The sequence below is a fragment of the Hoplias malabaricus genome, chromosome 8 (assembly GCF_029633855.1).
Source record: "Hoplias malabaricus isolate fHopMal1 chromosome 8, fHopMal1.hap1, whole genome shotgun sequence".
Classification (NCBI taxonomy): Eukaryota; Metazoa; Chordata; class Actinopteri; order Characiformes; family Erythrinidae; genus Hoplias; species Hoplias malabaricus.
In genome coordinates, this window is record NC_089807.1 from 6,669,860 (window position 1) to 6,741,948 (window position 72,089).

The 72,089-nt window shown below is 43.4% G+C and overlaps 1 protein-coding gene across 1 annotated transcript; it reads left to right on the plus strand.

Moving 5' to 3' along the window:
- Positions 1-12,795: 12,795 nt before the first annotated feature.
- Positions 12,796-40,115, plus strand: LOC136705350 (rab11 family-interacting protein 2). The gene is made up of 6 exons (XM_066678848.1): positions 12,796-12,974; positions 13,375-14,025; positions 22,061-22,482; positions 22,875-23,220; positions 27,856-27,952; positions 32,732-40,115. The coding sequence occupies exons 2-6, from the start codon at positions 13,673-13,675 to the stop codon at positions 32,960-32,962; spliced, it is 1,449 nt and encodes a 482-aa protein (XP_066534945.1). The 5' UTR covers positions 12,796-12,974; positions 13,375-13,672; the 3' UTR covers positions 32,963-40,115.
- Positions 40,116-72,089: the final 31,974 nt, after the last annotated feature.

Sequence of the window (72,089 nt, forward strand, 5' to 3'; positions counted from 1 at the left end):
CTGCCCTGAGGTTAGTTTTAAAATCTGAGAAGTGGTAAATATTAGCTTCTGTTACTTCTTCATGACCTTAGCCTCATTGCCTCAGCGCAAAAGTGAAGAATTTTCAAGAAAGGAAGGTGTCCAAGCTTTTAAGTTAGACATATGTACAGGGCGGGCCATTTATATAGATACACGTTAATAAAATGGTTGTGGGAATGGGAATGGTTGGTGATATTAACTTCCTGTTTGTGGCACATTAGTAAATGGGAGAGGGGAAACTTTTCAAGACGGGTGGTGACCATGGCGGCCATTTTGAAGTCTGCCATTTTGGATCTAACTTTTGTTTTTTCAATGGGAAGAGGGTTATGTGACAAATCAAACATATTGGGAATTTCACAAGAAAAACAATGGTGTGCTTGGTTTTAACGTAAGATTATTCTTTCAAGTTTCTGACCACTTATAAAATGTGTTCAAAGTGCTGCCCATTGTGTTGGATTGTCGATGCAACCCTCTTCTCCCACTCTTCACACACTGATAGCAACACCTCAGGAGAAATGCTAGCACAGGCTTCCAGTATCCGTAGATGTTTATATGTAATAGCACATATACACTTCCATTAGCACTTAGCTGCATTAGCCGCATACATTCAGTTGAACATTAAAGAAGTTCAGAATCATGTTTTTGTGGTTGTTGTTGTTGTTGTTGTTTGTGGTATGAGGTGTATAAACAAAGTCAAAACACCTTGCTAACATTCTATTGTTGCTTTAAATAAACATGAAAGCAGCTGATTCAGGTTAATGTGTGTTAGTTAACCACATAAAAACACACTTGCAGGGTCAGCACAAAAAAAAAAAAAAAAGAAAAGAAAAGAAAAGAAAAAAAACCCTAAAGAAGGTTAAGAAGCTGTAATTGTAAAGCTGTAAATGTGGTGATGTTGGTTTTCCACGTTGCTTTAAAGCAGCAAAAGTGTAGTAGCATTATCAAATCGTCATCAGTAGTCAGGAGATATATCTAAACCTTATCTGTTTAGCCATTTTTGTCACTGGCTGTTGAAGTCTAGTTCTAATTATGCTTACTAAACTTTTTTCATTCATTTGCAGTCTACAGATATTTTCAAGTTTGTACAGTTGTTTTAAACTGTTTTAACTTTGATGTTTTAAAGTTCGGAACCAAAACTAGAATTGCTTATAACTCTCAGAAAATTGGTATAGTAGATGTATATTATTGGTCAAGAAAGATACACATGGGGGACTTTAAATGCACCTTTTAAAGTACAACAGTGTCATCCTGGGCGAAACATACACAGACACAGGGAGAACACACCACACTCCTCACAGACAGTCACCCGGAGGAAACCCACGCAGACACAGGGAGAACACACCACACCCCTCACAGACAGTCACCCGGAGGAAACCCACGCAGACACAGAGAGAACACACCACACTCCTCACAGACAGTCACCCGGAGGAAACCCACGCAGACACAGGGAGAACACACCACACTCCTCACAGACAGTCACCCGGAGGAAACCCACGCAGACACAGAGAGAACACACCACACTCCTCACAGACAGTCACCCGGAGTAAACCTACGCAGACACAGGGAGAACACACCACACTCCTCACTGACAGTCACCCGGAGGAAACCCACACAGACACAGGGAGAACTCTCCTTTTTTGGAGGTCAGAATGTTCATTTCGAACTTAAGATATAAACAGGAATATAATGAAAATACTGGCACTGTTTATCGTTCCTCTAGTCCTTCTGTTCTGAGTGCTCCAAACTATGCCCTGAATAAGCTCTCCGCCTCACCCTGAAACAAACACATCACCTCCAATAGGAGAGAAAGCCTTGTGCATTGTTTCTAGTGATAGGAGACTTAAAGCACACAGAGATTTGATTCTATTCAATTTATTATTTATTTTAATCTGTGCAGCATGAATGTGAACACAACAGGTCTCCCCTGTCAGCAGAGTCACACCAGGAACTGCCACTAGGGGTTCTGCAGAAAGAGGTTACAGTCGTCCAGAGACAGATGTAAAAACTTTTTAATATGATGGATATGATTGAAAAATGATAAGCACTATCATTCTATTCTGTTCCTTTTGTTCACACGATTAAACTGTTTATGTTTATGTGGCGGTGGCATTTGTTTAATTCATTCAAAGCGTGCCGCTCACTACGAGCCGTCCGGGAGCATCTTTAAAAGGGGCTTATCGGGGAGAGGAGAAGAGCGGCGTTTAGTGCAGGGCTCTGCTAATAGGCTTTCTCAGGACGGGTTTTTTCTCGTTTTTGCTCTTTTTTCTTTTGCACTTTGAAGCAGAGGAAGGCTTTAATGATCCCGCGGATCCAGTTCCCATCGCCGGGGCTAAGTCTGTTTCTCACACATTTTTAAACACATCATCACTTTAGATGTATAGCCGCTTTCCCTGTAACACTTTCCATGCGATGTAATACAGCTTAAGTCTGTCCCCACTATGCAAATACGGCACCTTTTTCACTCTTAGACGGTGGAAAGAAGGAAAGGGGAAGATGGGAATGTTGGGAAAATTCACATCATTCCCTACTCTAGGCTTTACACAGTTCTGTGGAATAATAATTTGAAAATCCTGATGAACCAAGCCAAAAAAATCAGCTTTTGTGACAGTTTCTTTTCATCTGTGTGTGTGTGTGTGTGTGTTTCCTCTCTATTCAAGCAAAAATGTTCTTAGATGTAATTTAAAGAAAATGGAGCATAGACAAAAATAACAAAGTCAAAAAAAGCTTATATAATGACAAAATGGATGAAAGTGCTTTACGTCATTTGTTTCGGCTGCAAATAGCTTCCATGGATCAAAGAATGTTAAATGTGTGTGTTTTTGTGTGTGAGTGTGTGTGTGTGTGTGGGGGGGGGGGGTTGTTTTCTCATCCATTTACCCTGTCAATTACATTGAACACAGAATAAAGTCTAATAAATATCTCCATGACAAATTTTTAAAAAAAAGTAGTGCTAAAAATGCTGTGAAATAAAAGATTTTGTGTAGAGATGGGGTAAGGTTGTGTAGGGAAAATTGAAGGTTGTGTACAGGTAATAAAATTTGTGAAGAGATAAGAGGCAGCTGTGTAGTGATAAAATAATTGTATAAGAGATTTGTATTATTTCCATACCATATTTTTTTTCTACACTGCATTCTGTCTTCTCTGTAGATAATGGAAGATTGTGTAGAGATAACAGATTACTGTGTAGAGATAAAAGAAATTGTGTATAGATGAGACAAGGTTGTGTATAGGTAAGAGTAGAAATATGAGTACATTGTGTAGAAATATGAAAAAAGTTGTGTAGAGTTATGAGCAGACTGTGTAGAGATATAAGAAAGTTGTGTAGAGAAATGAGCAGATTGTGTAGAGATATGAAAAAGTTGTGTAGAGATATGAGAAAGTTGTGTAGATATATGAGCAGATTGTGTAGATATGATAAGGTTGTATAGAGATATAAGTAGATTGTGTAGATATATGAGCATATTCTTTAGAGATATTAGTACACTAGAGATATGAGCAGGTTGTGTAGAGATATGAGAAGGATGTGTAGACATATTACAGGTTGTGTAGAGATATGAGTAGATTGTGTAGAGATATGAATAGATTGTCTAAATATATAAGAAGGCTGTGTTGAGATATGGGCAGATTGTGTAGAGATATGATCAGATTGTGTAGAGATATGAGCAGATTGTTTGGAGATAGGAGCAAATTGGTTGGAGATATGAGTAGATTGTGTAGTGATATGAGCAGATTGTGTAGAGAAATGAGTAGATTGTGTAGATGTATGAGTAGATTGTGTAGAGATATGAGCAGATTGTGTAGTAATGAGTAGATGGTGTAGAGATATGAGTAGATTGTGTACATATGATAAGGTTGTGTAGAGAAATAAGGAGAATGTGTAGAGATATGAGTAGATTGTGTAGTGATATGAGTAGAATGTGTAGAGATGTGTAGATTGTGTAGATATGATAAGGTTGTATAGAGAAATGTGGAGATTGTGTAGAGTTATGAGTAGATTGTGTAGAGACATGTGTAGATTGTGTAGATATATGAGCATATTTTTTAGAGATATTGGACTGTGTAGAGATATGAGTAGATTGTTTAGAGATATGAATAGATTGTCTAAATATCTGAGAAGGCTGTGTTAAGATATGAGCAGATTGTGTAGAGATATGAATAGATTGTGTAGAGATATGGGCAGATTGTTTGGAGATATGAGCAGATTGTGTGGAGATAGGAGCAAATTGGTTGGAGATATGAATAGATTGTTTAGCGATATGAGCAGATTATGTAGAGATAAGAGCAGATTTTGTAGAGATATTAGTAAATGGTGTAGAGAAATGAGTAGATTGTGTAGTGATATGAGTAGATTGTGAAGAGATATGAGTAGATTGTGTAGAGATATGAGCAGATTGTGTGGAGATATGAGCAGATTATGTAGAGATAAGAGCAGATTTTGTAGATATATGAGTAAATGGTGTTGAGAAATGAGTAGATTGTGTAGTGATATGAGTAGATTGTGAAGAGATATGAGTAGATTGTGTAGAGATATGAGTAGATTGTGTAGAGATATGAGCAGATTGTGTAGAGATATGAGTAGATTGTGTAGAGATATGAGTAGATTGTGTAGTGATATGAGCAGATTGTGTAGAGAAATGAGTAGATTGTGTAGATGTATGAGTAGATTGTGTAGAGATATGAGCAGATTGTGTAGTAATGAGTAGATGGTGTAGAGATATGAGTAGATTGTGTACATATGATAAGGTTGTGTAGAGAAATAAGGAGAATGTGTAGAGATATGAGTAGATTGTGTAGTGATATGAGTAGAATGTGTAGAGATGTGTAGATTGTGTAGATATGATAAGGTTGTATAGAGAAATGTGGAGATTGTGTAGAGTTATGAGTAGATTGTGTAGAGACATGTGTAGATTGTGTAGATATATGAGCATATTTTTTAGAGATATTGGACTGTGTAGAGATATGAGTAGATTGTTTAGAGATATGAATAGATTGTCTAAATATCTGAGAAGGCTGTGTTAAGATATGAGCAGATTGTGTAGAGATATGAATAGATTGTGTAGAGATATGGGCAGATTGTTTGGAGATATGAGCAGATTGTGTGGAGATAGGAGCAAATTGGTTGGAGATATGAATAGATTGTTTAGCGATATGAGCAGATTATGTAGAGATAAGAGCAGATTTTGTAGAGATATTAGTAAACGGTGTAGAGAAATGAGTAGATTGTGTAGTGATATGAGTAGATTGTGAAGAGATATGAGTAGATTGTGTAGAGATATGAGCAGATTGTGTAGAGATATGAGCAGATTGTGTAGAGATATGAGCAGATTGTGTGGAGATATGAGCAGATTATGTAGAGATAAGAGCAGATTTTGTAGAGATATGAGTAAATGGTGTAGAGAAATGAGTAGATTGTGTAGTGATATGAGTAGATTGTGAAGAGATATGAGTAGATTGTGTAGAGATATGAGTAGATTGTGTAGAGATATGAGCAGATTGTGTAGAGATATGAGCAGATTGTGTGGAGATATGAGCAGATTGTATAGAGATATGAGTAGATTGTGTAGAGATGTGAGCAGATTGTGTAGAGATATGAGCAGATTGTGTAGAGATATGAGCAGATTGTGTAGAGATATGAGCAGATTGTGTAGATATATGAGTAGATTGTGTAGAGATATGAGCAGATTGTGTAGAGATATGAGTAGATTGTGTAGAGATATGAGTAGATTGTGTGGAGATATGAGTAGATTGTGTAGAAATATGAGCAGATTTTGTAGAGATATGAGTAAATGTTGTAGAGAAATGAGTAGATTGTTAAAAGATATGAGTAGATTGTGTAGCGATATGAGTAGATTGTGTAGTGATATGAGCAGATTTTGTAGAGATATGAGTAAATGTTGTAGAGAAATGAGTAGATTGTATAGAGATATGAATAGATTGTGTAGAGATATGAGTAGATTGTATAGAGATATGAGTAGATTGTGTAGAGATATGAGTAGATTGTTTAGAGATATGAGTAGATTGTGTAGAGATATGAGTAGATTGTGTGGAGATATGACCAGATTGTGTAGAGATATGAGCAGATTGTGTAGAGATATGAGCAGATTGTATAGAGATATGAATAGATTGTGTAGAGATATGAGTAGATTGTATAGAGATATGAGTAGATTGTGTAGAGATATGAGTAGATTGTTTAGAGAAATGAGTAGATTGTGTAGAGATATGAGTAGATTGTGTGGAGATATGACCAGATTGTGTAGAGATATGAGCAGATTGTGTGGCGATATGAGTAGATTGTGTAGAGATATAAGTAGATTGTTTACATATGATCCTGTTGTACAGAAGAAAATAAGGAGATTGTGTGGAGATATGAGTACATTGTGCAGAGATATGAGTACATTGTGCAGAGATATGAGTACATTGTGTAGAGATATGAGCAGATTGTGTAGAGATATGAGCAGATTGTGTAGAGATATGAGCAGACTGCAACTGTGTGAGACAGGGGCTGGATGAGCCGGAGGGGATGAGTGTAATGAAAGCAGAGTTGATTTCAGGCCAAGGCTCTTATCACCTGTAACAAAAATTATACCCTGTAGATTCCAGAGGAATGTTTGAGGCTGTAAACCCACGGCCTGTAAAATCAGAGCTGTTTGTTTCCGTGTGTGTCATCAGCCATGATTTACACTGCAGTTTAACCCTCTGTGCGCTGGGGTGGTTGCTGCGGCTCCAGCGAGAGAGTGGAAGACGTCTCTCTGTCTCGGAGTGTGATACGGTGCAGCATCTCGCGTCCTGTCACTCAAACCAGTGAAGTCATGTGTGATAAAGGGATCCCTCTGTATTTGTGTGTTTGTCACCAGTGACTGAAGCAGCATATCAGTGAAGGAGACAGATGGAGTAAAACACATCAGTTTGAATGAGTAGTGCCAGCTACATCACTGTTCAAAAGTTTGAGATCACTTCTTCTGTTGTTAGTTGTCTTCATATAGTTCATTTTCAAGATTAACTTCTCTGGAAAACTTGTAATAACTCAAAATATATTCTGAAATGACTAAAAAACCATTGACAGGTTTATAAGATGTTTACAAAACATGTCATACCTTGGGAATGTGCTCCTGACACAAAGAAAATGTGAAAAATCAGCCTTGACCCTAAGGTTAAGGCATTAATCACAAACCATTCCAAGAAAGTTATGAAATCTGTTTTTTTTTCAGTGATTCTTTGCAGTGATCAAGTCCCATTACTGCTCACATTACTGTGACTAGCCCATGATCAAGGCTTCATCATGTTTTTGAGGACTTTACAGAACAGTTTTGTCAAAATAGTGCTTCTGGAAAGATTTGTGTTTCCAAAACTATTGTTTGACACATTGTAATTTTTGTAATTTTTGTTTGATTTGAATTTATTGGTTCATTTATTCTGGACTGGTTTTCTCTGTGGGAGTATAAGCATGTGAGTATAAGGGAGGGAGGGAGAGAGAGAGAGAGAGAGAGAGAGAGAGAGACAGGAAGGGACCGCAGGGCACACACATGTGGGTCTTTCCCGTCTTCTCCTTTAAGATCTGCTTTAAACTGCAGCAGGAGGGACACCTGCTCACTCGCCCCCTTGAAGAAAGAGCTCTCTACACTGCTGTCAATCTATCAGCATCTCACCTGCTCAACACATGGCAGCTCTCTCTCTCTCTCTCTCTCTCTCTCTCTCTCTCTCTCTCTTGCTCTCTCTGTGTTTGTGTGTGTGTGTGTGTGTGTGTGTGTGCATGATATAGTGGAGCTAAGACTGGTCTCAACTCGTCCAGGGCCTTAAAAGAAGCCCGGGTAACACTTTGTTTTGATCGTCCACTGTCAGGGCCAGATTGAGATCCTATGGTGCCTCCTGGGTAGTGGATTTACAGTGCCCCTCATTAAAACACTCACCCCCCACACACACATACACACACACACATCATCCAATGCAGCATTTACTCAGCTATGGCTAAACCAGCCTTAAAAGCAGGCCCTTATTTTTATGTAGAAGTGTGTCCCACTAAAAGGAAATAAAGAGTTGTGCTAAAGTGGTGAAGATAAAATCTTGTGAGCCGGATCCACAGCATGGACCACATTCCTCCGGACCGCCTCCGACAATCAGGAATTAAACAGCTCGGAGCGTCAGGAGAAGATGGAGTCTGGATGATGCAGTTGATTTTGCGTGGAGGAAAGAGGCAGGAGAATTACAGCGGCGAGGACGCTGGGGACTCTGTTGCTAATTTAATGTGCTATAAATTGCTCCGTAGACACAGGCCCCTGAAATTAATGCAACATCTGAGTGCCGCAAAGTGGGTGTATCTCATTTGCTATAATTGCATGCATTTGGCTCCATAATTGCCCGAATTGGTCATGCAATTTGTGGATCCAGCTGTTTTAATCACTCTCATTTGTTTAATTTGTTTGTCATATCCCCGGTCCTCATGCCATCCCCAGCATACAAAGCAGAGGGAGTGGAATGGAGGGAGGATCCAGGCAGCGTACCATTTTAATACAGAGATTAATAAAGGGCACTGAATAACTTTAAAATCTGTGTATTTTTCTAAATGTTTTACATCATTGCTGTCACCAAAAGGAGGAGCTAAAACATTCTTCACTGATAGTGAAGTGTAATTTTACACAGCTTTAATTTTGGAGAATTTGTATTGGTTCATTTATCAAAGACATTTTAACACAATACAAACATTCATTCATTCATTTCCTGTAAGTGCTTCATTGTGCTCAGGGTCGCAATGGGTCCTGAGTCTACTCAGAATCACTGGGGACAAGGCAGAAACACCCTGGACAGGGCACAGGGCCTCACTCAGTCACACCTGTGGACAATTTCACACACTCACCCTGTCACTCACTCAGTCACAACTGTGGACAATTTCATACACTCACCCTGTCACTCACTCAGTCACACCTGTGGACAATTTCACACACTCATACAATCATTCACTCAATCACACCTGTGGACAATTTCACACACTCACCCTGTCACTCAGTCACAACTGTGGACAATTTCACACACTCACCCTGTCACTCACTCAGTCACAACTGTGGACAATTTCACAAACTCATACAATCATTCACTCACTCATGCCTGTAGACAATTTCACACACTCATACAATCACTCACTCAGTCACACCTGTGGACAACTTCACACATTCATACAATCACTCACTCAGTTACAACTGTGGACAACTTCACACATTCATACAATCACTCACTCATTCACGCCTGTGGACAATTTCACACACTCATACAATCACTCACTCATTCATGCCTGTGGACAATTTCACACACTCATACAATCACTCACTCATTCAGGCCTGTGGACAATTTCACACACTCATACAATCACTCACTCATTCATGCCTGTGGACAATTTCACACACTCATACAATCACTCACTCATTCACGCCTGTGGACAATTTCACACACTCATTCATGCCTGTGGACAATTTCACACACTCATACAATCACTCACTCATTCACGCCTGTGGACAATTTCACACACTCATACAATCACTCACTCATTCATGCCTGTGGACAATTTCACACACTCATACAATCACTCACTCATTCACACCTGTGGACATTTCACAAACTCACCCTGTCACTCACTCAGTCACACCTGTGGACAATTTCACACACTCATACAATCACTCACTCATTCACACCTGTGGACATTTCACAAACTCACCCTGTCACTCACTCATTCACACCTGTGGACAATTTCCAATTTAAAGCAACACTAGGTAGTATTTTTGTCTTAAAATTACATCTTCAAAATCATTGTGTTTCTTTGCTGGGCTGTAATTGGGAGAATAGCTATTCTGTCGTTGTTAATTCCAGCTCATCACAGCAGGCCCTGCACTATGTAACTTTTGCAGAAGGGTCAGAATTTTTTTAATCAATTTTCTTTTAAATATTTAAGAATGTGCACAATTCTGTGCAAAAAAGTATACTGGCTTGGACCAAAAATTAAGCTTTTGATGCTGGTTGCTGGTGCATTTTGGGAAATGTAATGCCTGTAATGAATGTGCCTCGTCTGTAGCTCTGCAGCAGTCCAGGATTATACTGACAATTTACCAATGCAATTTAATGCGGGACAACATTTTAATTTAACATTTCAGTAAACGGAATCTAAAAACACGCCTGGTGCCAGTCCATCACAGACAGGCCTATTTCTTTGTTTTAGAAACTGGCTTAAAACTCATTCACTCACTTATTCAGTTAGTAATTCCTTCACTCACTCTTTCATTGTTAGGTATTACACCACAAGGAGAACCATTTCTTACTCAAATCAGTTGTTTTTTCCCTCATCGGGCATTTACGAGCATTTTCAGCCACCAAAACTTCAGCACGTCCCTACGTTCAACAAGGCCCCCCCCTTGCAATTTAGCACCACTTTGGCTAGTCATGGCCACTCGCACATCTGCAGCTTCATATATCAGCGAGGTCTGCAGGGCCGAGCATTCCTCAGAGCCCCACCGCCGCCTGATTTGTGAGTCTCTCTCCTTCCTTTTTCATATTACATTTTCAACCGTGATCTAAATGTCCTCTCGGCTAAAAGCGCCGCCTCCTAAATCAATCTGACCATCCCGGGGCCAGCGGTACGAGAGGCCTGGACGTCCCCCTCGCTCGCTCTTTTGCTCTCTCACTCACGTATGTCGTCCGGCGCTAACAGATGGGCAATCTTGCGGCCAGAGATGCGTAAAAGTGTTTAATAAATGTAATACAACCTATATAGTGTTGAAGAAAGGGGCCCAAAGCAGAACCAGCTGGCCGACCGTAAGGATGTAGCTTAACGCTCTCCAACATGTGGCCCCTGCTGCTATGCAATACAGGTTCCTGTTGTATATTGGACAGTTTATGGGCTCCAACATCATTCCTCTGGAAAGTGGACCGAGGCCATACGTTACTCGGGGGCTAATTTATGGCTTGATTTTTTTTTTCCCTCCCCCCTTTTATATACTCTATCAGAGGGGAACAATAAAAGGAAGCAGGTGAGGTTGGAATGTGGAGCCTTTCATGTTTTTTTATCCCACTCCAGAGGCTGAGAAGCATATTAGGGTCTTAGAAGGTAATACATGAAAGTGTTTGACAAATTGTCAAATTAAGAATGGGGGCCATGACCCCTGGCGCCGTCCGACTCAGAGCAGTGACACTATTTCACTCTGCTAGATTGCCACAAAAATAGAGAAATAAATTGTGAAGTAAAGAGTGAGCGAGAGTTATAGTCTGTATAACAACCTTGCGTTAAAGAATGATACGCAACTCCTGCTTTTTTATCGTACATTATCCTCATCCACATGATCTCATAAGAGCACCATCTTTACTGGGGTTTTTTTCCACACAGTTTCCCCAGCTGCTTTCTGGCGTTGGAGATGAGGGCCTGACTCAAAATGGCGCAGAGAAAGGCTCCTCCTCATTTTAAACTGTCTGAAACACATTTTATATGACCTAATATTTCACTAAGCCCAAGCCATTTTCTTTTCGGAGATACACTCCAGATAAGAGTTATAATCTATGTGTGACGGATGGGCCAAGCACATGCCTCTGACTCCGGTATGTACACACACACACACACACAGTCTGCACTCATGGAAGGCTTGATAGAAAGGGGAAAAAAACAGAATGAAAGGAAATGGAAAAGCGCATGTGTTTGGTTTAGCGTGTACTTGTCAAGTGGGTGGCGTGTTATTCAAATGAAGCACTTATCTCGGTTTCAGAGACTTCATTCAAGAAACATATCAGTCAGCATGATGGCATGACTTACCCACCACTGTCAAACGCAGCCCATACTGCCTCCACCACACTAGAAGATTCGGGCAAGGTATTCCTGTCTGTATGTGAGTTAAATACACTCACTGTTATAATCCTGTGATCAGCATCAGGCCCAGTTTAGGAACCTTGAGCCTAACGTGAATGTCTCTGAGAAAAATGTATGGTTTTTTCAAATAAATTGCTGCATTATGTAATAATATATAAAAACAAATGCTGCTACACTTGACAATGTTTGACAATTCTGACAGCATTACAAAATCATTTAAAAAATGTTTTATGGTATTATTTTTCTGCTGTAGTTATGATATAATGAACCTATATTAATTTGCCAGTTTTCTTTAATATTATTTAATACAATAACAAATTATATAACATTATTTTGTTGACATTACTTTATGGAATAATAAGGAGATTAGGTACATACCTAATAATAATATTAATTTGACAGAAAATAAATGATTTATACACAAACCTATAACATAATCTTGTAATTTGAAATATAATCTTAGGATCAGTACCCACTTCTGATGGTAACTTCTACTGCAGTATCTATATCAAGACTGCTTATAATCCACATTTACTGAATATTCTGCTGTCCGTGTAAATTTATATTTGTAAATATATGTCCTGCTGCCTGGAAGACTGTCAACGACATAGCTGTATAAATAAAATAGAAATATAAATTAAAATAATATTAATGTTAACCATATAACTGCTAATTAAAGTATTTCTTAGATTATGTGTAAATGTACAAACAGAATTTGAGCACAAACAGTCATTTTGGGCACGCTTATGTTTTTTATTATTGTGTATTACTTATATTTGACACCTATAAATCGTTTAAATATAGCTTTAAGTACTCCTTTAGCCTCAGTTGTTGTACAAGACTAAGTTGCTTGTTTCCACGGCAACGGGCGAGGCGCTCAAGCCCCGCCCCTGGCGCCCGCGTCAGAGGAAATGAGGCACGAGGAAGAGGAGAGAAGGGCAGATTTTCAACGGGCACATTTGTTATTGTTATTGGGGGCTTTTCTTGTTGTCTCTTTCTTTTAAAGACAAAAATATACAATTAACAGCACCGGGGACGGACCGTAGAGGATCTGGTTGTGAGTGTCAGCGTCTCACAGACACTGCCTTCGCTGCTTTTGTACGGCAAGGGAGACTCTGAGGTAAGAAATGCAGCAGTGTCTGCATGTTAGGAGAATAAATGATGTTTATCGTGTGCTGTAAAGGTAAACAACGTAATTATCAAATATATAGAAATAAGTTGTTAATTTCTTATGAGTTATGGCTTAATTTACTGGATTAATTCTGTGAAGCTGGAGTTGGAATATTGTGTTTGGAATTTTCCGTTCCACCTTAAGTGATGCAGCAGTTACATTGGGGCGCCCGGGGCGCCCCAATGTAACAGCTGCATCACTTAAGGTGGAATGGGAATTTCCACAAAGAGGATAGCAAATACGGTACAAATTTCAGCATCCACCTGTTTCTATCCACTATCACTGCCTCAACTTTGTATTTCCATCTCTTTTATGTTCTATAATTTCAATTTCTTTTTATATTTTTCAGATTATTTGTGTGAAAGATGCCCTGAATATACAAGATGCCCCACGTAGTAATACGAGTTTCACCCATGGTCATCCGGGCTGTATTTGTCTTGAGCGTAGCACACTGCAGTGACAATGTAGATCAAATTTCATACATTTAACACCAGCCTTTACATCTCTATTTAGTGTTAAGGGTCTTCTCCGTTAGTGTCCATCATGCAGACGCTCTTAGCCCAGATCAAAGTATAAAACAGTGATTTGAAGTGTTTGGCCACACGTAAAATACACACTGTCCTTTAAACACCATTAAACACAGCACAATGTCACTCGCTGAGCAGGCACAGAAGTGGTTCCCCACTCATGTCCAAGTGACCGTCCTTCAAGCGGCAGACCTTCAGCCCAAAGGCAAGAATGGCACCAACGATGCCTACACCATCATCCAGCTGGGGAAGGAGAAATACTCCACATCGGTGGCGGAGAAGACTCTCAGCCCAGTGTGGAGAGAGGAGGCTTCGTTTGAGCTCCCGGGTCTGCTGATGGAGGGCAACCCAGAGATTTACGAACTGTGTCTCATAGTCATGCACCGGTCTCTGGTGGGGATGGATAAGTTTCTCGGCCAGAGGACCATCAACCTCAATGAGATATTTGACAACAAGGAGCGGCGGAAGATCAAGTGAGTACGAGTCTTGTGCCTTTTTTAGACATGGGATGAAGAAATGTAACTGAAACATCTGAAGAAAAAACACTTTCACTTCTCTTTTATTCTGATGCTTGAGCAGAGGTGGGTAATAGAGCAAAACACTGGATGCTAATCTCAAAGTAACAGTGGTTTTGCCATGTTTAAAACACCGTACTGCACATAATGTCATTAAATTATGCTTATACGTGTGCTTTCGACTGAAAAACGCTGTTAGTCAGTGCTGTTAAATACTTACAATACCTTCAGTACCCTCAGAAACATGTAGAGCTCCAAAAGTGTGTACTAATGTGGACTGTGGACCATATCAACAGAAGTCAGCGAGATGCTGTAGTAGCGAACTCATTAATCTCATTAAATCCAGGAGGCTAATCCTTTTTAGCGCACCGACCAATGCTTAGGTCAGTCCTGGATTGAGTTACACTGTGCCAGGGCTGTTTCTAACATGACTAGCTTTAGTTTATCAGTACGCTTAGCTGTGTATGAATCCGAGTCTCACTTCTCCAGAAAGCTGCTGCTAATGATTCCTTTTCAAAATCAAGCAGTTTCCTGGAGAACCTCTGCTGGAGAACCCCAACTAATCAGTTTATTTCCAACCCCTTACTGAGGTCAGATGGTTTTCTTAATGCTGGGAAAGCACAAAAAGAAAGAAAATCAATTTCCAGAACTGGGAAAGTACTGCTGTGAACAGTAGTGTTGAGCAAATAAGGATTGAAACAAAGAACATAGGCCTGTCACAATATTTACGATATTGACTTATCGTAAAATATACGGACATTACCTCAATAATTACGAATGTCGCCAATATTACAGGCACTTGCACTGTTCTGATCTCTGGTTTTCTCTCGGTTCCAGGGCAGTTGTCATGTCCTTTTAGTAAAAAAAGTAGTACATTCATTATTTATTTGACTAAATCTCTTTGGTTTTTATCGGAGTGTAACTGCATTTTTAAAATGGCAATAATGTAATTTATTCCTGGGACAATGTATCGAGCAGAAAACTGGCTGTTGTGACACGCCTCAAAATACTTTCACTCGTCCTCTGAGCTGTTAGTGCTTTCAAACCACTGGAGTTCACAGATTTCAGCGCGGCCGTCACTGAGACCTGCATTCTGTTAATCACACTCCATGATCGCACTCACAGTTATAGCATCGTGTTGTTACTTTTGTCATAATTGTGCAACCTTGTAAATTTATGCCAACACCAGCTTAGGTGTTAGATGCTAATGTGTTTGCTCAGTCTGTGCTTTAATTCCAGGCACTAGGGCCCACCCTTATTTCGATCATACGGCTGCTGTTAATGGGTGTGTTTTCCCCTCTGCAGTCATAGTGGGTCACGGTAAAGCACAGTGCGTAGGATGTCCACCTCGCGCTTTCAGGTTGTTTTTGCAGCATCCTGTGTCTACAGCGGCAGGTTTGATTGTCAACAGCAGACCACTAACAATGCAGGGAAATTTTCTTCATTGTACAGAATAATTCCGGGAAAAAACATACTAAGCTTTCACTATTATTATAGATTTGGCCTTAAATGTATGTCAGGAATGAGGCTGCAATGCTGACCGATCCACAGTCATTTTCTTGGAATTTAACATTCAGCAAAGTTTAGTTTTTACTCATGTCAGACTCTCAGTATCATTCAGACCTTTCCTTATGTAACAACACTTTACCGAAGGGCAGCGTTCGTAAGGCTATGGTCTGTGACCACTGTCGTTAATGTACATCGTGTACTAATCTACATAAAAACTGCTTAAGACCATGTTTATATAATTTAAGGCCAGAAAGTGTTATGAGAAATTCTGCTCATGGAAAGGCTGATGTTCTTTGTCTTATGAACAATAGCATTATTGTTATTTAGTTATGTAACTCCTCATTCTTATGTCAGAGATGGCCTTCAGTACAGAGATGGACCTGGTATTTGATGGTAGTTCTGACATGAAATGGTGCAATAACAGCACTAATATATATTACATTCTTAGTGGTACTAAAGAACTATTACTAGTTACTGGATAAACAGAAGTGATATTAATAACTGAATAATACGTTAAAAAAGACTTGGAGAAGTTGAATGCCGCTTGTAATTGAAATACTGTCGTAGTAAATGCTAGTATTAATAATGAATGCAAAGGCTGTAACCTTTCATCTGTGCCCTTGTCAGACAGCACTGTGTTTAAGAACCGATGAGAAGAAAAGATAGCGTGTGACTTCAGGGAAGGACAAAGCCTGTGTTAGCAGATGAGCGAGTCTGGTGAGGACAATTATAAACATGAAATCACATTTCCTTTCCGGTTTGTCTAGCCTCAGTGACTAACAGGTGTATAATGGCCAGTGGGCCCTGTTTTACCAGGCCCTGCCCTCAGCGGCACTTACAGACTTGCTCAGTCGAGCATTCACAGCCACACAGCTGCACATTTGACTTGTTCTTGTTTCAACTGAAGAATCAGGCGTGTTCTGTCTGTGTAGAATTATTGCAGTAATTATTGTATATTTTAAGTTTGAACTTCTGTCTGATTCACCGAAGTTTTGTGTAACATTTAAATCTGATAAATCCAGACACTGAACATGTTACTGATGCTTATTATCTCTCGTATATATCTCCCCCTATGTTAAAATCTCTTAAAAGGGAAATACTATATTCATTATTTTGCCCACACCAAGTTAACACAGTTCCCCGTCGTCCGTGAGGTGCTGTGATCAACATAACACAAGGATCAAACATAACAGCACTTGGTTTACCCTGTCAAAACAACCCTGTTCAGATCGACTGGTTTCAGCTCCTGTTACGGAAAAGCCTCTGCTTACTCCAAACACGAGGAGCATGAGGAGAAGAAACACTGGTTTTAGTCTTTTTTTTTTAGTTCTCTCAGTTTTTGTGATTGGACAGACCCAGATGACGTGGCGTGACAACTCTGAAGTGCCTGTTGTTTACGTAAAATGTAGCAAAAAAACACATTCTCATTTTGTGTTATGTTTTTAGACTTATACAGACCACGCGTTGTTTATTGCACAGTGTTTGGATTTGTAGGAGCTCCAAAGCACCATAATAATGCCCCCCCCCCCTTCCCACCCCATCCCGAAAAAAGAAAAAAAATCTTCTTAAATTGTTTAGTTGAGGAACATTTTGCCACAACCCCTTTAATGATTGATTAGTCTCTGAGCTTGTTAAAGTGGCCATATCCTGATCATCTTCTTGAGGTAGAGCGTGTCAGTCGACCCGATTCTGGTGGTACAGTCCTAACATTTGCATAATGGAAAAATATGACGTGCCTGAAATTCCAGTTTTGAGTAGCAGAGCTGAAAAACATAAAAAAATGCTTATAGTCAGAAGGGAAGAGCTAAATGTGTGTAGAGGTAAATATGAGGCATTCATGGCATTACAATGACAAGGAAATGTGTGTGTGTGTGTGTGTGTGTGTGTGTGTGTGTATATGTGTATGTTGCCCTGTATGGACAAAGCAGGGAAGCGTATGGTTTGAAGTTTTTAATAATGTGTACTTTACACTATTTTTTCAAAAAGGCAAGAAAAATGTCCATTTGGACTCCATCTAAACCATAACAACACATACGTTTTTTTTTTTTTCTTTTCGAATCCATTCAGATCGGAAGCAGATTCTTATAGATAGACTCCATCATCTGAAGAGTCAGTTAACACCCTTTATTCTCCACAATCTGAATTCGATACAGTGTATTATAGTGCATTAGAGAAGGAAAGCCTTGGCTGATGGAGGACCGTAATCTCCCGTGTGGCATAATCTGGCCGTTTGTCAGTCAGGCAGAAGTTTGCAATTGAATTACCTCCAAGCCATTGCAGAGTGGAGCTTAGAGTCCCATCTGCTGGTAATTATCATATGGGCTACATCATCACCTCTCCAGCACATTAGAGCCTTTCCCCTTTCGCCGGAGAGACAGTGGCACGATATGTCATAATCACTGCCAGCCGTTTATTTTATTTACTCAAGCGGCCTGTGGAAGCACACCTAGGGGGGCTGTTGTCGTACTGTAACTCACGCGAACACTGACTTGATGTGAGCGCAAATCTCCCCGCAGCCCCTCCTGCCTTCGGAGAATTGCGAGTCCCACACTGGCCCTGCTCTCGCTGACATCTAGTGAGAGTCCGCTTTGACATGAGGCTCGACAGGCCCTAATTATCGCACACCTGTGTTTGTTGATTGTGTGGGTTCCCAGCGGCTCGCTCTGAGTGGGAATGTGTTGTGAATCCAGGCCCAGGGAGGTTTATCTTGGCCTTGACGAGGCTAAGAGCGTGGGGCCAGGCCTCTTCTTATCCCGTTCACCTCAGAGCTGCCCTTCTGGGCCTGAAACCAGGTGAAAGCCTTGCTCAGCTGACTCCCCAGGCTCTGCCTGTGACTCAGTACCTAGACTGTATTTCACAGTGCTGCTGAGTAACGTAAGCGGACGTTGGGAATGAGTGTTGCAGATGTATTGGTGGATTTCGTCTAGTTCCAGGCTGTGGAGGCCTTGGCGGAGAGTAGCTGTGTTTGTAGTATAGTGAAATACTATTATTTCCAGGCTGTATTAAGAGAGGGTGGATTTAGCCCAGATTATTTGCAGGTGCTGTGATACGATATGAGAAACATTACATGAGGAAGACACCGTTGTTGATGGCGTTTGTAATGGGGTAGTGGTGGTAAAGTTCGTCCTATTGTTTTATATAAATAGGCCTTGACAATAATTCATTATCAATATATTTGTATTGTAATATAAAGTGATTTTTAAACACATTTTCACATATTTCAGTAAACATTATTTGCAGCATCTGTCACTGACTGAAGGTCATTACAGGGCACTGCCCTCAGCTCTTTGTCCTAAATGTTAAAGTCAAATGCTAATAAAATAATATTTAAATATGCTAATATTGACAAAGCCAAGAGGTTGTTGTTTGAAAGTGATGTCATATCACTTCCAGTTCTTGGCAGATTTTCTGTGGCTTTGTTATTGTTCATTTCAATATCAGAATGATATCGTATTGACTGAAATTATGTGTTAGTGTGTTAGTATGTGTGTGTGTGTGTGTGTTCTGTCATAGCAGAACACACACATATATAACACATTTTTTTCAACACTAATTAATTATTTTAGAATTTGGTTACAACTTAGTGCCTAGTGATGTATTAGTGGTTTTATCTAGTGATGTAAACTCTGTGTCTCTCTCTCTGTCTCTCTCTCTCTGTCTCTCTCTCTCTCTTTCTGTCTCTCTCTCTCTCTCTTTCTGTCTCTCTCTGTGTCTCTCTCTCTGTCACTCTGTCTCTCTGTCTTTGTCTCTCTCAGTGTCTCTCTCTGTCTCTCTGTCTCTGTCTCTCTCTCTCTCTCTCTCTCTGTGTGTCTCTGTTGCTCTCTTTCTCTCTCTCTCTCTCTCTTTCTGTCTCTCTCTCTCTGTGTCTCTCTCTCTGTCACTCTGTCTCTCTGTGTCTCTCTCTGTCTCTGTCTCTCTCTGTGTCTCTCTGTGTCTCTGTCTCTCTCTCTGTCTCTCTCTCTCTCTGTGTGTGTCTCTGTTGCTCTCTTTCTCTCTCTCTCTCTCTCTCTCTCTCTGTCTATCTGTCTCTGTCTCTATCTGTCTCTTTGTCTCTCTATCTCTCTCTCTCTCTTTCCCCCCCACACACACAAATACATAGACACAGAGTGAAACCAATCTCTCCCTTAAAAAAAAAAAAAAAAAAAAAAACTATTTCTCCGCAAATGAAGAGATTCTGATTCACAAATATTCAAATCTACACTTGTTATTATAATCAACTTTATAAAAAAAAAAAACTTTCCTCTCTCAGCTCCCCAGTCTCCCCAAACATATCACCCTACACATTTCTCCCCTTCCTGAAAATACAAGGACATGCTGGCAGTTAACTTTACTGTTGTGTGTGTTTTTTAATCAATACACGCTACTCACATAAATATAATTATATTGTGTTGGTTTATTTTTTATATTTTAGATATTTATTTATTTATTTTCACATTTAAATATCCACATCTAAAAGCTTCAGACTTAAGAAGGCACAATGTAATTGACCACAGCAAATTATGCATTTCATTATTTTTATTTTTTTTAGTTGATTGACAAACCTTAATATATAACTGGAGTTAAAGTGCATATATAGTGTATGTATATTACATTGACATTATATTTTTAGGACTGCACTAATTTATGATTTAAGAGCTGAAGCTAATATCCAAAGAAAAAAACCCACACACAATCTAACAGTTCCTATATTGATAGCTGCTGGATATGTGACGTTCCACTGTGGTTCTATAAATGAAAGGACTTGCTTCCTTTACATGGTTCCACTATGTACAGGTCACCAGTGAATGAAAATAACTCTGTAATAGACCCATAAAAATGCATAAATGTTTGACACAAAGGAAGGACAGAGAGTTTTACCGTCCTAATAAATGTGGCAGGCATTTAAGGCTCTGCATGCGCCTTTTTCACATTTGGGAAAGCCATTGTGCCTGAAAAGCAATCACAGCTCCTACAGCAATGTGAATATCGTATAGCGGTGAAGTAAATGTCTTCTCACTCCACTTAACATGTCAGTCTGACAGACTTTTGGGTTGAAACAGACTGCTTGTAACCATCACTGTGTTTTATGGGAGGCATCTGAATTAGAAAAAGTCTGTCCAAGCGCCTTAAAAAAAAAAAAAGCTTTTACGGCAGCGTACCCTCTGGTAATTTATGTTTCTACCCAGAAATATTCTTCCTTTTATAATCTTCAAATCTCGGTGTAAGCCGCGAACGAACAAAGGCCAGATTTGTGCAAATGTCACCTCCTTTTCACAGAGTTATGGCATCAATCACATTACTTCCAGAAGAGAAAGCAGTAGAGGTTAAGCAAACAGAAGCTGGGGAATGGCCGAGACAGGGGCGTATTACTTCACATTCTTTATGTGTCCTGAACCAACGCAGTTACCAGGGAATTATGTTTATCCCTGCTATAATATGCGTTCTCAGGCAGGGGAAGGGCTTTCAAATGGACTAGCCTGTGGATTTGTGGGAAGTGAAATTGAGTTTCTCAGCAGACAAACACATCGCCCCCTTGTCATTTGTGTGTTTATATATATATAGAGACAGCCTTGAAAGAGACACTTTCCACTGCCTTCATCGAACGGAGGAAACGAAAGTGTGATGGACCTTTTCCATTTAGTTTTGTCAGTGCTAAACCACTCTCATTTTGCTCGCTGAAGATCTGTAAATCTCTCTTCTGTCCCCCACCGACAATCATCATTCACTAACATTCATTCATTCATTCATTATCTGTAACCCTTATCCAGTTCAGGGTCGCGGTGGGTCCAGAGCCTACCTGGAATCATTGGGCGCAAGGCGGGATACACCCTGGAGGGGGCGCCACTCCTTCACAGGCCAACACACAACACACACACACACACATTCTATTACACTTTATCACGGTCTCAGTCTTTCTCATCGTTTTCTGATTCACAAAGAGTGAGACAGGAGTTTCTGTTTATGTCAGTGTTCATTTATTCTGATGATAATGAATATTAATGAGACTAAGTGAGTGGTCCTGCAGATGGTGTTGCTGCCACAAAGCTCCAGGTTCCTGAGGTAGGGGGTTTGGTGCTCACCTCAGGTCACTGTCTGTGAGGAGAGTGGTGTGTTCTCTTAGTGGCTGCGTGGGTTTCCTCCGGGTGACTGTCTGTGAGGAGTGTGGTGTGTTCTCCCTGTGTCTGATTGGCCTGATTTTTTAGGTCAAAACAATTTAACTAATACAGAAAAAGATGGTGATTATAGCTATTAAAATAGATATTGGTGTCGATTATATAATGAATTGCCTAATTGTGATTGGCTGAGCGATATTCCAGGAGTGTCGATATTGTGGGTTAAACCATGCTTAAATGTATGCTAATGTCCTGATCTTCAGCCTCGTGGGTACTGACTATATTTTATTTTATATTGTAACTCAATTTCATAAAGTACAGATGGCACCAATGTTCCCAGTGTACACACAGATGATCATCTAAAACCTTTCCTTGTGCCTGTTCCCTGTCAGCTGGTACACCCTGGATTCTCGCCCTGGAAAGAAGAGGAAAGAGCGAGGGAAGATGCAGGTGAGCATCCAGTTCATGAGGAACAACATGACAGCGAGCATGTTCGACCTCTCCATGCGCGACAAGCCCCGCTCGCCTTTCTCCAAGCTCAAAGACAAGGTGAAGGGCCGCAAACACGACAGTGCCTTCTCCGACACCTCCTCAGCCATATTGCCCCGTTCTGCACAGTGTGAGTCTGATCCCCAGCTTCCCCAGGGACATCCAAACCAGCAACCTCACCCCCTGACCGGCGTCGGAGAGTCTCGACCCAAACGTTCGCTGCTAGCTGGAACTCAGAAACTCTCTGCTGCACACTCCATGTCTGACCTGATAGAAACCCACGGCAGGCCCAAGCTGGACTCCATGAACTCCATAGAAGAAAGTGGTAAGAGAGAGAGAGTTTCAGTCTGACTGGCAAACTGTGAGGTGTGTGCCTCTAACAATTTAAATAATGCTGTTATTCCCATTTATTAAAGTCAGCATGGAGCCTCATGGGGTTTGGGCGCCTGACAGAAAGCTGGATGGGGAGAGAAGTCCCCCCCCCCCATGAGTGTGTGTTCTTATGAACAGAAAACAGGAGAGGCTCTTATCCTGAAGTGCTGCTTTTATTTAAAATTGTAGCCAGTTAATGATACACAATAAAAGTCCTGGACAAATGGGATGATTTGAGCTGATTGTTTTATGCCGATGTTACCGTTTTTTTTTCTGTTGTTTGTTTGTAGTAAAAATTGAAGTTACCCAGAACGCACCCCTGAAAGTCTCTCTGTCTTTGCCCAGGTGGCGGCGCCCCTCACAGACGCTCTCAGAGTGAGGTGCCCGGGTGCCAGGACGGTGAGAAGGCGGCTGACCCCTTCACCGACATCGGTGACAACATGCCACAGAAATACGCCACTCTCCCCCGCAACCGCAACCCCTTCGAAGGTGAGCAGCTCTGGGACCGGCCCGAGCGAAAGGAGAAGAAAGAGAAGGTCAGTCTTCTGGAGAGAGTGACCGGAAAGAAAGAAGGGAGGAAGACGAGTAACGGAGGACGTTCAGGCAGCTCTGGAGATCTCAGATCCCCTAATCCGTTCACCTCTGAGTCGCAGAACGACACCAACCCCTTTCTCCAACACTACATGCCCAGGTACCGGTCAACGGCATACACTTCAGGCTTCTGTCTCTACTGTCGTGTGCTAAAGTCTGGACATTAAATCTGTCCCTTACAAAGCTCAAAATTACATATGACATTTTTCTACAAACTTAGAGCCCAGTTTCTATTAATCTACTGAGTTTAATATATTGGACCATTATATAAAAGGTAGCATATCCATAGCAAGTGACACATTACATGTTGCATTTCCCTCTACAGTGATCCCTCGTTTTTCACCGGGGATGCGTTCCAAGACCACCCGTAAAAAACGAATTTCCGCGAAGTAGAGGAAAGATATTTTTTTTATATATTTAACGAGTATTAGGACTTTTAAACCCCTCCCTGTTACTGTTAACAACCCACTCTTTGCATTAAACAGTCGTTCTATAATGTTTTTCAGCTGGAACTACATGTGACATCCCACCAGTTTCTTTAATAGAGTCATTCCTAAGCTGTGATTTAGCGTCAGTAAATTTCACTCGGATGTGGACGTGAACAATACATATACTGTACGTAAGAAATACTTGTAAATGATATATTTTGTCACCTACAGGCCTAGTCTAATACAAGGAAATAATAAAAAAGCCCCATTGAAAAAACCCACAAAGTAGCGAATCTGCGAAAGATGAAATGTGAAGTAGTGAGGGATTACGGTACATAATAAACTGGGGAAGTAAACTGGAATTGTGTTAATGTGTACACACTTGTCATCTTTGTAGGGAATGTGTGCTCTAAATGGACCCTGGAAGCTTCAACTTTTACACAGCATTGTGAGGAATTAATGGAATGATTACAGTTACATTTAGCATAGCGTCTTATCCACAGTGACTTACAATAATTACATCAGGAAGTATCATCAGTATTTCCGTTTCATAAGATAAGATAAACTTTAATTATCCCACAAGGGGAAATTTGCGTTGTTACAGCAGTAGAGTAAACAAGCAGTAATAAATAGACATTTTACAAAATAATATATGTTGTAAATAAATAAATAAACCTCTGTTAGCAGAAAAATATAACACAAATGTACAAGTATCTGAAGAAATATTGATTAGTTATTGCACAGAATGGTAGATTTTTTTATATACGTCGTGCCGTAAACCGATTTTCGGTGTAAGTCGGAACATACGTCCATACTGTACGTAAATAACATACTGTAAGCACTTATCCTATCCTAACACCTATCCTCCTCGGTCCCGAGCCGCGTAACCGTGTATTCTTCCGCCGCGCCGCACCAAACACGAAGTTTACGTTACGATGTTTACGACGCAAAACCACTTACGTCGAAACAAGGCTTTATACAGTAAATGGGAGATGTGTCGTAACCACGAAACATCGTAACCCGAGGACCTCCTGTATTAATATAAAACAGGAAATAAAAACAAGGGAACAATAAGATAATAAAAAAGTAAATGATTTTAAAGGGAATGGCTACATTGAGCATATGCAATAAAACGCATTGAGGAATGCATTATTAAATATAATGTAAATAGGTAGATTGTGTAAATAGTAAGGTACTCCTTAAATATAGTGATTGACTAACAGCATAAAGAATCTTAAATAGTTATATAAAACAACACTCCACAGTAAAGTGTGTGTGTGTGTGGGTGTGTGTGTGTGTGTGTGTGTACATGTTGAATCATACACTATATTGAGATGTGAGGTTCAGACATTGCTCCTCATTTAAATTGACCGCTTTAGAGGTGAAAAACTCCTGTTTTTATTGAAAGTATTGTTGTCCACCACATCCTTTACTCTAAATAACACTCTCTGTAAGATCAGGACTCACTCCAGATCTGCTTGAAATTCGTAACCATGCCACTTCTCTCCCTGCTGGACAGTGGGGATGGCCCTAAAGCCCTGGTTTAATCAGAGGAGAAGGTGTGTCATTAGGAAGATGTTATCGTCATCATTAGGCCTCATTTTATCTGAGCAGGCCGGACGAGCAGGGCCTTTTCCAGCCCCGGTGGTGATATCTGATAGAGAGATAGACCAGTCAATTAAGCACTTATCTGGCTTTGGCCTGACAGGCCACTCATCATCTGCACACCCTGCGATCACAGATCATTGAGGAGGCCATAGCCTCGGGGAGAGCCTCGCTTTTACAAAGTGGACAGAACTCAGGGCCTGACAGACTTGCGTGACTGAAGGATAGTACTTTAGTTTGATGGTTACGGAGGTGATTATTTAGCAAAACCTAAGCACCTCTCAGACCTGATGTGAGAAGTTGTAGAATATCAGTTGCATTTGTAGCATCAGTGTGAGAGTGTAAACTAAAGAGAGTTTATAAAATACTAATCTGAACTTGTAAAATGTGGATCAGACAGTCTCTTAAACATATTCAGATCTACGCAGCTTGACTTTGGCTACACTTCTCTCAGCAGAGCTCCTGCAAAACTGATGTGAACTCTGATTACTGCTAGGAACAGGCTGGGACAGGGGGCGGGACAGGGGGTGGGGCAGTGGGAATCACATGTAATTTGTGACCAATTAAATTTTGGATGGCTGGTAAACAGGAGGGAGCCACTGGATTCTGTTTGATAGAAAATAACTGAAGATAAACATACCTCCTTGTCAGGTTTATGAACGATTATGAACAATGTATTTTGCAGCATAATTACCTCCATAGGTGAAAGTAATTTGAATAGTGCAGCGGAGAACTCTCACAGCATTCATACAGTTTGAGTGGGAGCACTGCTTCACCAGTAAGAGTCCTTGGTCGAGGTCTCTGTTTCATGATTCGAAATTGTAAGTTGCATAAAATCTGCTTAAGAGTGTCCACCAAATGCTGTAAATGTAAATTAGAGATGGTACTACTCTGATGCACTTTTGGTTCTGGAATCCAGTGTCCCCTATAGGTAAGGAATCCAGATGCTGGTATGAGAAGCTGCCGTATAATACATCAACTCTACAAGTAGTAGTGTCAATCGATTAAAATCATTTTATCGGGTTAATCAAAACAACGTGATTAATCGTGATTAATGTTTAGTTAAAATTCTTTGTTTCTTTTGGAAAGGAGTTTAAACAAATGTGTAGAGTAGTATGCACAACAGCTGTGAGGAGTGTGGTGTGTTCTCCCTGTGTCTGCGTGGGTTTCCTCCGGGTGACTGTCTGTGAGGAGTGTGGTGTGTTCTCCCTGTGTCTGCGTGGGGTTCCTCTGGGTGACTGTCTGTGAGGAGTGTGGTGTGTTCTCTCTGTGTCTGCGTGGGTTTCCTCCGGGTGAATGTCTGTGAGGAGTGTGGTGTGTTCTCTCTGTGTCTGCGTGGGTTTCCTCCGGGTGACTGTCTGTGAGGAGTGTGGTGTGTTCTCCCTGTGTCTGCGTGGGTTTCCTCCGGGTGACTGGTGTGAGTGAATGTGTGTTGCCCTGTGAAGGACTGGCGCCCCCTCTGGGGTGTATTTCCGCCTTGCGCCCAGTCTGGGTACACTCTGAACCCACCGCGACCCTGAACTGGATAATCGGTCACAGACAATGAATGAATGAATGAAAGAAAAAGAACAATGTCATTTTCTCACTAAACCACAGTACCATACACTGACAAAAGAGGATGTAAATGTTTGAATATTAAATTAGTTACATGTTATGCCAAAAACACTTTAAACATATTTGTGCACTTAATAAAATATCCCATGTTTAATGAAGATAAATGAGTAAAGTAAGGGGAAACCAGGGGATGTTTTCTGTTTAGTTCCCTGAATAAGAGGCTCAGTTACTGGGAAGTCATTTGATGAAGTGAATGTTTCCGGAGGCACGGCATGTTCACCGTTTCTGAAGAGGGTCCACAGGAAATGTGCAAGTTCTTGCTGATGTTTGATATCTCGTTCAATCAAGGTCCTTGTCATGGTATTTGACCACAGTGGTTGTAGGGAAACGGAAAATATACATAAGATGTCAGTAAGAGCGTGGGAGGTGACAAAGAGTGTACCTGCCCTCCATTTCCTGACCACGCGGTCTGTTTTTGACACCTCAGTACACATATGAGCTTATTGAGGTCAGATTTATAATAAAGCTCATTTTATAGGTCAGTGGCTTTGCTTTCCTCTGTCTGCACTCCTGATTGAGTGTACTTGTGGAGGTGTTCATCCTCTCTGAGTTTAAGTCTTAAAGGGGACTTATTATAAACAAATAATCACTTTTCAATGTATTCTGTGCATTATTTTGGGGATCTGGAACTTATCAGAGTGCAGAGATTATAGAAATGCCCCACCCCTCATGTGAGCGCACAGAGACAATGTTAAACAATGCAGCTAAACAGAAAAACAGAACTGAGTAAATACAGAGAAAAGAAGAACGGGGAAGAAAGAGAACCAAGAAAAAACGTAAAAAAACATGCTTCTGCGCCTCACTCCTCACTGCGGGTCGAGGTGGACAATGAACGGCTCATTATCATTTAAAGGAACAGCTGTGAAAAGCAGTCGTCTTGTGCAGAGCTGTATAAACGAGTTGCTGCTGTGGGGTTTGATCCTTGTGGTATTTTGCCCAAAGTAGGTCCCAGAACTGTGTTCCTTTGTGAAAAGGAGGGAGAATATGTCCCTTTTAGGGCAACTATATTCTCTCTTAATTAAGTCTATAATTCTCTGTTGTTCAGATTGATTTATGTGAATGTTTGTCTTTGCGTTTGTGTATTGCAGTGATAACATGAAAAAACCCTTCCGTAATGAAGACCTGAGCCAGAAGAAAAAGAATTCCCCAGAGAGGAAACAAGGACAGAAGCTCACGAGAGAATCTGTAAGTCCTTGACATCTCTTGACATGTTCATAATCTTCACCTCTGTGCTGCAGACACAAACTGGACTTCTCTTGGTTGAGATACCTTTACACACTTGAAAAACAAGGATTTTAACGTATCTTTATAGAATAGAGGGATGTCCCGATCTGAGCTCAGAGAGCGGTATCAGGGCAGAGTAAGAGCTTTTTCGACTGATCAGTATCGGCTTTATTCAACATCAACCTAAGCCCAGTCCATTGCTTTACGCTAGTGGCCACGCGCATGTCGTAAAAATGAGGGTGCAGTTTGTGGAAGGAGGCGGATAAAATGTGTGGAGTGTTTAAATATTTTAAATCGGAGAACAAAACTAGCCCAACTTCCACTATGTGGAATTTTTCTGAGCTATTTATAAAGACTTTTATTGTTTACTTTGTTTTATATGAATTAAAATGAACAAATAAATAAATAAATAACAGCATTGTCTAGAGACACACAAATATTGGATATAGACCTCGACATCACAAGTTCTTTTAAATGACTCAGATCTGGGACAAGGGCGGCACGGTGGAGCAGCAGGTAGGTGTCGCAGTCACACAGCTCCAGGGACCTGGAGGTTGTGGGTTCGATTCCCGCTCCGGGTGACTGTCTGTGAGGAGTTGGTGTGTTCTCTCCGTGTCCGCGTGGGTTTCCTCCGGGTGACTGTCAGTGAGGAGTGTAGTGTGTTCTCTCTGTGTCTGCGTGGGTTTCCTCCGGGTGACTGTCTGTGAGGAGTTGGTGTGTTCTCCCTGTGTCCGCGTGGGTTTCCTCCGGGTGACTGTCTGTGAGGAGTGTGTGTGTTCTCCCTGTGTCCGCGTGGGTTTCCTCCGGGTGACTGTCTGTGAGGAGTGTGTGTGTTCTCCCTGTGTCTGCGTGGGTTTCCTCCGGGTGACTGTCTGTGAGGAGTGTGTGTGTTCTCCCTGTGTCCGCGTGGGTTTCCTCCGGGTGACTGTCTGTGAGGAGTGTGTGTGTTCTCCCTGTGTCCGCGTGGGTTTCCTCCGGGTGACTGTCTGTGAGGAGTGTGTGTGTTCTCCCTGTGTCCGCGTGGGTTTCCTCCGGGTGCTCCGGTTTCCTCCCACAGGAACAAAAACACACGTTGCAGGTGGATTGGCGACTCAAAAAGTGTCCATAGGTGTGAGTAAATGTGTGTGTGTGTGTTGCCCTGTGAAGGACTGGCGCCCCCTCCAGGTTGTGTTCCCGCCTTGCGCCCAATGATTCCAGGTAGGCTCTGGACCCACCGCGACCCTGAATTGGATAAGGGTTACAGACAAGGAGAGGGCTTGGGGTTGTCTTCTCCCTCAACATCCACACCATAGCTGTGTGTTTGTGTGTGTTCACGGAATGGTTTTCTGCTGTGCATTGGCACACAAAACACGGACATTGTGCACACACTGTGAATGAAACCAGTGCTTCCCGAATGGTGTATTTCTTTCTTACAGATTCAGCCCGTTACAGTAATTGTTCTTTGGAGTGCAGCCTGTTCGTCTCTGTTTTGTTCTGTATTTTGTTATTCAGAATGAAAAGAAAAGTTCAAACTTGCCGAAACTTTTAATTAATAGTTTATTGCAGTGCTGTGTGACATCGCAGAGGATGACGCTGATCTCTGCCATGATATCACGCATGACACTCCGCTTCAACCAGCGTTTATCTAATTAACAGATCGAAATAACTGCTCATCGTCTTTGATCTACGTGTAATTTGAAACGGTGCGATGTCATTAACGTGTTCCCTTTTTTTTTTTTTTTTTTTTTTTTCTAGTGAGTGAACAGGCTCGTCTGTTTCTTTCAATAATTGGGATTTCTTGTTGTGAAAAGTGCGCAATTTGTCACTGGTCTGACAGGTCAAGCTTGTGACCGGTGTTGAACAAGGGAGGGGACCTAAGCACCACGTCCGGCGTGTGCGGTAATTGTAATAATGGTTATTGTCATTATGTCCGGCGCAGGGAGCGGCGTTTACTTTCGCGGAGGGAGACTGAAAGGATGTTTAAATGGTTAACACGGCGCTGAAAATGGCTTTCCTCACCCGCCGTCAAGACCGCGTTAGCAACACGTCTGTGAAATGGCGCTGTGAGGACCTAATTAAAGCGTAAGGGGGAGGAAGCCGGTTGAGACGTTTCAAAGGACTGGAGTTTTAGATTTTCAGTGCAAAGGCCCTCATTAGCCTCAGTAATGAGACAACTGGAGAATGCCAAGTGCAAGTCTTATCTCGCCGCTTCCCCTGATTGCGCAAATCGGCTCGTCAGCGCTTTGCTAGTTCATGGTCATTTCCTGGGCTCCCTTCAGTGGCGCTGCCAGCTCTCGCCTCGGTGCTTTTCTGCCTCAGCCAGTGTCCTCCCTCCCCGCCCCCCCAAAATCCTCCTCCTCTCACTCCACAGCAGCCCAGCGAAACACCTTAATTATCTCACAATGGGCTTCATTTTGTGGCTGGAGGTTTTTCTTGGCCAGCAGAGGACCCTCATCCAGAGCCGCGTCTGCGTAGATCATCGCGCTTTCGCAGCTGAGCGGAGGCAGGCAGGACTCGGGGAACTCATCCAGCCAACCTTATGAAGACAAAACATCTTGGCTTTGACAGTTTTATGAAGGCAAACGGCTCTTTGTTGTTTCCCTGGGGAAAAGAAAAAGGAATGTCAGTAGCTTTATCTTTATTATTGTTATCTGAGAAGGCTAATCTTAATTGCTGCTCTTGTCAGCTCATCTAGTCAAGGTCCTGGGTCAGGGTAAGGACCGGAGGCTGGCCAGAAGTCTGAACACTCATCTGTCTCAAACACACATCACACATCAGCTACTGGCTTTCTCAGCCTGTGGGAAACACCCCGCACCCCACACCCCCCAGAGCTCCCTGAGCACAGCCCAGCGTGGTTTTTTTTTTCATACGCTTTTTCAGATTTTCATTTATGCATAATATACCTGTGCAAAAGAGACAGCACTTCATTACTTCAATTTCCTTTTGAAAACAGTCGTTACTTACGGGTTATTCACAAGATATTTCTGTTGAGATAATGTATGAGATACTCCTCTAAGGAGAAGGAACATCGTTGGGAATTGAGTGTTAAAAACCAAATCTCTGGAGTTCAAGAAATGGGACTCCTACACATGGGAATGACCCTAAAAAAGAGCTGGTGGACCCCTAACTCCGTCCCCAGCAGGTGAAGCAGAACCTCCACTCTCTCTTCAGGGCTGAAAAACAAACCACAGCTGTTTGTGTCCATCCTCTGTTCTGAAGACGGCTCTGTTCTGTGGGTCATGAAGTGAATAACCTGAAAGCAGGTCTTCTGAAAAGTATGGAAGCTGTAATAAAGGCAGAGTTGAAATATAATATATTTATCAGCTTTTTGAGCTAAATATGCCTGTGCGTACACATATAGGCTTTTTTCGTCATCCCTGTCACAAAAAGAATAACTTGTAATTAAAATACGATGAAATAAATTAAGGATGGCCTCTGACTTTAACAAAGTAAAACCCTGTACTTAACATTTCTGCATCCAGTGAAACTCAAACGTAATTAGGTTCTTTGTCTGAGAATATATTTATTCACTCGCTCGCTCCCTGCCACGGCTAAAGCTACTGAAGTCAGAATTTTTAGCTCCTGTGACACATGCAAAGCTTCCAGTCTTTCTTTGCGATGCCATGTAGTTGAAAACTTGGCAAAGGTTTTTTTTAATACGGCGATAATTTACAATAAGTGACGTCTCCCCACTAATTAGTAAAGAGCAGGATAATGGAAAGGCTAAAGGGTTCAAATGGTAAGAATTGAAACACTTACGGTGCTACTAATTTTGATATATTTGCAGTTTAAACTGACCTTGGTGTGGAGTTAGAGTTCATGGTTCAAAGCTGTTCATTAATCACTTCGTGTTGTTCCAGCGGCCGAGTGGAAAAGCACAAGCCGTTTTAATTCTGGGCTTCTAACAAGAGCTGGAGTTATTTGATATATTTAATACCATCAAAATTCACAAACAAAATTAAATCCTTACGATGTTTTAACGAAAAATTTAACGATAAAAAACAGATTTCAGAAATTGGTGCTGGAGGAACAGAAAAGTTTGAACGTAAGTGAAATAAGGTGGGTTCTATACGGTTTAGAGGCACAGGTGGCCAGCTAACAGGCACTTGTGGTTTAGCACAACACAGTACATGATTTTCCAGCAAACTGAGGCCCAAATCACACACATTTAGATATAAAGCCTTGACCTGTGAGTACATAGTCGTGTGAAGGCTCTTCTGAGTATTTTGTCTGTTTTTAGCTTCATTCCTCTCTCCTTTAACCCAAACTCACAGCTGAGGTGGACTACTGGGCTTGTGTTTTTCTCACCCGTTTTCAGAGTGGGACATCACCAGTCAGAGAGCTCCCACAGTGCCCCCTCCCTGTGGCTGTCTCAAATGCACATAAATGAACCTTTTGGCCTTGTACTTAAGGACACAGGGTTGAAATCTGACACACCACACACACAAATTTCACACTCATTTTGGCATATTGTCCTCATTTGTACATACTGCTGTACATGGTATTAACCTTAAAGCAGCCAACCCTAGTGACTACGTTCAAGTGCAACTCACATGAGAGTAAAGATGAAAAAGCTTGCCATGTGATGAACTGGTGCTCTGTCCAGTGTGTGTTCCTGCCTTGCGCCAGTGATTCTGGGTGGGCTCTGGTCCCACCTTGACTCTGAAAAGGATGAAGTGGTTATAGAAAATGAACACATGAATGACTGAATGTGTCACTGATGTGACTTAAGTTGCCTTGAAATTTCACTGTCTCGTTTAGGAAGTGGAGCAGCTCCAGACCAGCATGGCCGCGTACAGTGGCCTCTCGTTTGAGGAAGTGGTGCAGGAGCTGATCAAGCAGAAAGAGGTGGTGAGGAAGAAGGACGCGCACATCCGCGAGCTGGAGGACTACATCGACAACCTGCTGGTCAGAGTGATGGAGGAGACACCCAGCATCCTGAGGACACCGTACGAGCCCAAGAGGAAAGCAGGCAAGATCTCCAAGAAGTAGAGGTGAACTTGGTCATATCACCCAGGGTGTGAAAAAGAGATGCAATGAGCTAAAGAACTGAAACCTGCGGTTTTGATTGCTCATTTACAGTGAGATTTGAAATTATTACAAGCTGAGACATGAAGGGTCAAAGACCGCAGGGGTTTGTGTCAATGCCAGACCTGTTTCTTAAAGGTCAGTTTGGGCAGCGGTAAGCTGCAGAAAATAACGTTCTTCATTCAAGAAAACTGACACTGTAATCGGAAAACAGACTGTGTACATAGGTCTGGTGTCTTAATCACAACGACGGCAATGAAATTTTAAACCTACGAAATGGTGGTTTGTTTTATAACGCGCTTAACTTCATCACCAAACACATACTCAGTATTGTTTCAGAGTTCAACCACGTATTCATGTTCATGGACTTGGGGCAAGCGCACTTATATCATAGGCACCTGTCTGTGCAGAGGTGCTAAGATGTGACTGACCATGATGACTGTCTGTTGTGTTTACTGTCTAAGGACTGGAGAAAAGCAGAGGGCAGTTTAGTCTGACCCCTTGGACATGTGCTGTTTGACAACTGGGTAACTACAGCAGCCCACCCCCCCTCGAATGGAGTGTGTTTACATTGTGCGGTGAGCCTAAAGAGTGGAACTCTAACTCTATCATCGTCTACCATCGTGGAGTCCAGTTCTTGGGTAATCCAGTGTTACCACAAGGTTTCATGAGTTACAGAATGTTTTATCACTACTGTCTCTTGTTTCTAATAGTGATCAGTTGAGCTGGTGCTGGAATCAGTTACATTGGGTTAGTTTTTTTTTTTTTTCATTTTGAGAGTGGGAACTAGCAAATTGGTAATTGGTACCTACAAGGGATGCATTGATATAGGTTTTCATGGCTAATAATTATAAACTTTTTGTGGCAGATACTTGTATTCATAAACTGTTACAATCCATGTGTTCGCATGGTACACATTAAACTTGTCTCGAGAGCCAGACGTGATCCCATAAAGACAATTGCGGTAGACAAATATTGGCATTTTTCCACTGCGTTATACCTACACTTCTCTACTAGTCTTTACTCTGCTTTATTTGGCTTTTCCATTGGGTAAATTCAGTCCCAGGTGCCTGCTTACTTCATGGTTCCAAGTGAGCAGAGTAGGGACGAAACCATGATGCGTAAACCTTTCAGAGCGCTGATTGGCCAGAGAGACTTCTCAGTCGCAATGAAGAGATCACGTTTGTTTTTATCCGACTCATGACGGCAGCTCGTAAAATTACGCCGTGGTCTTTTGAAGAGGTTCAAACGCTCCTTGGATCGGTGGCCGACGAAAGAATCCAGCGAGAGCTGGACGCTGCAACAAGGAAGGAACAAACTCTACTGATCTGTCTGAACTGATCATGAAGCTGTTCAGTCCCAAATATACGATAAGTAAACAGTGGTGAATGTTACCGTCACCGTTGTTGTGGTTTTCAAAGCCCACTGATACCATAAGAGAGGAGGCTTTGTGACATCACCGGATATATTTCAGAGGGTGAAGGGACCAACCTGAGAGTAGGGTCCAGTAGAATTGACCAGTTCCATGCAATGGAAAAGCAACATAGACATTTTGGGTTGAACATGGCTGGAAATTTTAGCAACAGATTTCCAGCTTCAGAAGTTTATCAAGTTGTCCTCAGGCATGTGTCCTCTTTACGAGATCACGTCTGGTCACATGAGACTAAATTAGAAGTAAATCAGGCCAAAGTAATGTTATCATATTTTATTTGTTTTGCACACAAGTCCCAGAGCCAGTTTATTTACAAGCATAAAGAATCATAATGATCCATTCCTTGCTAAAGTGTTCTTATTATAGTAGTGTTTCAATATACAATTTGAATTAATTTAATCATAAAAGGAAATCACCGGTGAGTGCACAGAAGATAATTAGCTGTAATTCTGATGTCAAATGTGTTAATTATTATAACTTTATTATTCAACGATATGTTGATTGCAGTATATCATGCACCTCTGGTAAGGTATGTCCATATTGATGTATATACGTGTTGATACACTGGTACACAGTTACACTACTGAGTGTTTAATTATAGGCAGAGAGAGGAGGACTTGAACAATATTTCCAAAGATGTGATTCTGAATGTTTTCCCGCCTAAACCTAAACCTGCTGGGGCTGTGTGTGGTCAGCACTAAAGAGTGATTTGCACTAATGTCCAGATCTAAAGAACTCATGCAAATATAAGAAAAACCTGCACCCCACCCCCAACCAGTTTCCTACTCATTACACGTAATTTTTCTTTTTTAAATTTAAATATTTTGTTTTCAAACAATTAGAAACAATATTTTTCCTCTTTGTTCCTGTTTCCTTTGATATAATGTATGGATTTTATTTATGTCCGTTGTAAACTGGACCATGTAACGTTTGGGTAATGTAGGCTACATGTACTTTTCCTCTAAAAAGTGATCATACATGATAGGCAAACATTTCATCCGTCTATTGAGTCTTACTATTTATCACAGTGCAATGTAGGCGATCGATAAACGGTACTATGTTTGATCAGAACAAACAACTTGTTTACAAATGGTTTTTATAGCGTACTCTACTGGGGTTTGATATTCCGTAGTATTTCTACAATAATATGCCAAGTGAATACCGAGGTGGTAATAAGTTTATGACAAAGACCAAGATAGTTTTAACCTAGAAGACGTTTTCTGTGGGAGAAAAGTTGCCATCTCAAGAAGCCCTCATTGTCAGCGCTTTATATAAGCACTAAAATAATATAGGGTTTTTATAGAAACAAACCAAGACCGCTGCTCGGGTCCCAGCTTTGGACTCCTTGGCCAAAGTGCATGACTGTGACTATGCACACTGAGGACCTGTTACTCAGAAAAATGAACAAAAACCTTCAGTCAAACGAAGGTCAGTCACTCTGTATCAGATTCTATTTAAGTGTGAAGTTCCTACTTTTTAAAATCATTTCTGCTTTGTCTCAGTGACTCAGCTGCTGTTCGGTGGTGACGAAGGTCTGGCATCTTGCCTGAGAATCCATGAACGAGCCCAAAGCAGCCTGCAGGTGATAGGATCAAGAATCGAAAAATCAAAAACCTTTGTTCCCCTGACAGATGACCTCTTGTGTAGAAGTAGTCCATATGACAAAAATGTATTGATTCTTGAAGCCATTTTTACACTTATTGGTTTTTAACATAATGTATAGGATCTTTGATAAGATGTGACGCCCAGAAATGCAGTAGCAGAACAAAGCCGTAGTTTCAGAAAAGACTTGGACACAGTCCCAGACTCAGATTGACCTCCAGTGTGTTTTAAGACTTGCAATGGGAGTGCAGTTTAGTATTAAGATTAGCCTTTATACACTCAAATGAATACAGAATAAAACTACTGATTATACCCACACTCTTCTCAGTGGAACGTTTTCAAGGAAAAATACATTGTCACATAACTCTACTGTTTTCCACAGAATCGTTAAGTTACTGCCAACAGAAATTAGTTACAATTGTCTCATTTCTTGTGATAAATCAAGTACTAAGAGTGTAGCAAAACACAGCTGTTCCTGTCACTCCAGCAGCCTTAGTAAAGTAGGACTTACCGTTTAACTTTAATTTCATATATTTCAGTGTTGTTGACTACAAATTTGGCAGTAGTTTCTGTCTCCATTAGTTCAACGCAAGGCTTGTTTGCCTTATATTGTTTCTCACTGACCTCACTAGGAAGTAAGCAAATAAATAATTAATAATTAAAAACACGAATGAAGGAATAAGTAAATAAATGTTGATGAAACCTGCTAACAGACAGACGGCTTAAAAAGGTTATATAATAATTTATGCAGGGTAAATGTGACCTACTGGACCTGTCTCTTCACTGAGGTCCCCATGAGGACAGAACTGTTTTTAAAAGCTGAAAAGGCTCATATTCTTAAAGTATTTGCATGAAAAGAAGTGTATTAGATGGAAAATTGTGAATTCTACAATATAATCACGTATACTAACACATTTTGAATGTTCGGATAAATGAAGGAAGAAAAAGTCACTTAAGAAAAACAGTGACCCGGGACTGGTGACGTAGAGGTGCTGCCCTGCCGCTCAGAATTTTGTTTGTTTGTTTGTTTTTTGAGGGTTTTATTTGATTATCTGACATTTTATTGAACTTCTACACTGCAGAAGAATTGTGTTAAGTGTTTGAGGAACCATAACGTTATTAAAGTACAAACAATAGATTTTATGTACTTTTCTAGTGAAATTTCGTGCCTTGATTTCATCTGTGAAATTCTGGGGCATTTCCTCAGACACAGATTAAGTTTAAGCTTAGGCTAACACATGTACATTGATATTGGTGTGAAGCACTCAACAGTGCCCCTTGTGGAGATTTGTGCTGAGTGAGTGAGTTAGTTACAGGTGATTTTCAGAACTTGCTTCACATCTAAACATTATTTCCACTACAATTTAGTAGTAGTAGTAGTAGTAGATTAGGCTTAATCCTTGACTCACCATGTAAATATTGATTTAATTTTTAAAGTATCACAGTCATTTTTCTACTGGTCTTTTCATCATTCCGGACATTTGAATACATTTATTTTAAATTTAAAAACACGGGAAGCTGAATAGTACTATAGCACCATTTTTGTGAGTATGTGTATATATAGCTACAGTTGAACAAGTCTAATAATATCAAATTAAATTAAAAGCGGTGATTACACGCTTCTGAGCGGTAGTAGTAGTCCAAACACTGTGCTGTTATGCCACTTGTACAAAATGATTTTTTTTGGGGACACCCTATGAATTTATTTGTAACATTTCCTCAGTTTTTAAGGGAGGGCTACATATGACGTTCAAGTTTGCACAGTGCTTTAGTGCCATCCACAGTGTTACACTTATGAGGAACATTTTGTGAAACGTTTGACCAAATGCTTTCGTTAAAAACAAAAAGCAGCACTTTGTAACAGTGGTGTTCAGAACAGAAACTCAGCTGGGTCAGAAGGATATTCTGTCGTGCGGTTGTGCAGAGGCTTTCGCTCTGAGCTGAGGTGTAAAGGAATGAATGTTGGCTTTTATTTTGGACGAATTTTCAGTTGGCCTTCTGTGTCGTTTTTTGAATGTCAGTGTGCTAGAATTGGTCTGACCTCCTCACACAGTGAACTCTAGCTGAATGCTACATTTCCCAGTGTTTTATCCTAGTTTCTATGCATCTCTATTCAGAGCTATTTTTGTTTTTTACTTTTTTTTTGTCTATTCTGAATGTACTTTGACCAATCAGCAATGTCTGTAATCACAAACATGGACCCCTGTACTTGACCAGTGTCTAATAGCTTTTTTTAGTAAGTTGTTGGCATAATTTGATCACAGCAGCTGCCCTTTATGTTGTGTCCAAACATCGTAATGAACCAACAGAAATGGTCCAAAAAACACTGTGGAAAAGAACATTTGGGGACACTTTGCTGAAGGTCAGCTTTCTTGAAGCTACAGGAAAAATGTAGGCCTTGTGAAGAATGATGTACGATGAAGTGTTGCTCCACACATTTACCTTCTTTAAATTTCATATTTTGTACCGTTTTATCTCTTCACAACCTGCTAATGATCAACATCTCCTAGGGCTTTACAGTATCTGTTATGCATTTGCTCTTACAGAAACAGCTTCCAGCGAACGGGGGAGGGAGTGTGTGTCAGTTAAGGCTGTTGCTATGTCACCAGTACACGGCGTAGGAAGAAAAACAAGCACCGAAATCAGTCAAACATTTGCATTTTAAAGGCAACCTCTTGCTAGCGGTTTGCAATGCTGTCGATTGTCAAGTCGAAGCGAAATTGAACTCTCCATGCTTGTCTCCTTCCTTCTCTCAATTACGTGTCAGCGTGTTTTGTTTGCTGAAATGCAGTAACCGCTCTAATTAACTCCCCCACTTGGGCTCTTGATAGTGACTGATGCCAAGTTAAACTGTAATTAAGGCCCCGCTTTAGAATCGAGCCTTCCACACACAGCATTTCAGACCCTGTTTTTGGTCCTTCCAGTGCTTCCTTCTTCGTATTTTGCAAATGCAAACATTCCTTCTCACAGTTTCCCAACTCAAACCAAGGGAATTGTTTCCCTTCTCCGAGAAGTCAGTTTTGTGATGAGGCGACTATGTATTAAGATATGCCATATCTCCAAATATCATTATTTTTGCTCAGATTTGCGCAGTATGTTGGTTATAATCAGTAAAACACTGCCTGCTCTGAACATTCATATGTTCTTTAATAGAACAAGAAAAACCCATTCCATGTATAACCAGAGAACATGAAGACATGCTCGGTGTTGTTCTTGGTTCTACCCAAGTTCACACTGAGCATGCCTCTCTGTCGCTTGGTTTTGCATTGCCTTATGAGCATATCAGTGGTTTTGTAGCTTTCTAGCTTCAGCTCTCATTTCAAAGAAGCAGTAGGTAGTATTTTTACCTTAAAATTACAGCTTTGAAATCATTGTGATGATCCACTCATCTGTAACAAGGAGAACAGAGCTTCTGTTGTTGCTACTCCAGGCTCAGCACTGCAGAAACTGCACTATGTAACTTTTGGAGGAGGGGGAAACCACCACCACTTTCTCCCCTCTGCCTCTTGGTTTCAGGGCAGTGCTGTTAAAGCGAATTTCACTGTACGGGGAGCCCAGGAGCAAAAGTACTGAATCTTATCTAGTGTCTCTTTAAAGGGGAAATCTTTGGATGCTGTGAGTACATCTATATTTGCCATCAGTGTAATAATATTCAGAATATAATTTCTCTGTTATTTGTATATAATCATATTTGACAATGTGGATTTATTAATCATGGGAATAATTAACAGTAAATTTGTGTGAAAAGTAGGATTAACAAACTCCCAAATATTAAAATAACGTGACACTACTTTCACCAAAAATGCAAGTCCTCATTTTTCCAGTTGTCACACCTCTCTGTTTTTCCAATTCCAAATCCTAAGAAAGATGAATACAATAAAGTTCATTTTTATAATTTATTTCTAGTTATTTATAGTAGACCCCGGTTCTGAATTATTTTTCCTTCTCTGTATTTGGCATGTGGCATGGGTAAAAAACAAACAATACAAAATGTAAGAAGAGTTAAAGAAGGAGTGTTGACTTGAACCTCTGTGGACCACGTGAATGGCACACGATTGTACTGAATTGTACCTTTTCAATAAACACCTGTACTTCTTTAACACTCATGCCCTGATCTCGTTATTGCATGTTAATTTAATATTATCAGACAAATAAAGATGTTTTTGATGGGTTCTTTGACTTTAATAACTGTATTTCACCTTGTTTCTCCCTGCCTTAACAGCCCTTCTCAGAGCGGTTGGTTTCAGCGCCTGTTCCTTTAAGCATTTAGGAACCACAGCAACTCGGCCACAAAATGGTAGACCATGTAAAGATACAGAGTAGGGTTCCTGAGTGCTGAGGCTACGGTGCAATCACCAGAGTTCCAAACCTCTTCTGGCATTAAAGACAGCACAAAAACAGCTTTCCTTCACAAAAAGCGTTTGGTGTCTTTAGCGATAAGGTGCAATATGTCACCAAGAAAAAGGTCAAATGTCCGAATGTAATGGTGTAAAGCTGCTGCCACTGGACTCTGGACTGGGTTTGGCGAATGCTTGGAGGAAGTTTGTCTGACTGCACTGTGCCAGCTGGAAAGTTTGGCGGAGGTGGGATAATGCTATGGGGTTGTTTTTCAGGGTTTGGCTTTTCGGTTCCAGCATGACTGTGCCCCTGTGCACAAAGCAAGGTCCATGGAGGCATGGCTGGGTGAGTTTGGTGTGGAAGAACTTGGCTGACACACACAGAGCCCCTAACCTCAACCCCATCCAAAACATTTAGGACAAACTAGAACAAAGAGTATGACTCAGATCCTCTCATCCAACATCAGTGTTTGACTTCACAAATGCTCATCTGGAGGAAAGGGCAAAAGGAAAAACCCTCCAAATTCTTGTAGAAATGTTTCCAGAAGTGTGGAAGCTGTTACAGCAGCAAAGTGGAGGCCAACTGCATATTAATGTCTATGGATTTCAAATGTAATGTGTGTCCCAGTACTTTTGCCCCTATCGTGTATTAACTATAATGAGTTGTAAAAATGTGAATGGATTTTGACAGAGAATACTCTCCTTTTAGTGGCTTCTTCCTGAATCCCATCATTGAGTCGTGTGGAAACATGAGTAATATGAGGGTCTGGCGGGTTCCTCAGAGCCTGAGAGGGTTTGGAGCCATTAGCTTTGCAAAGAAGGCCTCGCAGATGCAGCTTCTTTCAGAGCAGTGATTGTTTGGAGGAAATTCCCATGCTTTCCTTCACAAAAAGCGATTGGTGTCTTTAGCGAGGAGGTGCCTTGTTCAAGTCCCCACCTCATTTGCTTATGTGAAACCGGGAGTGTGTGCGGGCGGGTGGCGAAACAAGCGCTATTCTTCTTGTTTACCGTCTCGGCCTTTTGAGGACCGGTATCATTATAGCACGTCTCCGAAAGCCAGCCTCTCCTCGGAGCGTCCAGCAGCCCTCAGAGATTCTCTCTCTCTCTCTCTCTCTCTCTCTCTCTCTCTCTCTCTCAGGCAGCTGTCTGGATGAAAAGGCTGCTGCAGGTTTCCTCTCTGAATGAAGCACAGATTAACGGAGTTGGCCATTGATGGTTAAACCAAACCTCCATGTCTTCAATAGCTCCTCCAGCTCGGCTCTGGAAAGCTGGAAACAATTGCATCCGCGTGAGACACGTCCTCTCTCTTTCACAGGGACGCCGCCGTCTTTGTCCCTGAGGACGGATTAAGAAATTGTCCAGCACCTAATTGGCCGGTCCTCATGGAAAGCTCTTATGGGATACATTGCAAAACACTGAAATGAAGTTAAAGAGGCTTTTATTGTAGAAGGGAAGAGAGCGTGGGTGGAATGGTGCTGCAGTCTGACGCAAAACTTAGGGCAAATCAAACTTTCTACATTAAAATAAACACATCCTTCACAGAGAAGCACACTTTGAAAAGACATCTGCAGAAAAACTACAACTGTCCAAAAACACATGTTGTTGCGTGGATTGACTGTGTGACACTGTCTACAGGTGTGTGTGTGTGTGTGTGTGTGTGTGTGTGTGTGTGTGTGTGTGTGTGTGTGTGTGTGTGTGAATGACTGGGTGAGTGTGTGTGTGTGAATGACTGGGTGAGTGTGTGTGTGTGAGTGAGAGAGAGATTGGGTGAGTGTGTAAAATTGTCTATAAGAGTGAGTGAGTGTGTGTATGAGAGACTGGGTGAGTGTGTAAAATTTTTCATAAGAATGTGTGTGTGTATATATATATGTGTGAGAGAGAGACTGGGTGAGTGTGTAAAATTGTCAATAAAAGTGAGTGAGTGAGTGTGTGAGACTGGATGAGTGTGTGTGTGTGAGAGAGAGAGAGAGTGAGAGACTGGGTGAGTGTGTGAAATTGTCTATTAAAGTGAGTGAGTGTGTGAGACTGGGTAGGTGTGTGAAATTGTCTATAAGAGTGTGTGTGTGTGTGTGTGTGTGAGAGAGAGAGAGAGAGAGAGACTGGGTGAGTGTGTCCACAGGAGTGAATGTGTGAAACTGTCAACTCATCCTCCAACACCGGCACCTGTCCAAACAAATGCTCATGAGATCGAATGCCATCCAGTTTTCACAGCAATGTTCCATCATCTGTAAAACCTTCTCAGAAAAGAAGAAGCGGTCTCTGCAGCAGCAGGGGAACCATCTTCTTGTAAAGACTCTGCATTTCAGAGGAAGCAACAGTGGAGCAGGTGTTTGATCCTAATGTAGTTCTGCTTTTCTGAACCAAATTTACCATCGGCTGTGTGTGTGTGTGTGTGTGTGTGTGTGTGTGTGTGGTGGGGTCTCAGCTTTAGCTGTGTTAGGTACCCAGTGGTCCATGACTGTAACTGTTTGTGGTGGAGCAGAGTCACTCATTTGTCAGGTATGGCTTTATAAGTGAGATGTATTTCATCTTAGGCTTAATGATTCCTTCAGGTTTAGGAGCTCAGCTCTATTCCCATTGGTTGATGCAGCTTTCTCATCTCTGAGGACCTTAAGAAAACAAGGGTCAATTGTCAATAAAGACTCATTCACAGCCTTTAGCACTGATTAAATGAGTGGTCCACCTCCCAGTCTGGTTAAAGATTGACGGGTGTGACGTGGAGGGTGTAGAGTGTAATCATTACTGATGGGAACATCCAATTAGTTGTACATTAATGACCTGTTAAGAAGAGTGTGGGCTGTGTGAGCTTGTTTTGCATTGTCATTGCATCGTTGTTTTATTGTGTTGGGTTGCGTTGTATGGGTCAATTTGAGGGTGTCCACCAGCAAGATGTCGTTGCATTTCCCTGGAGAATGATTATTCTTTATCTTTCCATGAATTAGCAATGGCCGACGCTGCACGCGGACTCTGCCTGGGTTTTAAGTGTCCTCCATTCTCCGGTGGCCTAATTGGAGCACTTACAATAACATTTACACATTCACCAGGACCTAATCTCCCCCCTCCTGTTGTGTCCAGGGCTTGGTCAGTTCCGTGGTCGCGGAATATTACTGAATAAATAACCTCCAGTGAAAGGTGATAGGGCGATAAACGGCAGGATGGCTGGCGGTGGCTCGTGCCCGGATGTTTGCTGAGACCTCCTTGTGCTGCCGTATTAAATATGGATGTGCGTCGGAGGCTTCAGTGACATCAGGCACACGTCCTTTCAAAAGGAAACAGCCACCGGCAAACACCTCCAACTTCTGAAATTCACCAGATGGATGAGCACCAATACGTAGGTGTGTCCGTCCCCAGCAGAGACAACATGACCAAGCACACGCCAGATGTCAGGGTTAAGCCCGAGGTAAGGGACAGTAAGCTAATCTGAGGAAGCCTTTGGTTTGCGGCGTGAGGATAAGCTCGCTCAGGTGTCAAATCAGCCTCTGAGTGCAGGGAAGACCCCCTCGTCAGCCCCCATTGTGTGGTCCATTGTGCGCCTGATCGCTGCCACGCGTCCAGGATCAGGTGAACAAAGGCCAGATGACACCCCGAGGTGATGAAACTGGAGAGACCCAGCAGTAGACGCCACTCCAAAACTGCAGAGGGCATAGGTGCTTTATACATTGCAAAAAAGGATTATTTATGGGCACAGGAAATCAATTTAAATATAGTTACGACTATGAGATATACCTAGATATTGAATGGCTCTAATTAAGAGGTCAATGCAGGTATATTGTAACTGACAGTCTTTCAAGACATTTAGATGTTTTTAATATTTATTCATCTATGACACTCACTACAGTGACAAAGGGCGGAATGGTGGAGCAGCAGGTAGTGTCGCAGTCACACAGCTCCAGGGACCTGGAGGTTGTGGGTTCGATTCCCACTCCGGGTGACTGTCTGTGAGGAGTGTGGTGTGTTCTCCCTGTGTCTGCGTGGGTTTCCTCCGGGTGACTGTCTGTGAGGAGTGTGGTGTGTTCTCCCTGTGTCTGCGTGGGTTTCCTCCGGGTGACTGTCTGTGAGGAGTGTGGTGTGTTCTCCCTGTGTCTGCGTGGGTTTCCTCCGGGTGACTGTCTGTGAGGAGTTGGTGTGTTCTCTCCGTGTCCCCAGGTTTCCTCTGGGTGCTCCGGTTTCCTCCGACACTCCAAAAACACACGTTAGTAGGTAGATTGGCGACTCAAAAGTGTCCGTAGGTGTAAGTGTGTGTGTCTGCGTTGCCCTGTGAAGGACTGGCACCCCCTCCAGGGTGTATTCCTGCCTTGCGCCCAATGATTCCAGGTAGGCTCTGGACCCTACCTGAGAAAATCAAACCCAGATTTCCTATATAATTTGGCACAATTAATTAAAATACCCAAATCCGTCACTCCCATTGAACTCCATTCAGCTACAACATCCGTAAACATCTGTATTATACACACACACTCTACACGCATCCCTCTACTGATGCAGAAACTAATGTTCTTAGTAATGATAAAGTCAGCCATATTGTTAATGAAAAGGCACTTGTAGAGTCTCAAGCATGAAGTTGTTTAACTCCCACAGTTCTAAACACACATTCTGGCAGGTGGAAAAGCTGTACAAAATTACCCACAGGTGATGCCCTGTTATGGACTGGTGCTGTGGCCAGGGTGTGGTGCTGCTTGGGGCCCGGAGATTCCAGGTAGGCTCCTGACCCAAATGAAGCCGTTTCAGAATGTGAATAAATAAATGTTTTTTGATATTAATGGCAACTATTTGGAGTAATAAACTCATGTGATTATTTGTTTTTTAAATAAACAAATATTTATATAGTCTACCACACCCCTGCTTGTGCAGTTCGGCATCAGGGGCCGGAAACTAAGAGCAGCTGTGAAGGAATTATCAGGAACAGCTGAAAGGTCTAGTCAGTGGTTGTGGATAAGGAGAACACAGACTAGTGGGGAAATGCACTGTAGAGGTGCTGTTGTGGTGGTATTTAGTAAAGATCACATGGAACTGATGGCGCTGAGCATGCATTAACGGTGCCAGTGGGGCTAGGTACAGCTTTAGACACCAGGGAGGCCAGTGTGGATTTACAGTTGTTAATGTTAAGGGTAAGGTAGGACTGTAAAGCTAGCTTGGAGGGGGGGGGGGTGTCTGGGACGCCAGACTTCACTGTTGAACCTTCTGGAGGTGTTGTGGGCCATAAAAGGCCACAGCAACCTTAGGGTGTGGCTGTAGGATTGGAACAATAGAAATTGTGTGGCTGCCGGTAGGAAGAGAATGGAGTGGGCCCTATGTGAAGCTCTAATGGATTGGCATAGGATATTTTACATCTTATCTATTGTGTATGATTATAATTTATAGAATTAATATAATATAAATGCTACCAACATTTTGTATTGTTTTGAGAGAGAAAGGGTATTAAACAATAGGCATTTACTGCAGAATGAGCCTTTGACTTTAGCCCTTCTATGAAGTTTAATAGTACTCCACTTTTCGTCATTCTCTCTGACACCATGGCAACACAGGCACGCCACACCTGAGCGATGCACCGTCTGACCACCCTGCCGCAGCTCTCTGATTGGTCAATCGCATACAGGAACGAGCTCAAGCAGCAGGGCCCTTTCTCTTTCTCGGCTCACTTACTCACACACATATCTCTCGAGGCGGTGAAAGGTGATCCAGCTCCTTCACACAATCACACACTAATGTTTTCACACCCCCACTCAGCCCCGCTTATACCTCAGGGAAGCATTCCAGCCTGGTGAGCACTCGCGAAGTGTTGAGTGTGATGACATCAGTCAGATCCCGAACCCTCTGGCCTTCCTTCCTGATGTTTCACCGACAAACTGAGAGTCTGTTATCTCCTGGTTTATAGGCTGTCACTTAAGCCTCGGAGACACTACATGACTTTTAAAGTCAGGACAGAGTAGAAACAGACTGGCCGGTTTTCACTGAGACTGGAAAAATGTCGGGCAAGCACTACATGACTGAGGATAACACACTTCACGACCGCAAACTCTTGAACCAAACACGTGACTCGCGTTTCCTAGGGGAGGCACATAAACATAGTTGTACTACTCACTGCGGTTATTGTTTACGCTGCTATTTGTGTAGATCCACAAAGAAAAGAAACACATTTGGGTCATGGATGTGAAGACTTGGTGAGCGCAGTCTCTACACACTGCAGAGGGAGCTGGAGATTAGGAGAATAGCACATACTTGAAGCTATATTCCACCTTAAATGCTTCAGAAACATTAACGGTAGCAGGTGTGTGACAGTGCTTTTAAGGTGGAATGGGAACTGGAACTGTGCTTATAACCGGAAGGTTGCCTGTTCAATCCCCAGAGCCGGCAGGTCATGACTGAAGTGCTGTTGAGCAAGGAACCTAGCCCCCAACTGCTCACCGGGTGCCGTGGCTAGGGCTGTCGACCGCTCCGGGCATAGGTGCTCACTGCCCCCTAGTGTTGACTAGTGTAAGTGTGTGTTTCACAGCACGGATTGGGTTAAATGCGGAGAACAAATTCCTCTGTGTGCAGCACAATGCCCAATAAAGTGAGTCTAATTCTAATGTAATTCCAATTTTGTGGCTCCCTGTGTTCTCTCATAGATAATACTGGTTATTTGGGGGTGTGTATTTAGTACTATGTAATGTTTTGTAGTTAAATTTACTGTTTAAACCGTCCTCCAATGGAGTGCTCCCCTGTATGCACCTGTGTTTACTTTCTGTTCTCTGTTCTCATTGGCTGTTGACGAACTTGTTCGTATTTCAGATGGTAAAGAGTTTCCACTGCGCTACTACATTGATATACTGCAACTGGTCAGATTTGGAGGCAAAAGTCTGAGCCCCTCGGACACTACATGAGTCCCCAGCCCCCAACGGATAACTGCGACTGCACCAGCGTCAGAAGACTAGAGCCTACTAGCACAGACTCGGCCCGACTGGAAATCGGGCTACAAGTCACGTAGTGTAATTCCACAATGAATCAATATCTTCTTCCTCTTACAGTGTGAGTGCTGAAACAAAAACATGTCAAACTTGGTGTGAAGGTTCCACGGTGAAGTTGGTGTGATTGGGCCTTAAGCCGGAGGCCCTCGGAGGAAACCCACACAGACACAGGGAGAACACACCAGTGTGTGGCTGTGTCACGACCTGTTGAACCAGGATGCAGCCTCAGGTCACAGTCATTTACAAGCAAATAAACCCCTCACTACTCAAAGAGGACATTCCTGGACGTCTGGATCTGAAGCTCTTCTGAGCTGCAGCACCTGATTTTCTGGTTCAGGCCTTAACACACCTGCGCAGCCCCGTAGGAGCGTTCCTCTCTGAGCCCCCTGCTCTGGAAACCGGCACCTAATCATGGCATAATGATGTCAATCAGTCACTGAGGCTGAGCTCCACTGACTGGGACACTGGGGCAGGTCGGTCACTCGGGTGGGGAATTAGCGAGGCCGTTAACTCAGGGGGCTGAGCAACGGCGGTGCATCAGGTTCCTTGGTGTGGTCTTTGGTGTAGTCTAACATCGTCTGTCAGCGCTACACGGCATCACAAAACCGACAAATTTAATGGTGTTTACATCCAAACACGGCCCAGAGTCACAGCGATGTGGGCGGAGGAAGCAGGGAGCTGAGCAGCTCCCCGCCATGCCTTAACAGGCCTCGCCCCACCGAAGATCTGCGAGATGTCAACCAAATAATCACTCTAAGCCAATGAATAATCCGCCGTAAATGTGAGGCAAGTTGCAGCATGTCTTTTTTTTTCCCTCATGTTTTTCTCAATTTCTCTCTCTCTCTCTCTCTCTCTCTCTCTCTCTCTCTCTCTCTCTCTCTCTCTCTCTTTCTCGCTCTCGCTCTCTCAGACAGAACTATTGTCCCAATCCACAGCAAGAATGTGAGGACTTAAACACACTGAACACTCTGACTCATCCTTATGTGCTTATACACTGTAAAAGATAAGCAGAAGAATTGAAGTGGATGGATTTAGGACCATATTAAAGTGAAAAGCCAGTAGTCTGCCAAAGACGTGGAGTGGGGTTTTTTATTTTTTGAAGAAAAAAAATAAATGGTCATTTACTTGACAACATTACTTCTTCTTTTTTTTTGTATTATAATTCCAACAGGCAACATTCATAAACGCTGCGGCTGAAAGACTACATCAAATAATATAAAACATATATATAAATAGTTTGATGAAGTTGTGGTGTCGTGATACATTTTAATAGCAATTTTGTGATTAATTTCTATATTTGAATCTGAAATTGGTCAGTTCTGACTACCTTCACTGCTCAGGTAACTGGAAAATTGTTGTGAGGATCTGATGCCAAGCATCTTAGTGAGGTCAGGTACTGATGTTACACGACTAGGTCTGGATCCCAAACTCAATCCATCCCCGTCCAAATCACTGTCTCTACTGTGTAGTTAATGCAACAACATTGTAAATACAGGTGATGCATGTGGTGTAAGAAATGGATTACACTGGTACAGCTCATGAAAATACATTTGAAATTACATGAGTTGAATGTGTAATAACTGAACAGAAATGATACCGTTCTTTCCAGAAGCTGTTGAACTGCGGTGTGGGATTTGTTTTATTTAAATGTAGGTTGAGTTCATTGCCTTTTGTTACAGAGAATGTTTAGATCATCTCCCCCTCATTTGTACTGAAATATCCCTTTTTCTCCCAACCTCAATGTGATAAAATCAACCCCCTGCATCTTCATTAACATCTGGCTTTTGGGGATCACATTTGTGTGTTTGCATACCACCTTAACTGGGGTCTTGGGGGTGCAGGGGTGAACTTCCTATACTTAACCAACCTAAAGTAAAGAGAGGGGTCAGACTGCTTTAGTTAAAGGGGATGTTTACAATCGTGGGGAAACACAGTTCTCTCTGGTTTGTTTACATTCAGAAGATACATATCTTTTAAGGTGGTGTGGTATGATTGAGGAGGGAAATGACAGTACTTTGTATTTAGCTGAAGTGTAACTTGTCTGTAAGTTTATATTCAAAGTTTAAATTACCACAGAAACTCAGTTTGAGCTTTTTCAACAATCTCCACGTTGTCTAAAAACCTCCAGATGCCTCTGCCATGAGCAGAGAGAGAGAGCGAGTGATTCAATTCATGCCAATAGAGCTATTAGAAATTAAATCTGAGAGAGAGAGCCTAGCATACTGGACTGAGATGGTTTGTTTTTTACTCATTTATAGACACTGCAGCTTCGTAAACACATTAAACCAGTTTCCAGTGCAAACCGACTAGAGAGTAGCAAACGGTCATCTTCTGGATTTTTAAAAGTTTTTTTGATTATTATTGGGAATGTCTCCTTTAAGACCAGCTTGGGCACAAGGCAGATTTTGGGTTAGGAGTTGCCGTGCACTCCTTTAAAAAAACCTGCCTCTCCTGACTGGTTACTTTGCCAGAGAAAGCAACACCGGGGCTATATTCAGAACAGTACTTGCATAGTTGGTGTGATGAGTGGCTGGTATAAATTTACCACAGGAGCTAATTTTGAGGGGTGTGGCAGTCTAAGTGTTGGTGCTATCATCAGGAGCTCGCTGGTTAGACCACCAGTGATTCCTCAGCCGTCCAAGGCCAGGAGACCTAGAGTGTACCCCCCATGGTGCTAGGTAGCATGGGTATCATTCAGCTGATGTGGCAGATCTGGGCAGTTTGCAGTTAAGCTCCTCACACTTGAATTTGGGCTGGACTCATGCCTTGGAGGTTGGTGGAACTCTTTAAATGGGGAAACCCACCGATGGGGAGGTTGGAGATGATTAAGAATTGGGGAGAAATAATAATAAAAAAAAGAAGATTGTTGAATTATGCGCGTGTAAAGAGTTGAAGTGTTTCTGTTGTAGTTAATAAGTAACAGTGAATACATTAGTGTAGTTCCATTGTTGTTCCATGTGTTGTTAATGTGTTATCACCCCATTGTTAGCGACATTGTCGCTATAGTGATAAACGATAATGTTTCATTGTGCAGTCCTCATAAACCCCACCAGGACTGTACAGCAGGTGATGAATTATTGAGGCCGACAGCAGCTCTGTGCTTGGCCCTCGTTAACAGTTTTCTGAAAAGGTGCACCGTTTACGTATATGTAAATGATAACGCTCATATTAAGTCTTGATAATGCCCTGGTAATTTCTCTGCAGTTTATCAGCAGTGCATTATGGATGATGCCCATGCATAATGGATGGGGCATGTTACACTGTTGCGGCTCTGCTGTTTTTTTTTGCTGCGTTTTGATTGTTAGCCTGGTGTTTGCTGGGAAAAAGGGAGAAGTGGAATGTAATTAAGCAGCGGCAGGCTAACAGGAGCTGCAGAGATGGTGCCAGTGCCAGTGCCCGGCTCCAGGGGCACTAGATAGCTGGCACACTACTGCTCTCGGTGCTGCTAATTAAGATGTATAAATACGGAGACTGGCTCTCGACTCTTGCTCCACAGTGTGCTGATTTTCTTTTTCTCCCCTCCTTTAGAAAGAGCCAAAGAAGACATTCAGAAGTGTTGGCACAGTTTTTGTATTTAAGCCTTTGATGGGACCTGATGTTCCTAGAATGACAGAAAGTACGAATGCTTTCTTGTTGTTAAAGTGTGTAATAGTATGTGTTTATCCATACATTAAACCGCCACTTCTCAGTCATTATTAAAAGCAATGTAATGAAGGCTTTGAACACACACACACACACACACACTCAGACCAGCACTCAAGGAGAAGTTAGGTGATGTGCTCAAGTGCACCTCAGCTGTGGATGTTGAGGGAGGAGACAGTGCTGTTCCTAAAGGAACAGTGGTTTCTCATCTCTCAACATCCATGACTGCAGACTTGAGCAAGGCAGCTAACCCCCAACTTCTCCCTGAGTGCTGCTATGCTGCTATGGCTAGCTGCCGACACACACTCAACATTCAGCACATTAAACACACTCAACACACTATACACAGTGTACACATCACACACATCAAACATGCTGAACACACTGTACACACTAAACACACTAACGACACTATACAGGCTAAAGACACTGAACAGATTAAACACTAAACATTACCACAAAGACACAGTAATAAACATCTTCAAAAATAAAACATCTACACTGTAAATATCCATAAAATCCATAAAATTTATGGTAAAAAAATGACAGCTGTTGTTGCCGGAATGTCATCGTAAAATATACAGTCACTTTTTTGGCAATCATTAGTTTTACATTTAAGAGCTGTTTTATTTACATTACTTTTCAGTAAAAAAAAAAACAGATATACACCGTAAAAAGCCATAAAATTAACATGTAAATTGTGTGACCAATGTGAGAATGGAGACTGAGATACAGCAGTATTTAGAAGCATCCTATATTCAGCCCTTAAAAGGAAATATTGCTGAAAGGACCAAAGAAATGTGCAGTGTCTGGGCGCCACACTCCAGCACTCGGAACACAGGTTGATCGTGAACTTTCCTGACCAACACACACCTCGTCACAACATGCACAGAAACTCAAACACACACACACACACACATGCACAAACTAATCACCCCAATGCAACCTAAAATCAAAGACAGAAAAAAACAAAGAAACAGAAGAGAAGCAAGGCATGCTGGGAGCTCAGCTCCTCCCAGTCCTTGGACACTTGTACCGGCCTCTAAAGGTTTATGTGTTTAACAGTGAAATAATGTATTTTTTTACAGTAAAGAGATGTAAAAATTGTATTTTGGCTGATAAAAGTATTTCTGTCTGTATTTCATTGTTTTACAGAAACTGTTTTCAACATTTTTAAGACTTCGTTCATTCATTCATTCATTATCTGTAACCCTTATCCCGTTCAGGGTCGCGGTGGGTCCAGAGCCTACCTGGAATCATTGGGCACAAGGCGGGAATACACCCTGGAGGGGGCGCCAGTCCTTCACAGGGCAACACAGAGACACACACACACTCACATTCACTCACACACTCACACCTACAGACACTTTTGAGTCGCCAATCCACCTACCAACGTGTGATTTGGACTGTGGGAGAAACCGGAGCACCCGGAGGAAACCCACACGGACACAGAGAGAACACACCACGCTCCTCACAGACAGTCACCCGGAGGAAACCCACACGGACACAGAGAGAACACACCACACTCCTCACAGACAGTCACCCGGAGGAAACCCACGCGGACACAGGGAGAACACACCAAACTCCTCACAGACAGTCACCCGGAGGAAACCCACATGGACACAGAAAGAACACACCACACTCCTCACAGACAGTCACCCGGAGGAAACCCACGCGGACACAGGGAGAACACACCACACTCCTCACAGACATTCACCCGGAGCGGGAATCGAACCCACAACCTCCAGGTCCCGGGAGCTGTATGACTGCAACACTAACCTGCTGCGCCACCATGCCGCCCAATTTTTAAGACTTTACAGTCATTTACTGTCATGGTTTTACAATTTTCCACAATAAAAGTCACAGACATTTTTACAGTGTATATTAATGTGACATCACTGAGGCAAAATGATAATACCTAGACTTAAATAAAGATGCGATAATAAACTAATTAATGTGTACAACTATTTGTCATTGTAAAATGTAGAATGAAATGTGTCTTCCGCATTTACCCCTCTGTGGTAATGAACACACATACACTAGTGCATTAGGGGCTGTGAACACACACCCACAGCAGTGGGCGGTCATCCCTATCAGAGTGTTTGGGTTCAGTGCCTTGCTCAAGGGCCCCTCAGCCGTGAATGTACCTGTCGGTCCTGGGAATCAAACCAGCAACTTCCCGGTACCAAGCCTGGTCTCTGACCACTAGGACAAGGCTGCCCCATTAATGTGACATTGTTACGCTGTTAAATAAATAAATAAAATAAAGTGCAGTTAAACGCTAATAGCTCACAATGCACACTACAGTTTTTACCTGTTTCAAGTGTGGGTTTTTTCCTTTTCGACTGAAACTGACCGCTCCATTTAGACCAAAGATGTCCAGCCACTGACGCTGCATCGCTGCTAAACCTGTGGACTGACTGGAGTCTGCTTCCTCTGTGCTTTGACTGAAAATGAAAATGTTCCTCTCCCATTAAAAGAAGAAGGGGTCGGTGAAGGGCGCCGCTCGCTTCTGGGCGGCCCGTCATTAAGGAGCAGAACAATTAACCAAATGACCAATTAATTACCATCCTCTAATCTGAGGAAAACCACTGGCTGCAAAGATGCACCGCTTGCTTTCCTCGGCGCAACAAAGCGAAACTCCATGGGCACTCCACACCAGACAGGATTTAAAAGCTCCTTAATCAAATTAATCTCAGATAAACAATCCCTCGCCCGGCTGCAGAATGGCTTCCAGAGAGGATTACAATGACATTGAAAAACAAAAATGAATGATTAGTCGTCCAGTTCCACCACTGCCTCCCTGTTTTCCTTCAGTGCCCCGCTCTAGCTCTGAATACAACGCTAGGTGCTGTTTAATCACTGGCCGGTTTATTAGAAACACCTGCACCACAGCTCACAGTGTTTCAGTTCACACTGTGTTGGTGTACAGTTGCAGAAAGTGTTGTTGGGTTTGTTTAAATGTCAGAGTCACTATAAAGTTGAAATTCAGCCGCTAGCTCAGTGGCTAGGCTAACAGTCAGGATTAGCTGACACCAGAGGGACTGCCATTTGTTTTCTAACATATTTGCTTCATACATTTGGGGTATAGTACCGAGAGGCCTCTGAAGATCTAGACATGGACACTACATAATATTTCCTCCGGGTGACTGTCTGTGAGGAGTGTGGTATGTTTTCCCTGTGTCTGCATGCGTTTCCTCCGGGTGACTGTCTGTGATGAGTGTGGTGTGTTCTCTCTGTGTCTGCGTGGGTTTCCTCCGGGTGACTGTCTGTGAGGAGTGTGGTGTGTTCTCCCTGTGTCTGTGTGGGTTTCCTCCGGGTGCTCCGGTTTCCTTCCATGCTCCAAAAACACACGTTGGTAGGTGGATTGGTGACTCAAAAGTGTCCGTAGGTGTGAATGTGTGAGTGAATGTTTGAGTGTGTGTGTTGCCCTGTGAAGGACTGGCGCCCCCTCCAGGGTGTATTCCCGCCTTGCGCCCAATGATTCCAGGTAGGATCTGGACCCACCGTGACCCTGAACTGGATAAGGGTTACAGATAATGAATGAATAAATGAATGTGTTCTTCTGTTGGTTTTTAGTGGGTGAGGCTGTGCGCTCGGGTCTGTGTGAACAGTGAGCGGCTCATTATCATTTTAAAGGAACCAGCCATTCTGAACAGGGTTGTTTAAGGTGCTTTTTCACTGCATGGTATTGGCTCGGCATGGCTCAGTGCTCCTTTCTCTGGTGGCTTTTCCACTCACACAGCTCCCCTACAAAATATAGCTGGTGATGTTGCATAATCCCATCTTTAATGTAAACAGTGGGCTTTAGAAACCACAACAACGGCGGTGGTAAAGTTAAGCAGTGTTTACTCAAGGTGTATTAGCATGTTGTTGTTGTTGTTGTTGTTGTTGTTTGGGACTGAACACAGCTCCATCATCAGTTCAGACAGATCAGTAGAGTTTGTTCCTTCCTTGTTGCAGCGTCCAGCTCTCGCTGGATTCTTTCGTCAGCCACCGATCCAAGGAGCGTTTGAACCTCTTCAAAAGACCACGGCGTAATTTTACGAGCTGCAAATGTGACCTCTGCTGTAGCTGGAGATTTTACAGATGGCGTCTGCATTTCGTCATGATTGACAGGTCTCTCTAGCCAGCCAGCGCTCTGCAGGATTTACATATCACATTTAGTCCCTCCTCATGAGCTGGAACAAAATAAAAGTACTGGCTTTCATGGACCAGGGACCAGATTTCCTAGTGGAAAAGCAAAAAAGGTGAGCACATTAGGTACCATGCAGTGGAAAAGTGCTGTTAGACAAGGGGAGAACACTGCTGTGGTGTTTGATCCTTGTGGCATTTTGGACAAACCATGTGTGATTTGGGATTGGCAGTGCACCAGCTTTACACCTCCGGTTATTAATGATGTGGTGAGAATGTAACAGGCAGCAAAACATCCACAGAGCCATATGCATGAGCTACCGGATTGTATGACCGTTAACACACATTTAGCATGAGCTCAGTCTCTTACTGTACAGCTGCGAGGTGGAGCTACATGGTAGGAGTTTCTGATAAAGTGGATTGCTTGTAAATATTATAGTCCAACACCAGATTTGCTGCATTCTTAGCCCAGTCCAATCAGCTCCTGAAAGCCCTCCCATCTCAGTCATTTTCTGGAGGTCCGGAGGTCAATCCCGGGCCCAGTGGTAAACACTGATTTCTAGCTCATGCAGAATGGAGTGCTGGCACGGCGCTGGAGGATTATTGCAACGGAACGAGCTCTTAGAGGCTCTTAAAGCAGCTGATAAAGCCTTCCACGATTTCCCTGCTCCCTTTGGTGGGGTAATTATAGCTAGCTGCCAACGTGGCTCTACAACGGCTCGGTTTCTTCCCTCCGCTTCTACCTTCGACGCTAACTTTGTAAGCGATCTCAGCGTGGAAGCTAAGGCTGAGATTTTTTATTTTTTTTATTTATTTATTTATTTTTATTCCCAGACACGGCCAACAGCCCTTAGGTTTCACAATCCACCTCCAGAAGCTCCCCACACTCCCCCTTTACACACACACTAACACACACACACACATACACTGACCTAGCCCCACCTCAGCGGCATGCCTCCAAACACGCCAAGGTTTGTTTTATAAACACACAGAACTCGGCAGATAATCACCCAGCACTTCTCAAAACTCCTTTTTCCCCTTCCCATCAACCTTCATCAACCCCCACCAACCCTTCCCACCCTCCATCAAGTCTTCACCATATGTTCTCATCAGTGCTCTCTGCTTTTCCACCAAAGAACACCGCCACTGAAGGCCTTCAGTGTTTTCACCATGTGTTTTCATGTGCGTTTGGACATTTGGTCTAGAAAATAGGGAATGTTTCTCCACTCACTGTCCACTTTATCAGCTCCACTGACCACACAAGAGCACTGTGTAGTTCTACAGTCACAGACTATAGTTCATCTGTTGCTCTGCATACTTTGCTTGCATCTATTCACCCTGTTCTTAAAAGCATAAGACCCCCACAGGGCAGGTGTGATGTGGTGGTGGATCATTCTCAGCGCTGCAGTGACACTGACGTGGTGGTGGTGTGTTAGTGTGTGTTGTGCTGGTGTAGAGTGGATCAGACACAGCAGTGACTGCTGGAGTTTTAAACCCCTCAGCGTCACCGCTGGACTGAGAATAGTCCACCAACATCCTGCGTCCTCTGAACCTGTGAAGGTCCTGATCACCGAGGAACACTGTGAAAGGTGGCAAACTAAGTATGCAGAGCAACAGCCAGACTACACTCTGTCATTGTAGAAGTATAACGTGCTCCTGTATGGTCAGAGGAGCTGATAAATTAGACAGGGAGTGTAGAAACAAGCAGCTGGTTTTAATGTTATGGCTGAACGGTGTGTATTTAAACAGCTAATCTGTGTAAATTATTTTTGGGAATTTTGCAGCTGGATCGAAACCTGGCTATTGTCGCGCAGCTGTGTGATGAGTCGTCAAACCTCTGGCTTCTGGCTGGAATTTCACTGACCTTCATACACCATCCCCCTCCTCCTCCCTCTCCCTCTCCACCCCCTCCTCTTCCTCCCAGGATACTGTCCAAAATGTTCTCGAATTTGCAAGTGAAATGAGTCTCAGGGTCAGGCCTGCAAACTATGCGCAGGTGGTTGGGTTTGTGTTTTCGTTTTGTCCTCCTCCCTGTACACACCGTTAGTGAGTCCGGCCGGGGCCAGCGCATTCAAAGAGCCACTCTGTTAGAGTCGGGGAAAACATGAGTAATTAATTACGAGGCATGGGCTTTGACACGACGAGAATTAAGCTGTCAGAACGACAGACAGAGACAGTGATGTCTTCATCTCCTGGAGGTAATTGTTGCCTGTCAGTCGGGGGAGAGGACGGGGGGCTACACCTGTGTGGAGAGAAAGGCAGCCCCCTGATAAATAATGTCATCAGTTCCCTCGAGAAAATCTCAACTGGATGAAGTTGTGTAATCCATGACCTGACCCTGTTTCACACCAGAGTCATCGGCTGAAAATGAGCGCTCTGGATACTGGAGGAAAATAAGTGTAAATACATGGATAAGAACATGGGTTTCTGGAAACATGGTCAGCATTTATTCATTCATTCATTCATTTTTAGTAAGGGATTCGTTTTGGTTTTTGTTGCTGTGGGCCCAGAGACTACACAGAAACATGGGAGATGAGGCAGAAACACACTCAGGACAGACATCAGTCCATCACCCACATACTCACCCTGTGACTCACACACTCACCCAGTCACTCACACACTCACCCAGTCACCCACATACTCACCCTGTCACTCACACACTCACCCAGTCACTCACACACTCACCCAGTCACCCACATATTCACCCTGTCATTCACACACGCACCCAGTCACTCACACACTCACCCAGTCACCCACACACTCACCCAGTCACTCACACACTCACCCAGTCACTCACACACTCACAACTGTGGACAGTTTCACACACTCACCCAGTCACTCACACACTCACCCAGTCACCCACACACTCACCCAGTCACTCACACACTCACCCAGACACTCACCCTGTCACTCACCCAGTCACCCACATACTCACCCTGTCACTCACACACTCACCCAGTCACTCACACACTCACCCAGTCACCCACATACTCACCCTGTCACTCACACACTCACCCAGTCACCCACACACTCACCCAGTCACTCACACACTCACCCAGTCACCCAGACACTCACCCAGTCACCCACATACTCACCCTGTGACTCACTCACTCACCCAGTCACCCAGACACTCACCCTGTCACTCACACACTCACCCAGTCACTCACACACTCACCCAGTCACCCACATACTCACCCTGTCACTCACACACTCACCCAGTCACCCACATACTCACCCTGTCACTCACACACTCACCCAGTCACTCACACACTCACCCAGTCACCCACACACTCACCCAGTCACTCACACACTCACCCAGTCACCCATACACTCACCCAGTCACCCACATACTCACCCTGTGACTCACTCACTCACCCAGTCACTCACACACTCACCCAGTCACCCACATACTCACCCAGTCACCCACACACTCACCCTGTCACTCACACACTCACCCAGTCACTCACACACTCACCCAGTCACCCATATACTCACCCTGTCACTCACACACTCACCCAGTCACCCACACACTCACCCAGTCACTCACACACTCACCCAGTCACTCACACACTCACAACTGTGGACAGTTTCACACACTCACCCAGTCACTCACACACTCACCCAGTCACCCACACACTCACCCAGTCACTCACACACTCACCCAGTCACCCAGACACTCACCCTGTCACTCACACACTCACCCAGTCACCCACATACTCACCCTGTCACTCACACACTCACCCAGTCACTCACACACTCACCCAGTCACCCACATACTCACCCTGTCACTCACACACTCACCCAGTCACCCACACACTCACCCAGTCACTCACACACTCACCCAGTCACCCACATACTCACCCAGTCACTCACACACTCACAACTGTGGACAGTTTCACACACTCACCCAGTCACTCACCCAGTCACCCACACACTCACCCAGTCACTCACACACTCACCCAGTCACCCACATACTCACCCTGTCACTCACACACTCACCCAGTCACTCACACACTCACCCAGTCACCCACATACTCACCCTGTCACTCACACACTCACCCTGTCACTCACACACTCACCCAGTCACTCACACACTCACCCAGTCACTCACACACTCACCCAGTCACCCACACACTCACCCAGTCACTCACACACTCACCCAGTCACCCACATACTCACCCTGTGACTCACACACTCACCCAGTCACTCACACACTCACCCAGTTACCCACATACTCACCCAGTCACCCACACACTCACCCTGTCACTCACACACTCACCCAGTCACTCACACACTCACCCAGTCACCCATATACTCACCCTGTCACTCACACACTCACCCAGTCACTCACACACTCGCCCAGTCACTCACACACTTACCCAGTCACACACACTCAGTCCTGGGAAGACTTTACAGTAGATGTAGTGAAAGCTGCTGTGAGGATTTGATTAAAGGCATCAGTGATTGGGTGATTTTTGTGGATCTCAGAGTGGACACCACTCAGACTCATCCCAGTGATATTAGAGGGAGCTCCCTCTGTTCCAGTGTTCAAGGCTTGGCACTGGGCATGGTGACCTTATTCTCATATGCAGCTGCTCCACTGTGTCCCACTGCACTGTTCACTGTTTTTTTTTTTTTTATGGAGATTAGACAAATTGTGGGTGCACAATGAAACATCTGTGTCCACTGCACATACATGTGTCCAGGCTTTTAACGGCTACTGTACCTGAGCCATCGGCTCTGTCTCCGCTGGAGCGTGAGGCATAATGCAGGGCATCGCGGAGCAGATAAAAGCTGCTGTTAATGGCTACTGTCAGTGATTAGTGGAGTGTCCATTAGCTGTGGAACTCAACATGACTTTCCTGAGCTTATCTGGACACACGAGCGTGGGCATGCGGCAGAAAAGCAGCGAGAGACGGAGAGAGGAGGACGGGTGCAGATAGCAAGGGAGAGGAAGAGACGGATAATGAGACGGAGAGAGAGATAGAAGGTTTCAGATGAGTGTGAGGCAGGAGCATGGGGCAGGGGCGAGCGAGAGTGACCACAAGAGCTCTATTGTTCTCTTCATTAATCACACACACACACACACTGAGAGAGACCCTACTTTTTCCTCAGAATTTATACTTAGTTTTGTAAAATAACAGCTTCTCTCCAGATGTTGACGGACATTAAAAATATTCAGTAGTCTGTCTCAAAGCTTTTTTGCACCGTTAACATTTGCATTCCAGACAAGGTCCCAGTTTTTGGGCAGGGTCCCATTCTGACTCATGCTTAATGAGCATCAGACACTGAAATCTCTCAAGCTCTTGCCCTTATTCTTGTTTTTCAGCTGTTGTTTTGTTTGTGAGGAGCACATGGCCTTGTTTTTGTTTAGTCCCTTGTCTTCGCCTTAGCTCCACCCTCTCATGTCTTCACATGTGTCCCTTTCATAATCCTGCCTCTCGTTATCTGTCTCAGGTGTTCTTGTGTGTGTTTATACCCCTTGGTTTCAGAGCTCCTTTGTCCGGTGTTGTGTGTGTGGATGTGTGTTTCGGTGTCTCTGAGTTTACCCATGTCTACACCGGTTCACGGCCTTAAGTCCTGGTTTGTCCCTCTCTAGTCCTTTCATTCATTCATTATCTGGAACCCTTATCCAGTTCAGGGTCGCGGTGGGTCCAGAGCCTACCTGGAATCACTGGGCGCAAGGCAGGAATACACCCAGGAGGGGGCGCCAGTCTTTCACAGGGCAACACAGACACACACACACACACATTCACTCACACACTCACGGACACTTTTGAGTCGCCAATTCACCTACCAACGTGTGTTTTTGGACTGTCGGCGGAAACCCACGCGGACACGGGGAGAACACACCACACTCCTCACAGACGTTCACCTGGAGGAAACCCACGCAGACACAGGGAGAACACACCACACTCCTCACAGACAGTCACCCGGAGGAAACCCACACAGACACAGAGAGAACACACCACACTCCTCACAGACAGTCACCCGGAGCGGGAATCGAACCCACAACCTCCAGGCCCCTGGAGCTGTGTGACTGCAACTCTACCTGCTGCGTCACGGTGCTGCCCCTGTCTAGTCCTGTTTAGTTTTTCTAGTTTTCTTGTGTTTGTTTTGTTCTTTGTAATAAATCAATCCTTACATGTGTATAAGCACGTCACAGATTCATTATGAGTCATAGCAATTTGTAGTTATTTTTCGTTCATAAAGCCCAATCGCATTTCTTATGTTTACCCGTTCACCCTGTTTTGGAGTGTCCTCTTGCCCTTTGGAGCTGAGTTACAGGGTGTAGTGGTTACAATCTCCCTCTGTGAAAGCGGATGACCCTTCAAGACCCTGATACATCATCAGAGCACAAATAAAAAGAGCAGCGCTTCATTCCCAGATGACTAGCGGCGCTCTGTAGCAGCTCTGCACCAGTCTGCAGTGATATCAAAGGAGCTGCTGGACTTTAGTTACATTTAGGGCCTCAACTTCAGAAGAGTTCCACAATCAAAAAAACAAATTCAGTGGCTATCTAATACCTAGTTCTTAAACCTTTCATTCATTCATTATCTGTAACCCTTATCCAGTTCAGGGTCGCGGTGGGTCCAGAGCCTACCTGGAATCATTGGGCACAAGGCGGGAATACACCCTGGAGGGGGCGCCAGTCCTTCACAGGGCAACACAGACACACACACATTCACACACCTACGGACACTTTTGAGTCGCCAATCCACCTACCAACGTGTGTTTTTGGACTGTGGGAGGAAACCGGAGCACCCGGAGGAAACCCACGCAGACACAGGGAGAACACACCACACTCCTCACAGACAGTCACCCGGAGGAAACCCACGCAGACACAGGGAGAACACACCAACAGACAGTCACCCGGAGTGGGAATCGAACCCACAGCTCCCTGGGGGTCCCTGGAGCTGTGTGACTGCGACACTACCTGCTGCGCCACCGTGCCGCCCCTTCTTAAACCTTGTTCCACCTTAAATGTTGCAGCAGCCTCAGGAGCTAGGATGCAATTCTTTCACCATTTAAGGTGGAAGTAGAAATTTACAGATGGCTACTGAGACATCAGCTAGTGCTACTTGTTCTGAAATAAACCGACACAATATATTGAAACTGGACGGCAGGGTGGTGCAGCAGTGTCACAGTCACACAACTCCAGGGACGTGGAGGGTGTGGGTTCAAGCCCTGCCCCAGGTGATTGTCTGTGAGGAGTTTGTGTGGGTTTCCTCCAGGTGCCATGCTCCAAAAACACAGGTTGGTAGGTGGATTGGCGACTCAAAGTGTTCGTCACCCAAACGCTTCACTCTACCCCTCTATCCCAACAAGAACCCCCAGAGGGGTGGGGCTAAGTGGTAGGAGCAAGGAGTGATATGGATTGGGCATAAGGGCACTTCAGTCCACTTTCTATTAGTCCACTCAAAACAGAAGAGCTGCAGTTTGTAATATTTTGGAGCTTAGAGTTTGGTTATGGGTTAGAGTTTTTTCCAGGCTGATTTCCCTCAGAGCTACATCCAGAGCTATATTTAGTTCACACTGTATACTGTTGTTTCCTGTGGGAAAAATGCTTTTTAAATGTTTCTCTGTTCATACACAGCCAGGTTTATTAAGATGGTGATAAAAGACACAGGGGCAGAACCTACGATTAACTGTGAGGTGAAAGAGAGCTGAGGGGAGTAAACACACTCCACGTATGTGTGTGTGTGTGTGTGTGTGTGTGTGTGTGTGTGCCAGTTGAAATCAATGAGCTGCTGTTTGAGCTGCAGTGACTAGGGCTGGGCTGCAGTGATGGCCATTAGAGCCATGAGCTCAGTCCATCAGCACAGTCCAACATCCACCGTCTGACCCCAACCGCCCTCGCACTGTTTCTGTCTTTTCTCTGTTTCTCTCTCTTCTCTCTTCTTTCTCTTTAGCTCTCTAGTCTCTTGCTCTCCTTTTATTTAGTTTCTCTGAGACTCTCACTGTCTCTTTTTCTTTTTATTTTCACTTCTCTCTCTCCGTCTCTCATTTATTTTTTAGCTTTCCAGTCTCTCTCACTTTTGCTTTCTCAATTTCTCTCTCTTGCTTGTTCTATTTCTCTTTTTATTCTCTCGCTCTCTCACTCTCTCTCTGCTCTAATGGTCTGGCTGTGCTGAGCAGAGGAATCATATCTCTCATTCTTTCTCTCTCTATCTTTTCACTACTCTTCCGTTCTAATGAGGGGAATAATAACCTCTGAGCTGCCTCTAATTATGCATTCATTAATGCAGTGGACAGGGGTCATCTGCCAAATCCTGACCATCCTCATCCTCACCAGCGTCCTCGTCCTCAGAGGAAATACAGCTGAGCTGAGGCAGAAAACGCATCACGTCTGGAACAAAGTGAGGGGACGCCTGCAGTGAGGAGTAAATACAGACAATGTCTACCTCTGTTTTGGTCAGGTCTACCATTCTGTGAATTGCAAACTTAATCTCCCAAAGAAACAGCAAGAGCCTTACAATACAGTTCATTAATATACACACAAACACACACACACACACATACACACACACACATACACACACACACACACACACACACACACATATACACACACACACACGCACGCACACATACACACACACACATATATACACACACACACACACACACAGGATGTTTTTTGGCAAGTGGCCCACTGTCAGTCCAGCAGTCACACTGACATTAATCTCTGAGCAGTGATGGATCACAGTTAGTGACCAGTTAACTGAAGCAGAAGGGGGGTGTTTCTGATAAAGTGGCCAGTGAGGGTCAGTAGAAGGAGGGGTGTTTCTGATAAAGTGGCCAGTGAGGGTCAGTAGAAGGGGGGTGTTTCTGATAAAGTGGCCAGTGATTGTCAGTAGAGGGGGGTGTTTCTGATAAAGTGGCCAGTGAGTGTCAGTAGAAGTGGTGTGTTTCTGATAAAGTGGCCAGTGAGGGTCAGTAGAAGGGGGGTGTTTCTGATAAAGTGGCCAGTGAGGGTCAGTAGAGGGGGGTGTTTCTGATAAAGTGGCCAGTGAGTGACAGTAGAGGGGGGGTGTTTCTGATAAAGTGGCCAGTGAGTGTCAGTAGAGGGGGGTGTTTCTGATAAAGTGGCCAGTGATTGTCAGTAGAGGGGGGTGTTTCTGATAAAGTGGCCAGTGAGTGTCAGTAGAAGTGGTGTGTTTCTGATAAAGTGGCCAGTGAGGGTCAGTAGAAGGGGGGTGTTTCTGATAAAGTGGCCAGTGAGGGTCAGTAGAGGGGGGTGTTTCTGATAAAGTGGCCAGTGAGTGACAGTAGAGGGGGGGTGTTTCTGATAAAGTGGCCAGTGAGTGTCAGTAGAGGGGGGTGTTTCTGATAAAGTGGCCAGTGAGGGTCAGTAGAGGGGGGGTGTTTCTGATAAAGTGGCCAGTGAGTGTCAGTAGAGGGGGGTGTTTCTGATAAAGTGGCCAGTGAGTGTCAGTAGAGGGGGGGGTTTCTGATAAAGTGGCCAGTGAGTGTCAGTAGAGGGGGGTGTTTCTGATAAAGTGGCCAGTGAGGGTCAGTAGAAGGGGGGTGTTTCTGATAAAGTGGCCAGTGAGGGTCAGTAGAGGGGGGTGTTTCTGATAAAGTGGCCAGTGAGTGACAGTAGAGTGGGGGTATTTCTGATAAAGTGGCCAGTGAGTGTCAGTAGAGGGGGGATGTTTCTGATAAAGTGGCCAGTGAGTGACAGTAGAGTGGGGGTGTTTCTGATAAAGTGGCCAGTGAGTGTCAGTAGAGGGGGGATGTTTCTGATAAAGTGGCCAGTGAGGGTCAGTAGAGGGGGGGTGTTTCTGATAAAGTGGCCAGTGTAAGGTACGAGACTGCAGTGCAGGTGCAGTTGTTGATGAAGCTGAGCTGCAGTGTGTGTGCAGTATTTGCTGCTTCCTTTGGAGAAGAAATGCATTTAAGAGGATCATATTCGCAACTCATTTGTGCAGAAATCACGACTTAATTGCAATTAAATACATGTGAAATCGCAGTATATCACTCCCCACTTTTTCCGCACTACCTTTTATTTAATTACAAGTTAATTCACTTAACGAAAGTGTTCTCTCGCAAATTCAAGGGTTCATGGATTCCAGAAAAACAGCTTGTTTTTTTTCTTTCCCAAAGCGCTGAAGATGCTGAAGGAAGGAGGCCTTTTTTAATTTCTGAGTCTGACGCATTAATTAAAAAAGCTTGAGGAAAGTCGGTGAATGTCTTATTTTCTCGTAATGAGTGTAGCTTTCATCATCCTGTTTTCCCCAACACGACGCCCCGGGCTTAAGTTTGTCTTCTCTTAAAGCGGCGTGCAGCGGCGAGGCAGAAGCCGGCAACAAAAGCCCTGTGACTCAGTGCATGTCGGCTTTCTTCATGCCGCTCTGTTTTTCCCCTCTCCCCCTCGGAAAACACATTATTAATTGGATTTAGATATTTGCAAAATGATCTATTTAATGGGATTACTACTGGTATAATGATCTTATTTGTGAGGGAAGGCGTCCAGGCTTTTTCGGGGGCGGGCTGCCTGCGCCTTTTCCAGCTCTTTGGTCGTTAATGTTGTGTTACGGCCAGAGATAAAACTCCAGGGTTCAGAGAGAGAGAGAGACAGTCTGACTTTGCCTTTGTGTTGTGTGGTGTGTTCTCCCTGTGTCTGTATGTGTTTCCTCCAGTTGTTCCCGTTTCCTCCCACTGTCCAGAGGTGTGAGTGTTTGAAATTGTCCACAGGTTTGAGTGTGCGAGTGACTGACTGAGTGTGCGAGTGATTGGCTGAGTGTGCAAGAGACTGTCTGAGTGTGAGAGTGACTGTCTGAGTGTGAGAGTGACTGACTGAGTGTGCAAGAGACTAGCTGAGTGTGAGTGACTGGCTGAGTGTGAGAGTGACTGTCTGAGTGTGAGAGTGACTGTCTGAGTGTGAGAGTGACTGACTGAGTGTGCAAGAGACTAGCTGAGTGTGAGTGACTGGCTGAGTGTGAGAGTGACTGTCTGAGTGTGAGAGTGACTGTCTGAGTGTGAGAGTGACTGTCTGAGTGTGCAAGAGACTAGCTGAGTGTGAGTGACTGGCTGAGTGTGAGAGTGACTGTCTGAGTGTGAGAGTGACTGTCTGAGTGTGAGAGTGACTGTCTGAGTGTGCGAGTGATTGGCTGAGGGTGCGAAAGACTAGCTGAGTGTGCAAAAGACTAGCTGAGTGTGAGTGACTGTCTGAGTGTGAGAGTGACTGTCTGAGTGTGAGAGTGACTGGCTAAGTGTTAGAGTGACTGTCTGAGTGTGAGAGTGACTGACTGAGTGTGCAAGAGACTAGCTGAGTGTGAGAGTGACTGTCTGAGTGTGAGAGTGACTGTCTGAGTGTGAGAGTGACTGTCTGAGTGTGCAAGAGACTAGCTGAGTGTGAGTGACTGGCTGAGTGTGAGAGTGACTTTCTGAGTGTGAGAGTGACTGTCTGAGTGTGAGAGTGACTGTCTGAGTGTGCGAGTGATTGGCTGAGGGTGCGAAAGACTAGCTGAGTGTTCAAGAGACTAGCTGAGTGTGAGTGACTGTCTGAGATTGAGAGTGACTGTCTGAGTGTGAGAGTGACTGGCTAAGTGTGAGAGTGACTGTCTGAGTGTGAGAGCGACTGGCTGAGTGTGAGAGCGACTGGCTGAGTGTGTGTGTGAGACTGGCTGAGTGTCCTGTCCAGTGTGAGGGACTTGTGGCCTGTCCAGGGTGTTTTCCTGCCTTGGGCCCAGTGATTTCTATTAGGCTCCTGACCAAACACAGCCCTGCACTGAAGGAAAGCGTTACAGAAGATGAATGAGTGAATGAACAACAGAAGTAGCCAGTGGTTGCTAGGTAATTGTTCTTTACACACCATTTTCTGGCTGATGTTCATTCATTCATTCATTATCTGTAACCCTTATCCAGTTCAGGGTCGCGGTGGGTCCAGGGCCTACCTGGAATCATTGGGCGCAAGGCGGGAATACACCCTGGAGGGGGCGCCAGTCCTTCACAGGGCCTGGCTGATGTTACAATTTGTAAAATTTTATCAGACTTTAGTGACATTGGCCAAATAAAAACTATAATAGTAGCCACAATACCACTGCATTCTCCAGTTCATAGACAACAGGACGGTCTGTTTATTACAGATTACTCAACAACATGAATAACTTTAAAGTCTCTCTCTCTCTCTCTCTCTCTCTCTCTCTCTCTCTCTCTCTCTCTCTCTCTCATGTTATACCCGTGACATCACAGCACTAAAATGCCAAATGGACAAAAGCCCACAGTGATAATTCTGTCCCCTTTTTAAAAAACCAAACGCCTATGTCCCGAGTTTTAAAACACACTTTGGTGCGTGCTTGGACGTCTCCTCACCGAGGTTCTGCCCCAGAATTCCTCTTAATTTATCTCCTAACGCTCGGCGACTAATGCCCAACCGCGCCGTATGTACACTAATTCCTTCACAGTGTGCAGCGCATTTGCCGATATTAACATCTGAATGTGTGTCTTTAATATACATGCTTTTAAAAATGCTCAGTAATCTTTCACTTGGGTTCATAAGGATGTAGTGGAAATGTGATTATGCTAATGACTCATAATTTGCATAAAAACTGGAGGATATATTAAACCAGATTAAAAATGCTGAATATTTATGGAATTGTTATTTATTGCATTTAGTAAACAAATATGTACGAATCCCCCCCGAAATACATTCGCCCGGTTTCCAGTTGGCATAATGTGTGAGTGGCAAAGTTATTGAACTGAGAGTCTTGCTGTTGTAACGCTGTGAAACATCAGGGAATCAGAGCGCTGGCGCTGGAATCAGGTCGTGCAGAGACACAGTGTTTAATTCAATAACGATTCTGAGGGAAAAGCCGTTGTGTTTTAACTGAAGTATAAGTTAAGACCGTGTTAGAACTGTCTTATTACCTGTAAATATGATTTTCAGAAAACATCTTATGAATAGAGACGTTATAAAAATAGCAATAACAACAAGAATCTGTGATGTGTTCAATCTCTTGAAGCTTTATTTAATTAAATATCACACAATCGACATTTCCAATGTTGTGACTGAACACCTGGATTGTACTTTTAATGTAAACAAGGCAAAACAATAATTAAAAAATAATCATAGGATGTTCAGCTTCCACTCTTTCACTCTGCTAGAAGAACCTAAATGTCAAAGGTCTAAAAGTGGCATCCCCGCTCCGAGTGACTGTCTGTGAGGAGTGTGGTGTGTTCTCTCTGTGTCTGCGTGGGTTTCCTCCGGGTGACTGTCTGTGAGGAGTGTGGTGTGTTCTCTCTGTGTCTGCGTGGGTTTCCTCCGGGTGACTGTCTGTGAGGAGTGTGGTGTGTTCTCCCTGTGTCTGTGTGGGTTTCCTCCGGGTGACTGTCTGTGAGGAGTGTGGTGTGTTCTCCCTGTGTCTGCGTGGGTTTCCTCCGGGTGACTGTCTGTGAGGAGTGTGGTGTGTTCTCCCTGTGTCTGTGTGGGATTCCTCCGGGTGACTGTCTGTGAGGAGTGTGGTGTGTTCTCCCTGTGTCTGCATGGGTTTCCTCTGGGTGACTGTCTGTGAGGAGTGTGGTGTGTTCTCCCTGTGTCTGCGTGGGTTTTCTCCGGGTGACTGTCTGTGAGGAGTGTGGTGTGTTCTCCCTGTGTCTGTGTGGGTTTCCTCCGGGTGACTGTCTGTGAGGAGTGTGGTGTGTTCTCTCTGTGTCTGTGTGGGTTTCCTCCCACAGTCCAAAAACACACATTGGTAGGTGGATTGGCAACTTAAAAGTGTCCATAGGTCCAAAAGGTGCATAGTGTGTGAGCGAATGTGTGAGTGTGTGTCGCCCTGTGAAGGACTGGCACCCCCTCCAGGGGTAGGCCTGACACAAAGCTGAATGTCCTTTGAGCCCTCAGACAGCACTGAATGTCCTGACACTGTATGAAAATATGTATATGTTTGTAAAGGTGTGTCTCAGTCTCTCTGCCTTTTTGCGTGTGTGTGTGTGAGAGAGAGAGAGAGAGAGAGAGAGAGCTGTATATGATCCTCAGCTCCAGGCTTAAGGTGCACATGTGAAGCCACCCATAAAGCCATCCTCACAGGCCTCCATTCACAACATTAATCTCTACACAAGTGTTTTTTGTGCCCATTTTCATCGGCATCAATTAGCTTCACAGATTGAATGTGATTCCTGTGCATGCATCACATTCCATCCTACACACACACACATACACACACACACACACAAATTAGGGTGTGAGGTCATTAACACTTAATATTTACATATTAAATTTACTTGAAATATGTGCATAATTTCTGCAAGAATACAATACGTTCAAAACCACCTACACTGATCAGCAGTGATATTCTGTGTCCAATTTCTCAGCTCTCCGGACCAAACAGGAGCACTTTGTAGTTCTACAATTACAGACTGTGCAGCAGTGACACTGAGGGACTTAAGAAAACCATTCAAACTCATCCCGAGTGTATTAGTACTTAGGGTTCAGCATGGTGACCTTAGGTTAATGTTCAGCTGCTCCAGAGTCACACAGTCTGTAATGGGTGTCTACATACATTTGAACATAACATTTATATTGTCACTGTTCAGAAAAAGTTTACAACATCGTTTGAACACAGGAGCTGTCCTTCACACTGTGTGAAATTTCATGACGAATGAAACCAATAGAAATGGAACTGCATGTGATATCCTACCAGTTTCTTTAATAGAGTAATTCCTAAGCTGTGATTTAGATTTAGATGTAAATTTCACTCGGATGTGGACACTCCTCTAAACTCCTCTCACTCGTCTCCTGTCTCCTTCTCGGGCTAGAGTACGCTGGCGTCGCTCTGTTGACTGCCGCTTCTCCCCGTATGTTTTGTTTTGTTTGTTCCCCGTTCCTGCTGACTTTGTGGATTCCCGGTTGTAATCTTCGCGGTTATTCGACTGTCTTCCCCAACACTGCGGATTCAGGCCGGCTTGCACCGAGGCTGTCCTGCCCTAGCTCTGTGGATTCCCGGCCGGTTAGCTTTGCTGCTGTCCTGCCCTAATCTGCGGTTTTCGGCTGCTGTTCCAGTTAGCTTCGCCGCTGTCCTGCTCCAACTTTGCGGATTTCGACTGCTGTTCCAGCGGGCCTCGCCGCTGTCCCGCTCCAACCTCGCAGATCTCGGCTTCGGTTCCAGCGGGCCTCGCCGCTGTCCTGCTCCAACTTCGCGGATCCCGGCTGCTGTTCCGGCTGGCTTCGCTGTTGTCCTGCTCCAACTTTTCGGATCCCGGCTACTGTCCCGCTTAGCTTCGTTACTGCCCTGCCCCAAATCTGTGGTTCCTGCCTACAGTGTCTGCTAGCACTGCGGCTATGCAATTACTTTGCTCCAACCCATTGACAATGCACCTGCTACCTGCTATGACTCTATTACTGGCTATTCCACTTTTTCCCATCCTTGATTGCCCCCACATGAACCCAGACCCCCTGTTCAACTCACTGTTTGTTAGTTATACGGCTGATGAACTACATAAATATAGGTATTCTCACTGCCTTTCCAAACATTCTGCTGTTGCTGCCTGCAGAGCTGGTATACTCAACCGGCGACGCTATCTTCACCGTGGCTCAAGGCTAAATCGCAATAAATCTGTACACTATACCAATGGTAGTAACATTTGCTCTTTCTGGACACTGTCTCGCTCACCTTCTCATTCTACAAAACGTTTTTCTAATCTGTCTAATTTACCAAGCTCCCTCTTACTTATCGGACCTTCTTCAACCATACACACCTAATCGCATTCTCAGATCTTCCTCAGCCGGTTTACTCACCATTCCCCCTTCTAAGCTGCGTAGTCTTGGAGATCGAGCCTTCTCCAGACATGCCCCCCGCCTCTGGAACTCCCTTCCTCCAGAAATTCAACAGTCAACATCTCTATCACTATTTAAATCCAAACTTAAAACACACCTGTTTGCGGCTGCATTTAATCCCTCTGTTTCTGATTAGCCCTTGTTTTTTTTTTTGTTTTTTTTGTTTTTTTTAAACCTTGTTCCTGTTTTGTATCATTGTATGTTATGTAGTGTTATGGATGTGATTGTCTTTATGTGTTCATCTGATTGTAACAGCGTCTTTGGGTTACTGAAAAGCGCTTTAAAAATTCCATTTATTATTATTATTATTATTAAATGCTTCATAAATATTTGAAAAAAAAGAAATTGTTTTCTTTCATTAAAAGTTAAAAAAGCTTTTTTACTTCTGTAAATTTTAGAGATTTTAAAGATGTTTTTCTTTGCACAATGACAATATGTAAATGCTATGTCTACAATATGCAACATAATGTATTCCATGAGTATGGCCTACACCAACTATCAAGAATCTACTTCAGCCTTAACATTCATTCATTCATTATCTGTAACCCTTATCTGTAACCCTTATCCACAGGGAGAACACACCACACTCCTCACAGACAGTCACCCAGAGGAAACCCACACGGACACAGGGAGAACACACCACACTTCTCACAGACAGTCACCTGGAGGAAACCCACACAGACACAGGGAGAACACACCACACTCCTCATAGACAGTCACCCGGAGGAAACCCACACGGACACAGGGAGAACACACCACACTTCTCACAGACAGTCACCTGGAGGAAACCCACACAGACACAGGGAGAACACACCACACTCCTCATAGACAGTCACCCAGAGGAAACCCACACGGACACAGGGAGAACACACCACACTTCTCACAGACAGTCACCTGGAGGAAACCCACACAGACACAGGGAGAACACACCACACTCCTCATAGACAGTCACCCGGAGCGGGAATCGAACCCACAACCTCCAGGTCCCTGGAGATCTGTGGCTGCGCCACCGTGCCGCCCAAAATATTATTATTATTATTATTATTATTATTATTAATAATAATAATAATAATAATAATAATAATCTTTTCAATTCCAGGTAGACTCCTGACCCACCACGACCCTGAATTGAATAAGCAGTTACAGACAATGAATGAATAAATAATCTTTTCATTAAGGGTGCATATGAAAATATAATTCTTCCATGCCTGTGCAG

Coding starts and splice junctions, on each gene's coding strand:
- LOC136705350 (XM_066678848.1), top strand. CDS start 13,673: ATGTCACTCGCTGAGCAGGCACAGAAGTGGTTCCCCACTCATGTCCAA. Junction 23,221..27,855: donor CTCCAACACTACATGCCCAG/GTACCGGTCAAC, acceptor TGTGTATTGCAG/TGATAACATGAAAAAACCCT. Junction 27,953..32,731: donor AGAAGCTCACGAGAGAATCT/GTAAGTCCTTGA, acceptor TGTCTCGTTTAG/GAAGTGGAGCAGCTCCAGAC.